General features: G+C 32.6%; 1 long non-coding RNA gene across 2 annotated transcripts; it reads right to left on the minus strand.

The window, feature by feature from the left end:
- Nucleotides 1–39,973: 39,973 nt before the first annotated feature.
- Nucleotides 39,974–44,531, minus strand: LOC107868002. 2 transcript variants are annotated; one of them, XR_007054948.1, is made up of 6 exons: nt 44,372–44,517; nt 43,307–43,364; nt 42,480–42,531; nt 40,937–40,995; nt 40,482–40,777; nt 39,974–40,151 (listed from the first exon to the last, which is right to left on the minus strand). It is a non-coding gene; the product is annotated as an uncharacterized LOC107868002 (long non-coding RNA). The 2 variants fall into 2 exon arrangements; XR_001673525.2 differs by lacking the exon at nt 39,974–40,151 and having other exon boundaries at nt 40,243–40,777; nt 44,372–44,531.
- Between the last annotated feature and the right edge of the window lie 27,249 nt (nt 44,532–71,780).

The following is a 71,780-nucleotide window of genomic DNA, read 5'->3' on the forward strand; positions in this document are numbered from 1 at the left end:
TGTCCAAGAACGCATCCTGGAACACCTGCCAAGTAATAGGGGCAGCATCTTCCCCTCTATTCTTCCTTCATGCAACAACGCAGTCATAAGCAATGTCTTTCAGATATTAAGATACCAGCTCTCCACTCTCTTCCTCAAGAACATGCATGACTTGGGTGATCTTCCTCACCTCCTCAAGATATAACTGCGGGTCCTCACCAGCCTTAGACACATATAAATCTGGCAGATTCAACCTTATGAAATCATGAATACTAGCAGCAGCTAAGTCACTTCCCTGCTGATGTGGAACTGTGCCCTAGTTATTGGCCTGAACATTTGCTATGACTGCTTGGGCTAATGCCTGAAAAGCTGCCCGAAACTCAGCATGAGACACAGTCTCATTCAAGGGATCAACAGGCTGAGGTTGCTCATTATTGTTTCTGTGGGCATTCTCTCTTCAGGGAGGCATTTTTTAAAATAAGAGAGCACAAATTATGAGATGAGAGAGACAACTTTAGGTACGATAGAATCTGAAAGAAAAAATACAAGTTTTTCCTAAAATGTCTTGTAGCCTCTTGCTCATAGATGTGGCGCGGTACATACCGATGATCAAGACTCTACTTAACGTAGCTTGTCATACTCCCTAGGAATCCTTAAATCTTAGGCTTTGATAGCAAGTTTATAACGTACCAAAATCTCATCCCGAGATGTCACACGGTGCTTAAGGCTACAAGTAGCCCTAAGTTAACCCTTTGAGCCTGTTGCAACTTCTAACACTTGCTTTAGGATAAATAAGCTAAACAATGATGCCTTACTGTGTCAACTATAATCCAAAATAACTGGAAATAATGTCTGGATAGCAAAAATACTGATAGTCTAGAATATGACTTCAACTGACAATCTAGTCTGACAAAGCCTCTACTACTCAAATTGGAGAGCCATTGGGACAGACCCCCAACTAACTCACAATGATCTAAAAGTAAAGCTCAAAACACTATGAAAGCAAAAAAGCTGCAATATAGGTCCTCGAACCATGAGGACTCACCAAGGACAAGGATGTCTATGAGATGCTCGGAGATTACTGTCACTGTTGGGACTGAGCACCTGTACCTACATTATGAGACAATGTAGCACACAGATGTATATGTGGATCAGCACTTTGGGAATGTACTGAGTATATGCGGGTGTATGCATTACATAAAACAATATCAATACTCTTTAATAAAATCATGCATGCAAATAGGAATGACTCACATGGCTTGAATAAGTCTAGAATATAAAACTCATAAATCATGAATAATGAAACATGTAACACAAATCTCGTGAGTCATTATACTTAACTTTAAAATCTATACTCTCCTCTTATTCTCAGTACTAGAAGGCTAAAAGAAGCTTTAAACAATACTTTCAAACTTGGGCTTTTATCTTATGGAAAGTAAGACTTCTTTAAAACTTAAAGACTTAGAACTTTTAGGAATTTTTAACGCTTGGGAACTCTGGAACTCTTTTAGACTTGGGACACTTGGAACTCGAGAGTTTCTTCTAACCGACATAAACCATGTGAGCTATATGGAGTCCAACGTCTTGCCCATGTTGGGGAGAGCTGTTCTATTCTTGCCATCGGTGTAGAACCTCATCTTTAGTGATCACTATCTCAGCCTTTGGCCCATAAATCACGAACCTAAGATGGCACATAGTTCTAGGTATGAGACCTTAGAATCATACCCAACTCGGTGCTAAATACTACTCCCATACTAAGCTCAGAACTCTTAGGAAATCCATCTCAAAATAACTCAAGGGTCTATAATGAAGACCAAAACATATTTCTATTTTCTTTAAATCATACTCAATGTGGATTTCAACTCTATTATGACCGAAATGCCAAATCTTTCTCAATAACATCAAAGTACTCAATTCATGGGTGCTTATAGCACAAAAGTTCATAAATTGCAAATCTCAAGCAGGTCTTAATGACCCATAATCAAATCTCAAGTTAAGACTCATCAAAGTGCATATTAGATGTCACAAAGATTCATAAATCATATAGAAAATCTAGAATTTTTCAACATTTTGCCTTAAAATCTCAACATACTCATGTACTTCAATTTCTAAAACATTGGAACTATTAAACTCTCAAGGAATAATAACATAGGGTATAAACCCATACTTCAATTTCATAAGAAAATATAGAAAATCATATATTCTAGTAATTAAAATAACTTTTGGGCACAAGGACAAAAGAAGTGTTCTTGTTAAAACTCCACATACCTTAGATTATGAAATTGGATAAACAAGCTTGCTTGAGACTCATTTTGGACCTCTAGAGAGAGAGGGTCTTGAAGCCTTTGACTTGAGAACCTTGAATCTTAACTCAATTTTTAAAATCTATGGTGAGTTCTTGAATTTCTTGGAGGAAGATTTGAATTTGCTCTAGAGGGTTAATCTTGAGAGAAAACCCTAGTTTTTTATGTCTATGAAGAATGTGAAGCTATGTGCATTGTTTTGGCTATATTTGAGGGTAAAAAGGGTATAAAAAGGCCAAAAAACCCTTTTAAAAATGACTTAAAATCACCGAACAAAATAGGCAACAGTGGGTGCGATGGTCCATTGAGGGCCCGATGGTCCATCGGCCCTGACCGTCGCACCTGGGGCAGAATTGGACTTTCTGCCTTGCCTGCGATGGCTGGGTCGACGGTCCATCGCTAGATCGATTGTCTATCGGCCTTAACATCGCGCCTAACTAAAATGAGGTCTGACTATCTCCTCTGCGATGATTTGGGCGACGGTTCGTCGCTAGCTCGATGGTCCGTCGGCCCTCTCCGTTGTACCTGGGTAGTTTCGACTTCTTTCTATAAAACGTCCATATCTTTCTCTTTCGATGCCGGATTTTGAAGAAATGGATATCATTGGAAAGATAATTTAATTTCTCACACGATAAAAAGTTAAAATTAGGAAAATTACATATGATTTAAACACTAATCATTTTAGAATTCATTTCTTAGTCTTTTAAGAGCGAATTTAGGCTTCACTTGACAGGTTCTAATGGCTTAGACTACTAGGAAACTTTGCGGGGTCTTACAGTAAAACAGTCATATCATACAATATCATAAATTTCACATATTTCATCAAAACTTTTAGGTCGTTACATCATTATTAATCGCCTCTTTTCAAAAGGTAACATCTATTGAAGACATATCCTCTTGAAATGTTCAAGGATCTTCTTCCATATCAAACAAAATAAGCATTTGATTGCAAACATTAGTTTTATCATCCTCCACTACAAAGATAAAATGAATATCAAGAAGTTTTTCTTTCCTAACTCTTTGACATTTTTTTGGTTCTAAAAGAGTATTATCACTTTTTTATTAGAAATAATTTTGAAAAGTGACATATTTTGTTCATCAAGACTACTTTGATTTGCTTCACTCAACTTCTCATCAATAATGTCATTTAGGAATTGATTTTCTAAAAACTCAACATGAATAGATTATACAACAATATTAGATTCTAGATCAAGAAGTCTATATGCTTTTGAATTTTGTGCATATCCTACAAATATACATTTTATTCCTCTAAGAACCAATATTGTCCTTTGATGGTGGAGAACTCTATAAAAAGATATACACGCCTACACTTTAAAATAACCTAAACTTGGTTTTCTACCATTCCAAAGTTCATAAGGAAAAAAATGCAAAATTTTTGAAGGTACTCTAGTTAATATATGACAAGCAGTACGTAAAGCTTCAACCCACAAATTATGTGGTAAATTTGTAATTAGCAACATAGAGTTAACCATATTTACTAAAGATCTATTCCTTATTTCGGCCAATTCATTTTGCTACGATGTATAGGGAGCACTAAATTGATGTATTATTCTTTGATCTTCACAAAATTTACAGCTAAGTGCTCTCCACCTCTATCACTTCGAATAATTTTTATTTTTCTATTCTTTTATTTTTTTTTGACTTGTATTCTTTAAACTTTTAAAAAGCTTCATCTTTTATTCTAAGGAGATAAACATGTGTAAATCTATAGAAATTATCTATAAAAGTAATGAAGTACCTTTTGCCTCCTCTATTTAATTCACATAAGTCAGACTGCATTAAGTGTAAAATTTTTGTAAATCTTTCAACTTTATGAAATGATTTCTTAGGCATTTTTATTGAATGCATATTTCATGCTTTTCTCCATGTTCAGGTTTGCAAGTAATTTAACCATTTTTGAACATATAATTTAATGAGCCAAATTTAAATGTCCTAATCTAGCATGCCATAAATAAGAATCAAACAGAATGGAATAAACAGAAGCGTTTATTGCATTAACACTTAACTTGACCATGTCACCACAGTGATATTCTTTTCCTACAAATATACCACTCTTAGACAAAATTACATGATATGACTCAATTATAATCTTGAAAGCTCTCTTAAAAATTAAACTAGTAGATTAGGTTCTTCATCATTTCTTAAACATGAAACACATTAAGAAGAGTCATCTTTTATCCAGATGTGAAGTTGATTTCAACTGTTCCTTTTTTGAAACTTCGACCGTAACATGGTTGCTCATTAACACCTTTTCAAAATTCTTTATCTCTAAATAAGTTTTGAACATATTCTTGTCATGACAAACATGAATTGTTACACCAGAATCCAACCACTAATCTTGATTTTTTGAGGTTTTAGTAGTCGTATTCAATTCTTTAGCTGTTTTCATTGATACAACAGAAATAATAGCAACTAGTCTTTGTGAAAAACCTTCTACAACATTCACGTTCTTTGAATTTTCAAAATTTTTAGACTTTCCATCTCTGAAATGAAAATTTACTCTTACTTTCTTAAACCTGCAATCTTGAATTTTATTATCTTTCTTTCCATAATGATAACAATTACATTCTCTCTCTTTTTATCTAGAGACTTGTTCGAAACTTTTAGATTCTTATCTTTATTTTTTGATTTATTTTGACAATTAATAATTGCGGAACTAGAGGCTTGAACAAGAGCATCTCTAACACGAGTTTTACTTTCAATTTGAAGATGAGTTCAAAATTGTTCCACAGTTAATTTAGCAGTAGAATGCAAAATTTTCTTTCTATAGTTATTCTATGAAGAAAGCAATTTTGAGGGAATTGCACCTATTTGAAGTGCATTAGGATTTTTCACTTCAAGATCACTTAGTTTTGAAACTGAAATCTTTAACTCGTGAATCTTATCCATGATAGATTTTATATCAGTTATCTTAAATTCAAAATACTACAGGGATAAGAATTTATCATTAACTCATTTCTTGTTTTCATATATGGTCTGCAATGTTGTCCAAATTTTCCTTGAAGATTTCATATTTGAGTATAGATCAAACAAGCAGCCAGTCAAAGTATTTAGAATATGACTACAGCAAAGTCATTCATCTTTTTCGCATTTTCTCCCCTCCCTTTCCATTTTATCAGTATCATCTGGGGTAAATTCTGATAGTACGGATAATGATGGATGAAGAACATAAAATATTTTTAATGCAGTGAGCAAGAAGATCATTTTGTCCTTCCAGCGAGTGAAGTTCGATCCATCAAAACGATCTCATTTGATCATCTCTTTTGAATTCTCAACATCAGACAATAATTTATCCGTAGCAGAAATAACTCTTGAACATTGTTACAAAAATTAAGATGAAAAATAAAAAGTTATTTCTTTGAGGCGTGAAAGATTATCTTTCAAGAGTTATTGTTCATACATTCTTTAGGAATTACAAATAATTCTCTATCAGGATAGAACATAGCTCAAAAATATATTCGCAAACTGAATATACTACTTTTGAATTTTCTTTCCTATTTATAAAGTCTGAACAGTCACAACTTTTCTGAACAGATGCAACTATTCTGAACAGACACAACTATTTTGAATAGATGCAACTTTTTTTAACAGACATAATTATTCTGAACAGATACAACTTTTCTGAAAAAAAATAACAATTCTGAATGGATGCAACTATTCTGTTTTAATAGAATATTTTTTTAAAAAAAATAAAATATTTAATTAAAGATCCGATCTTGCCCGCGCCCAAGTCCAAGTCATTTAGATATTTTATAATTAAATATATACATGTGAACGTGCACTTATTTAACTTATTAGGTTTAATGGGGTCTGGCCTTGTATGGCCTTAAGGATGCCTTTAAACTACCAATTTCGAAGAACCCACATATTACAACTATATTTTACAGAACATCACTTCATTTTCTAGAGATACTCCCTAAACAAAATTTTCTAACTTCGATTTTCAATTTAAGGTAAAATCAGAATAATTACATAAATTTATAAAATAAACATCTATATAAATTTTTTGAATATTAAAGAACCTCAGCAAAAAATTGACTCGAATTTGTAAACTAAAGACCTTCTTAGATCCAATGTAGTGACTTGAGTCAAAGGAAAGTTGAAGAGCTTGATCACAGAAGAGAGCAGATGAAGAGGATTCTAGCACAATAGTACTTTTCTAATTGAGCATCTGAGTGTTGTTTTCTCTGTCTTAAGTCAGTTTTGAGCTTATATTTGATCCTATTTTGCTATTTTAATTTGGACGAGAAGTATATATTTGAAAAGTATTATGAAAAAAGAATTTAAATCAATTAGAATATAACATGTAATATATGTACTCTGTCCGTTTATATTTATTTGCCTAATTTTGACTCAGCATGAAGTTTAAAAAAGTAAGAAAGATTTTTAATCTTGTGAACTTAAACTAATTAAAGATTCGAAGAATGTATCAAAGTGTACTTTAATCTAATGATTTTAAAGATGTCATGTGGAAAGTTGCAATTAAAGAGTTGTCAAAGAAGAAAGAGACATTTTTTTTAATTCGCTAAAAAAGAAGATAAAAAAACATATTGATACTGTTTTGCAATTTAGTATTCCAGGTTCAGTATGAACATTATTTTTTTTTATATTCAACTATAGTGTACGTCACGGCCTGATTTCTCAATTCATGAGGGCGTCTACCTTATTCCCCCTAGTAGGCTAGCCAAATCATAGTCCGAAATAATATGTAACGGGCTAATAGCCAAAAATTAGAGAAGATCGCTTATAATAATAGCAATAGTAATAACAAGTAACAAACAGAAAGTAAACATGTCTCATATACTAAAACGAGGGAAGGAAAAGGACCAAATACACAAAAGAATCCCTCTCAAGACCTAGTAAGATCGGTACTAGAGCCACTACTAAAATATACCCAGAGTGCTGGACAAAATCCAAAATATACCCAATATACACAAGCAGTCTCGAGTACAAAAGACTAAACTAGAGTAGATAGAGGAGGATCAGCCTCGGACGACAGTAAACTCACCTTGCTCCAAATTAGTACAGGAAGGTAGAAATCACGTTAATGTCGGCTGCTACTATTTGGATCTGCATCCGAAAAAAGATGTAAAGGTGTAGTATGAGTACCAAAGCAACGGGTACTCAGTAGGCATCATCGACCGACTGAGCTCAATACAGAAAAGGTATAATTAAAATGCAAGGATGTAATCTAAGTCAACATTAAAAAGGGACAGAAATGTAAGCAATTGTCAAGCTACGCCAATGAGATAAAGGAATAAAAGAAAGCGATACAGAAAATAAATAATGCAGTAATTACAGACAAATCAAACATAACCTAACTGGACCCCCATAAGCCCGTTGGGCACACAAACATAACCTAATTGGGCCCCCATAAGCCCGTTAGCCGCACTGAAGAAGACAATTAACCCAACTGTACCTCCATAAGCCAGTGGGACACACAAGTAGCAATTAAAGAAAATAAACGTAAATAATATGTAACCGAGTCATTCCCAAAAAATCATGATAGTCATCCAGATTTGCACGGGACTTGAACCGGCACCAATGGATAGTAATGAGAGGCCAGAGATCGGACTCAAACCGATAGTGATGGATAGTAAAAAAAGGACACGTGTCGGATTCGAACCGGACAAAATGGGTAATAACGATAGGCCACATAGATAATATACACCAGAACTCATAATCAGATATCAGACTCAAACCGAAACTCAAAGGAACCACGATCATAATCAGATGTTGGACTCGAACTGAAACTCAAAGAAATCACAACCTAATCAGATGTCGAACTCGAACCGGAACTCAAAGTAACCATACCAACTGTAATATTAAAGTTCATACCATGCCATAACAATGTCAATGTGGTACCAAAATTCACAATCAATGACAGAAATAAAGTATATATTGAACCTAAATAGAAGCGAAAATACCTCTAATTACCATAGCATTGTCTTTATTTAAAAGGGACAAATTCAAGGTTTTGCAATTTAATTACACGTCCTAAAGTGATAGACGTCATATTATATTGAAAGGCAAAATATCAAAATTTACTAGAACAGAGTCCTAATCCGGATAAATAAGGCATATTATATATATCAAATGGTACGCAACTACAAGTATTTATCAAAAACTAGCATAATAGTACACAATTTTAGTAAATTATCTCAATTTAAAAGTAGGATAAACCTAGCCTCCCTGGACACCAAAGCTACCAAAGCTAAAATGTCTTTTCACGAAACTTTCAATAGTGTCACTAAAATCCGAACTTGAATAACTTGATACGGTATGAAATTTCCTCCGTGATGCAATCAAGCGTGAGTGAAAATTGATAGCAAAACTTCCTTTGTTTAAAAATAATTTTACGAACATAATGTTTTTGTTTCTTTTAAAACTCTGAATGTTAGAATGAAATTTACATGTATATATAAGAATGTTCATATTCCTTAATGCTTATTCTTAGCATGACATGTCACCATATTAACTAATGTAATGACACCTTAAGTGGTGTCCTCCACGCGGAGGGTGTGTGGCAACACCACCCCCACTCTCCGTTATATTCGCACTCGAATATTGCATAAATTCATGATAAAATAAATATAATATGTTGAATATTTCATAATTAATAAAAAATTATTTCTAATAAAACCTCTATTATATAATAATAATATTTTAAAATTTGTAGATTTACTATCTCCGTTTAAAATATTAATAGACTATAAAAACTACTATAAAGTAATATAAATATATCATAACTTAAGAATTTTTATACAAGTTAAAAATATTCTAGAAGGGTAATAAATTATTTCTACCAAACGTCAAATTAAATTAAATAATCCATAATATATTTAAATATTACTAAAATTCTCAAACAAACTGCCAGAGAATCGAATTATCAGTCCCAACAATTCTTAAATAACTTGAAACAAATATAAAAAAGCTTTGCATATCGAAAATGTGTTAGAATACAGAAAATAACCGTGAAAATCATTACAATGTATAACATATGTGTCACTCATGAACAGAATGTATACTCTTGCAAAGAAATAATCGTCACTTTTCCTTCTCCTCATTTCATTCATATAATAGTTGGTGTTTTGATCATTGTTAATGATGAAAACAACATAATAGTCCCTGCAACATAATTCTTTCTCAATCAATCAACTCTCAGTTAGCAAAATAAAATGATCCAGGACAAATTGACTTAATGGCATAAAGTATTCTTATTGGTTAGAAGTCCACGATAAAAATGAGGAATACCCTTAAAATCAAATTTCAGATAGATCAAACAAGAAATAATCCCAGAGTACCATAAAATTAAGGAAAAATTACAGAAAGTACCATACTTAAAACTATAATTACAATAAATAGTAATACTTTTGTACAATTACAGTTTATAGCAAGAGTATCATTATTTTACTCATTAATTAGGCAAGTGTATGTTTTACTCTCACTACTTTACATTTTCATATTTTCACTCCATTATTTCATCTCCCCCAAATATAGTCATATCTTTTACCCTTTTTTTTTAATCTTTTTTTTAATCATTTTATTTTTTCATTTTTTTTATTTTGTCTCTTCTATTTCTCCTCTTCTTCTTTTTTTCGTTTTCGTTTTTAAATTATTTTTTTTTCATATTTGAAGATAATCATCTTCATGATCTTCAAGATTTCAAAATAAAACATTTCTTTCACTCTTTTATATCTCTACCTTTTTCCCTGTTAGTTTTTATCATCTTATTTTTTATCATTTTATTTTTTATTTTGATTTTCTTTTTCTTTTTTATTTTTTCTTTCCACTTTATTTTCTCTCTTTTATTTCTCTTTTTTTTCTTTTTCGTTTTCTTTTTTTTTCGTTTTCTTTTTCTTTCTCATATCTTTTTTTTTATTTTCTATTTTCGTTTTCTTCTTCTTTTTTTCTATTTTATTTTGTTTCTTTTTTTTTCTTTTATTTTTACACTTCTATTTCTCTTTCTTCTTTTTTTTTTCTTTTTCACTTCTCTTTTTTTTATTTTTTTCATTTTTTTTACTTTTCTATCTATAACTTTTATTTTTGAAAAGACAAATATGTATATCACATACATATGTTCAAAAAATATACAAAATACATAGTCATACAGATCTTAATATGTATTTACAGTACACAACATATATATGTATTTACGAAATACATATTATATTCATATTAAACAGTAACAAACATAGTTATACTATATATCTTCATATTTATTTGTGAAATACAAAAATGACTCATATAAAATAAGAATATACATATGGATCAGATACATATGGATCAGGTATGTATTCTGTCAATACATATGCAGAGCTATATGTATTTTACACGGTATTGAATTTATCTTTGAACTGTACATACTATGTCATTTTAGAGGGTAACATTTGTACTTATTTGTTTTCTTTTACTGTTTTGAGATATGTATATTATTTTTTTACTACCTATATGTATATGTATATAATTATCATTTTTGTTATAGAGATTTTGGATTCTATATGTTTATTTATACATGTGTGTCAGATATGTTTGTAAATACATATGCAAAAATGACATCAATTTAAATATTATAGTGACGTGGCATAAGCTCAATGGTTACTGACATGTCCTCTTTGTATCCGTCAATTTACATCTATCATTTTCTCATTGTTTAAGTTGTTGAAGATCATTCCAATACTATTTTATCTCAATCAACTTTCTTCCTCACTTATATGATATTAGGAATATATATTTTTTGGTTCAAATTCAGGATTTTTAAAGTTCTATAGGAAAAATACAAGGTTTTTCCTCCACTGGAGCATTTGTTGTTTGTTAATAAGATTAACATGATAAAATAAATACAGCAAAATGTGAAAAATGAGTACATACCTTGACACGTGGAGCTAACACCAGCTCCGGCCAGATCAGTAAAAATGCAATCTGGTGATCTGCAGTTAATTTGTGGGAGAAGAAAAAAGATTATCAGGAAGGATGTGCTCCAACCTGCTTCAATATCAACAAAAATGATGGAAAAACTCTGAAAATGCTAATTAACAGTACATTAGAACAATTTTCAAAAAAAATTGACAACCTCAATTGAAAAATAAATGAACAACTTTTAACGGCCAGTTCAGATTTGAAATTTCTATAATAATCTTGAGAACCCTTGTCGCTAGGTACTTTTCTTGAAGATTAGAATCCTTCGTACTAAATGACATCAATTCAATTTTCAGTATGTCCAAGCAACACTTTCTAAGGCACTTTCTTATTAGCCACATCAGATAAATATCATCTATCTAAATATCATTGTTTTCAATTAAAACAAAGAATTCAGCAGACACTTCATCTATCTAACTAAACAGATGTAGTCCACGATGAGTTCACTTCTTGACAGTCGGAGGATGTGGTCACATACGCATTACTAAGTGCCTTGGTCAAGTTTATTATAGATAAAGTAAATATGATGTACCTTAAGGTGCTGCATTATAGCCTTCATGCTATACATTTGGACCCTAAAGTTTTCCCCTTTCTTCATGAAATCTTGATTGTTTGTTAAATGTCATGTATGGAATAACTCACTACAAAGTTAACCTACATGCAATCCATAGAAGAAAGAAAATTATCCCAATGGATAGTTCTAGAGAAACAATTTGTTCAACAATTCAAACGTCATCTACACAAACTTTAACAAACTTAGATTTACAAGAATTTTTTTTTATGAAAAAAATTTACAAGAATGTTTTGATTGATAAACGAGGTAAAAAGTGAACTCCATATCTAACATGAAGCTAGATATAGCATGCAAAGTCAAATATTGGCATTCGACACTTTTTAAAAAATTTTAATGTCAAAAAACTCGATTCACTCTTTGGAAGACTGGCCGTCATCAGAAGAAAATCTCAGAAGGCTGACTCCTCATTTAGCGGAACTTGCTAGCATAAGCAACCATTATAACAAGTGCATACTCTGACGCCTGCATCCAAATAGTAAATTCACCACCTGTCACGACCCAAAAACGAGGGTCATGATGGCACTTGTGCGACATACCTTGAAGAGTAAGCCTATCACCCAAACTGATACAAAAGAGAAAAAGACAAAAATATCTCAAGGTAAGGCTTCTAGAATGAAGCCGAACCATATAAGTAATCATAACTTATCCAAAAATACCAATCATGCCCAAAACCAGGTGTCAATAGTGTAAGAACTACCAATACAATTCAGGAGTCAAATAAAACAGAAAAATAACCACAAAGAAATAATATATGTCTGTGAATACTAATAAAGACATAACTACTATAGAAAGATAGAGGTGAACTTCGGACGCATGAATGTCCAATCGCTACCTTGAAAACTCCAACAATCGCCCGAGTCAAGCAAGCTGAGGCGCACTCGAGCTAGGACCTGCATCAAGAGGACGCAGTAGGCATGAGTACAGTCCACTTGTACTTAATAGGTATCATAGGACGACCAGGCAAATTAGTAAATAAAGCATATAAAATATACACTAAGGGCACGTCACCTACAATCAGAAAATGTCCCACAACTGTAGCCCACATTACTTGCACTAACAGTTCTAATATATCACATATATTACAACATTACAACAAGATAGAACACAAGTATGCATTATATCACATATAAGTAGAACAAGAGGGAACATGCATATACAAGATCATCAAATACAAGTAAAAGAAGATAAGGCAATTGCATAAATGGCAATACCACACAATATAAACATAATAAAGTAAGTGCAATGTATATGATGATGATGATGATGATGATGCACGAGGTCGTTGTACAACCTTCGGGATCATCGCACATCCCCGTATACGCCTATTGAGGCAAGCCTCCCAACGCAGGATCCATGGGGGGTTCATCAACCCGTATACAATCCACATATATAATATCTTCTTTCTGGCACATCCCTCGAAAAGGTGTTATCAGGTGTTGTCAGTGTTTCTCAGATGTTGCCACAGTAGTACCAATGTTTCATGAATGAGTATGATATGAAGATGTAACGCTCACAACCAATCACAATGATATATTTCCACAACCAACTACATGATATATTTCCACAACCAACCACAATGATACGTTTTTACAACCACGTGAACCAATATCCTCTCATTATTTTTGTTCATCTATGAATTTCCACATGTCTCATATGCCAATAAAATATGAATATAATCACAATGCACCAATGGTACCACATTAAGAATTTTAACAACACAATATAATTATTCACATGGATTCAAGGCTTTCAATGTCACATAGGATCCCACACGGTTACACATATCACATAATATATCAATTTTGACAATTACATCACATATAGGCCCCCACACGGGCACAACACATAGATAGACATTTTTCATGTTAGTTCCCACCCTTAACATGAATTTTGTACCATCATTTACTACCCAGCCCAGTCTGAAAGAGTTAAGTCATAACCTACCTCAAAAGCCAAAATCGGTCTGTTACACTTCGAACCCACGACCTTACTTTTCACGAACGATCCTAAACTCTACTAAAAATGTTAAATATGAAATATACGCGTCAAAATAAAATTAATGATACCCATATTGGTTCGAGGTCAAAATGGACCCCAGAAACGGGTTTCCAAAAAAAAGGGTAAAATCGTAACTTTACTTCAAAAATGTGTTTTCCATATTTTTAGGAATCTACAACTGAAAACTCAAGTCAAATCGAGTCAAAAATGAGGTTCAAATCGAAGACAAAATATTTTTAAGCTTTACCGGGTAAAATCTTCGAAATTCGGGTTAAAATCAAGAATCAGAGTTGTTTTGAAGGTTAAATTGATGAAAAACTAGTAATTATAAGATAAAAACATTATTCAAGTGAAAAGGAGTACAATTAAGGTTTAAAATCAAGCCCTAAAATATTTGAAATTTTGAGAAATTAATCAAGAAATTACTAAGAAAAGGGTGAATTCTTACCTTAAATCCGTAGTAAAACCAAGAAATATATGTTCTTCTAGTTTCCCAAGCTACCACAAGTTTCACTTTTAAGCTCCCACACTATTTTAGGATTTAACTCTTAAGAGTCGAGATAAAAAATGAGCAAAATGGGCCCCAAAAGTTGCTTAAATAGTGTAGATTTCCTACATTGATAGCAGAAAAAGCTGTTTTTTTCTCAGGTCTAATTCGAACTTCGACAGGGTATCCGAAATTCGTTCGGAGTCTGATACATGCAAACGAACTATACAACCATACTAAATTTGATGTTCCGGACGCAATGGCAATATCAGATTTTAAAAAAAATATCATTTTTATAAAATTGACCCCCGAAACTCGAAATTATAATTTTTCAAATCGTGGATCGAAATGAGATTTAAAAGCCGTAAAATCATATCAAATATCCTAAAACCCTAAAATCGACATTTTGGATCTCCTGGCGAAGTTGGATTTTCCATCTGAGATCGTTTCGACCAAATGTGGATCCCACGCCCATATTTTTTATTTTTCAAATTTCGATCAATAGGTCAAAATGAACTCGGGTGCACCAGGACCTGAACCAAAGGTCTACCTAGCCTAAAATCGATATTTCGGAGCTTCTGGCACAATCCATTTGGTCATCCGTCGTACAAATCAAAAGATATTCACATAAGTCCAAAATAAAGCTTTCGAAGCCATCAAAAATCACAATATTGCATAAATGATACCAAAATGTATCGAAAATTATGTCAATCACTCCCACACCCCAAAAATACTATAATGCAGCTATGGGGAGGGTTAAAATAGTCAAATTACATAAAATCAAAAATTTCACATATTTCATCAAATCTTTAGGTCGTTACACCACCTTTAAGGTGATATATATACTATTATAACAGATTATAATCTACTTCATAATGTGGTTGTCATGTTGTTAATGCGATATGGAATCTCGTTATTAACCACAACATATAAAATGAAGGAGAAGTACTTTCTACATTTATTTTCTTAAATCATTTAGTTTAAGATACAGTCACTCTTTACCTTTCACAAGAAGGTCATTAAGCGGCAAGAAAATATATCATTTAGGCCCCAATTTCTTAGCATTTATTGCAACTACTAAAATTTATGTCCACATCTAGTTATCCAACTGTAAGATTGAGAGGGAGTTAACCATCTGGTTACTCAAATCTATGCCAATATGCTGCTCCCTTAATTGCAACCATCTTTTGTGATTCAAATTTTATATAATAAATACGCCATACAAAATAACATACATCAATATGTTGTTACCCCCACCCTCCTCTCAGAAAAGAAGTAGGAGAAGAAGAACAACAACACACTATTATACATAGTTAAATATTAGCTGGCACAGGAGAGCCTACCTCTATGGCGCACGGATGAGAACTCAAGATCCTTCACTTACTCTATTTCTCTCTCATCTTTAAGTTATGGTAAGATTCTTCTTTGAGTAAGCCTATGACATCAATCCTGCCAATTACAGTAGAGGTCTATAGTGAAAGTAAAACCAAAATAATATATTGATTCAAGAAGCACCTGATACAATATAAGAATAGCTCAAAAGAAAAAGCATCCATAATACTAAGGCAATAGGCAAATTCACAATTAACTTCTTAAGAGTAAGAACAAACTTGTCCAATCATCACTCATGGGGAAAAAATTCAAATTATGACCCACATAAAGTGTGTTTGGTATGAAGGAAAATGATTTCCATGGAAAATATTTTCCTAGGAAATATTTTCCTGGAAAATAAGTTGGTTTCTTACTTGTTTTCTTATGTTTGGTTGGTGGATGGAAAATATTTTTAGAAAAATATTTTCTAATGTTTGATTGGTGAATGAAAAAATAATTTTCAGAAAATACACTTCAGTGTTTAGCTAAAGAGTAAAATATATTTTTGACCTTGAAAAATACTTTTTTTAAGGTGTGTTTGATATGAAGGAGAAAAATATTTTCTAGAAAAATAAGTTGTTTCTTACGTATATTCGTGTGTTCGTTATGCAAATTGGGTAAGTATATATTTTCTAAAAGTATTTGTATATATTTAACAAAAATAATGAGAACGAATATGATAATTTTAATTTAAAAAAAAAAACAAATTAAAAAAATAATTTTTTGGGGAGGGGGTTGGTAGGTGGCAGTTGAGGTTTGTCAAAATAGGTAGTAAGGGTGAGGTAAGGAAAAAAAATTATTTTTTTAATTTTTTGTATGTGGGGAGGGGGGGCTAGTAAGGGGTGGGGTAAGAAAAAATTAAATTTTTTTTGGGAAGGGGAGGGGGAGGGATGGGGTCGAGTAGTGCAGGGAAAGAAAAAAGTTTGATGTTTTTTTGAAAAAAAAATATTTTTTTTGAAGGAAGCAGAGGTTTGAGTTTTAGGTTAGGGGATGAGATAAGAAAAAAATTTAAAATAGTTTTTTTTTTAATGGGGGTGGTAGGGGGTGGGGGTCGGGGTAGGGGAGTGAGGGTGAGGTAAAAAAATTAAAATTTTAAAAAAAATAAGTTTAAAAATTTTATTTTATTTTGGAGGGGGAAGGGGTTGGTAGGAGGAGGGGTAATAAAAAGTTTGATTTTTTCTTTAAAAAATTAATTTTTTTAAAGAGGAAGGGGGGAGAGTAGGGTTTGGGTTTTGAATAGGGGGTGAGGTAAGAAAAAAATTTGAAATATTTTTTTTTAAATAGGGTGGTAGGGGGTGGGGGGATAGGGGATTGGGGGTCGGAGTAGGTGTGGGTGATTTTGAGAGTTGTATGAATATTTCATCTTTAAGAGAGGTTGAAAAAGAGTTTTGAAAAATATTTTCCTTACTTTTTAAAGAAAGTCATTTTCCTTATATTTGAGGAAAATCAGTTGATTTGAAAAACATTGTACAAAACCATTAAGCCAACCAAACATGAAAAAATTGGAAAACATTTTCGAGAAAATGTTTTCCTTCATACCAAACACACCCATAGTCCATTCCTTTTTCAGCCCTTATACGTAATACTCAATAAGTCGGAAAAATAGAACCAAACACAACATATATGCTTATTATATGATGACTATAAGCTTTTTTTTACATCAACTCAGATCCATTTGTGTTCAAATTGATCATAATCTAAGTTTAACTGTGTAGAAAATCTAAGAGATTGGAACAAAAAATCTAGTTGTATGAAATAAAGAAAAGATAGAAAGCTCACCGAAATATAAGCCATGAGAGATAACAGAGAAAGAAGAATGAAAATCAAAATCTAAGAAAGCAAGAGCACCAAGAAATGCAGCTAGAAATAACCAACGAACACAAATCACCTAACGAGACGCAAAGGCAAGCTCTCTTTCAGAGAAAAAAACATCAAATGAAAAAGTAAACTCATATCACTAAAATAGATCACTCCTACAGAATTAGCATGCACAAAGAAATGCAAGCTTTCCAAAAATTCAACTTTTACGCTCAATAATCCAACATCACTTTGAGAAAGCGTGTATGATTCATTATGAAAGAGCTCGAGTTGAAACCTTCGACATAGAAAATCATTTATTATCTAATTATGTAAACCCAAAGGCATAATTACCTTTTCAAGTTGCAACCGTGCAGCAACTATAACTTTCAAAAACTTTGTGCAATCAAAAAAAGGTCCAAACCATAACCATTAACCAGTAAAATCCTCATCAACAACAACATACACAATATTTCCATCAAGTAAAATCCTCACCAACTATAAAATAATTGCTTAATACAATGAGAAATTGATAAGAATAGTTATGCATGCATTGCATAATTAGAGGATAAAATAGAGAGCATGTCTAGGATGCATGAAGAAAGGAATGAACACAGAATCATTCGGTATTTGTCTCAGAAAACTAAAATTCACAAGAAAAATCAAAAAGAAAACAACAATAGAGAACACAAAAATGAAAAAGAAACTCAAAAAGATGGAAAATAGCAAATTGAATAGAAAGGAGACAAGAAAACAAACTCACCGGAGAGTGTAGAAAAACTGCAGAGAAGAGTGAAAAGAAAATTCCAGAAACAAAGTTGGCGTTTAGCTATAAAAACAAAAAAAAAAATTGAAGTTTGAGTTAGAGTTGAAGTCGAAGTTGGAATTGGAGTTGTATTTGTCCATGAATATAATTGGAATTGTTTTTGAATTTTTGTAAGAGAAGGAAGATGGAAAAAAGTAAAACAACTTTTTATTGTTTTCTACTTTTCCAAATACAACTCTAAGTTGTGTTTGAAATTCTCATGGCCAAACATCACTTTGGAGTTGGATTTGACAAAAAGTGAAATTTTTTCAAAAAAGTGAAAAAAATTCATCGTCAAATAGGCCCAAAGAAGTGAGACCAATTTACAAAGAAGCAATTTAGGTGGGTGTGTCTTCCATTAACACGTGAAAATGGGAAGATAGAATTTAGCCCTCACTTTTGAAAATATTTATGTATAATGCCCTTCGTTGTATCTAAAAACTTCACTTATAACATGCATGAGCGAATCAATAATATCTTTATCTATGTATGCCAAAAAGTAAATAAGAATTTACCCGACAGAACAAAAAAAGATGATACCCAATAAAAAAATATGAAGCTAAACACAACCCAAAATATTACACTTGCAAACAAAGAAAATGTAATAAATGAAGAAGGATTGCACCAAAAAATCACCAAATCAAAAGGCCCAAATTTTGGAGAGTGAACATACTAGAAAAGCAAAATAAATTTGAATGTAATTGACAAAATATTGAGACAGTCGAAACTCAATGAGTTTATGAATGCAATTGATAGACATGCTTAGAATAGGAATTATTCCAATGTCCATTACTGGAGTAGAGACTAGAGATCCAGGTTGGGATGTGCTTCTTGCAGTAAAAGAGTTGAGCATTTCAGCATTTTGTGTAACCCTATTTGAGCTGGTGTTTGACGGATTTTAGCATATCAATAATAATGTACAAATTAGTACAAAGTAGATTAAAGTAAGTTGATACCATGAGTGATGTGTGAGCTAATGCTAACACATTTGAGGCTTTTAACTAAGAATAATTGTGAAGTCTTAAGCAACTTTTATCGTTTTTGATTGGTTTATGTTTGATTTTACAGTAGAAGCTAATATTATAGAGAACCAACAAGAATGGAAGCAAAGGAGTTGAAATCAGAAGTAGATAGAGGCAAAAGTGTGGCTGAAGACATTTTTGATAAGTCGTCAGCCTTGTGATAAGCTATCAGATTCATCATCAACCATAGATAGAGAATTGGCCTAAGATTGAAAGCTGTGATGACATTTTGTGATAGGTCGTCAAGGATCTGATAAGCCATCAAGAATGCCATCAACCTAAGGCAGCATATGAGAACTGAAGAAGAGACTTGAAGACATTTTGTGATAGGTCGTCAAGGAGCTGATAGGGCATCACTTTTTGTCGTCAGTGGTAGGCAGCAAAAATCAAAAGCATAAAATAAGCTGACGAAATTTGTGATAAGTCGTCAGCTTCCTGATAGGCTATCACAAATGCCGTCACCTAATTCGAGGGATTTTTGAATTCTGTTATTTTATTTCCATAATTAGGGTGAACTATTTAAAGCCTTGTTTAGGGTTTTCTTAGGAGTTTGGCTCATTGAGTTTTGAGAAATATGCTTTGATATTTTCTCTCTCTACTTTTGGCTTGAGAAAACAATTACTTTGAAGATTTATATTCATTATTTTAGGATTTTAGTTGTGATTTAATCTGAGAATCTGTAGTTTCTAATCATCTTGTGGTAAGTTTATCTTTCAAAGCATGAATTCATCTAGTTGCTTCAATTTTTACGTCATGAGCGACTAAATTCCTTTAACTTGAATTATGAGATCTAGGGTTAGGTTTTGATAAGGTGCTGAGTGATCAGGATTCGAAAGGTGGTAGGACTTCTTGATAATTCTGAGGTTTTAATTAACGTCTGTTGGTTGCAAACAATAGATAAAACCTACTTTGATTTGCTTAAGAAAGAAATCAAATATAGTAGGAAGTGAATTATCAACAGAGACTTGGAAATACTCCATTTAATAATCAGCATTATAACAAGGTTGGTTAACCTGAGGTAAAATATGGGCAGTGAATATAAATTTCCTAAGTACGAAAGGATTAGCTAATTAAATGCTTAAGTAGGTCGAGAGACATTTAAGCATCACTTTGATAAAGATAACTTGTTGTCCTACCTACCGTGAGAATCCTGAACCACTAGTATCATCTATCAAGTACCAAAATCCCTAGTGAAAATAATTCTGATTTTTCATAAACTCTTGATTACGAACACTGAAACTAACGTAACCAAAAATTGCTTGTTAAACTAAAAAACCCCCATTTCTGGAAACATCCAACTATCCATTGATTAATTTACAAACGACTTACATTCACACCATATTTTCTGTGAGATTCGACTCCAAGTTGATGTGTGAGCTAATGCTAATATATTTAAGGCTTTTAACTAAGAATAATTGCGAATTCTTAAGCAACTTTTGTTGTTTTTGATTGGTTTATGTTTGATTTTGCAGTAGAAGCTAAAATGATAGAGAACCAACAAGAATGGAAGCAAAGGAGTTGAAATTAGAAGTAGATAGAGGCAAAAGTGTGACTGACGACATTTCTGATAAGCCGTCAGCCTTGTGATAAGCTATCAGATTCATCATCAGTCATAGACAGAGAGACAGACAATTGGCCTAAGATTAAAAGGTGTGATGACATTTTGTGATAGGTCGTCAGGGATTTTATAAGCCGTCAAGAATGTTATCAACCTAAGGCAGCACATGAGAACTGAAGAAGAGACTTGACGACATTTTGTGATAGGTCGTCAAGGAGCTGATAGGGCATCACTTTTTGTCGTCAGCGGTAGGCAACAAGCACCAAAACCATAAAAAAAGCTGACGACATTTGTGATAAGTCTATCACAAATGTCATCACCTTATCTGAGGGATTTTGAATTCTATTATTTTGTTTCCATAATTAGGGTGAACTATTTAAAGCCTTGTTTAGGGTTTTCCTAGGAGTTCGGCACATTGAGTTTTGAGAAATATACTTTGATATTTTCTCTCTCTACTTTTGGCTTTTTATAAGCAATTATTTTGAAGATATTATATTCATTATTTTAGGATTTCCGTTGTGATTTAATTTGAGAATCTCTAGTTTCTATTCATCTTGTGGTAAGTTTATCTTTCATAGCATGAATTCATCTAGTTGCTTCAATTTTTACGTCATGAGCGGCTAAATTCCTTTAACCTGAATTATGGGATCTAGGGTTAGGTCTTGATAAGGTGCTGAGTGATCAGAATTCAAAAAGTGGTAGGATTTCTTGATAATTCTGAGGTTTTAATCAACGTTTGTTGGTTACAAACAATAGATAAAACCTACTTTGATTTGCTTGAGAAAGAAATCAAATATAGTAGGAAGTGAATTATCAACAGAGACTTGGAAATACTCCGTTTAATAATCAACATTGTAACAAGGTTGGTTAACCTGAGGTAAAATTTGGGCAGTGAATATAAATTTCCTAAGTCCGAGAGGATTAGGTAATTAAATGCTTAAGTAGGTCGAGAGACATTTAAGCATAACTTTGATAAAGATAACTTGTTGTCCTACCTACCATGAGAATCCTGAACCACTAGTAGCATCTGTCAAGTACCAAAATCCCTAATGAACATAATTCTGGTTTTTCATAAACTCTTGATTACGAACATTGAAGGTAACGTAACCAAAAAATTGCTTGTTAAACTAAAAAATCCCCATTTCTGGAAACATCCAACTATCAGTTGATTAATTTACAAACGACTTATATTCACACCATATTCCCTATGGGATTCGACCCTTAGTTGATGTGTGAGCTAATGCTAATACATTTGAGGCTTTTAACTAAGAATAATTGTGAAGTCTTAAGCAACTTTTGTCATTTTTGATTGGTTTATGTTTGATATTTTAGTAGAAGCTAATATGATAGAGAACCAACAAGAATGGAAGCAAAAGAGTTGAAATCAGAAGTGGATAGAGGCAAAAGTGTGGCTGACGACATTTCTAATAAGTCGTCAGCATAGTGATAAGCTATCAAATTCATCGTCAGCCATAGATAGAGAGACAGAAAATTGGCCTAATATTGAAAGGTGTGATGATATTTTGTGATAGGTCGTCAAGGATTTGATAAGCCGTCAAGAATGCCATCAACCTAAGGCAGCACATGAGAACTGAAGCAGAGACTTAACGACATTTGTGATAGTCGTCAAGGATCTGATAGGGCATCACTTTTTATCGTCAGTGGTAGGCAGCAAGCACCAAAAGCATAAAGGAAGCTGACGACATTTGTGATAAGTCGTCATCCTCCTGATAGGCTATCACAAATGTCATCACCTAATCTGAGGGATTTCTGAATTCTATTATTTTGTTTCCATAATTAGGGTGAACTATTTAAAGCCTTGTTTAGGGTTTTCTTAGGAGTTCGGCACATTGAGTTTTGAGAAATATACTTTGATATTTTCTCTCTCTACTTTTGGCTTTTTATAAGCAATTATTTTGAAGAATTATATTCATTATTTTAGGATTTCCGTTGTGATTTAATCTGAGAATCTCTAGTTTCTATTCATCTTGTGGTAAGTTTATCTTTCATAGCATGAATTCATCTAGTTGCTTCGATTTTTACGTCATGAGCGGCTAAATTCCTTTAACCTGAATTATGGGATCTAGGGTTAGGTCTTGATAAGGTGCTGAGTGATCAAGATTCGAAAGGTGGTAGGACTTCTTGATAATTTTGAGGTCTTAATTAACGTCTGTTGGTTACAAACAATAAATAAAACCTACTTTGATTTGCTTGAGAAAGAAATCAAATATAGTAGGAAGTGAATTATCAACAGGGACTTGGAAATACTCTGTTTAATAATCAGTGTTGTAACAAGGTTGGTTAACCTGAGGTAAAGTCTGGGCAGTGAATATAAATTCCCTATGTCCGAGAGGATATTAGGTAATTAAATGCTTAAGTAGGTCTAGATACATTTAAGCATAACTTCGATAAAGATAACTTGTTGTCCTACCTACCGTGAGAATCCTGAACCACTAGTAGCATCTGTCAAGTACCAAAATCCCTAGTGAACATAATTTTGGTTTTTCATAAACTCTTGATTACGAACACTGAAACTAAAGTAACCAAAAATTGCTTGTTAAACTAAAAAACCTCCATTTCTGGAAACATCCAACTATCACCTGATTAATTTGCAAATGACTTACACTCATACTATATTTTCTGTATGATTCCATCCTAGTTGGATTTTATATTGACAACGATTTCTTACATTCTCATTGAGAGGTATAGTTTGAGCGTTATCAAAAATGGCGTCGTTGCCGGGGAATACGGATGTAAACTGAAGTTTATGTGCGCAAATTGACTGTTAGTTAAGTTTCCTAGTTTTACATTTATTTTTTGTTTTTGTTTATTGTAGGATCTTTATAGTGTATGCCAAGAACCAGAAGTTCTGGTGAACCATTATTACCACCTAATTCGGAACCGCAACGAATTGGAAGAATGGCAGAACAGAAAGAGGATGATAGATTAGCAGCCTTATCTAGAGCCTAGGTGAATATGCAGAATGTCGGTCAACAAGCACGACATCAAAATCTTGAGGACGAAGATTTGGGAGACGAAGATTTGCTGAATCCTGGTAACCCAAGGCGTGCAGAGCAGATAGTTGCACCAGTACGGCGTAATGTTAACAGGAACCATTCGTTCCAAGAAAGATAAGAGTACCAGTCGGTCTAGTATGATCTCAATAATGATGATGATGGAATCGATGGAGCAGGTGCAACGGGTGCAATTATTCCTCCACCGTTGGCACCTGGAGCTAAATTCAATATTACTACTACTATGATCCAACTCCCCAATCTGATGGGGTTGTTTGGTGGACTTCCTGAGGATGAACCGAACCTACATCTGGTGAATTTTGTCACCATCTGTAAATATTTTGATAACCTAAAGTGGGACAAAATTCTATCCGATTGAGATTATTCCCGTTGTGCCTGTCTGGGGAGGCAACTTTGTGGCTAAATGAGTTGACGCTCGATTCTATAACCAACTGGAGGCAGTTGAAAGGAGCTTTCCTAGAAAGGTTCTTTTCGCATTCCAGGAGGGTATAGTTGAGGGACGAGATCAGCAACTTTAGGCAGCTCCCGACTGAAGCCTTGCATGAAACCTGGGAAAGATTCAAAAAGAAGCTAACACAGTGTTCAAACCACAACATGATGGACATACATTTGATGGAGACTTTGTACAAGGCTCTTAACTCTGTAACAAATCCAATTATAGACAATACTACTGGTGGTTCATTTGTTGATATTATATTCCCAGAGGCTTTAGAGATGCTAGATAGAATAACCAAACAGAGTCGGGAGTGGCATACCAGAGACTCTGTGGTGGCCAGCCCCACTGCTTCTGTAGGTATTACTGCAGAACAACACAGAAGAGAAGGGAGGTGTGACTAATACATGGCTCACCTAAAAATACAGATGGACTTGCTAACCAAGCACTTGCTATCAGGCAAGGTTTAGAAGGTGAAAGCTGTGGGATTTCAGGATAGGATTGAGGCTGATGCAGAAGAAGAGGCTAACTATGTTAATAATCAGAGGGTTTCTAAGGCAATATCCAAGGGAATCAAGGTTGTAACTTTTAGGATAAGCCTGGTTATAAAGATAGGAAGCAGGGAAATTGGAGGAACAACAATGACAGGAGCGGGCTATATGTTCCTCTTGAAAATCATAGGGTTGCTTCAACAAGTTCTGAAAAGATGTCCATGGAGGATATGATGGCTAAGTTGTTGAAGGGAGTGGAGGCTACTAACTCTGGTGTGACCTCCATGAAGATCGATCTGACATCCATCAGTCAGTTGGTGCACTCACACTCCACCGCAATCAAACAGTTGGAGTAGCAGATGATCCAACTCTCTGCAACATTCAACCAGAGGAAGAGCGGAACGTTACCAAGCGATACGGTCTAGAATCTGCGTAATGATGGCTCATTCATGGCTATTACCACTAGAAGTGGTAAGATATTACCTGGCCCTTCTGTGGTCAAACCTATAGCTGATGAGTTAGTTGATATTGAATCGGAAGAAAGTGGTCCAGTGGAGTCTGAAAAGCTGGATAATTCTGATGATGCTCTGGAAAGAAATAAAGAGAAGGAGAAGGAGGCAGTGCTGAAAAATATCCCAAGACCACCACCTCCCTTTCCTCAATGATTGAAGAAGAAAATTGATAATGAAAAATTGAGCAAATTCATGGCAGTCCTCAAGCAATTGAAAATAAATGTGCCTTTGGTTGAGGCACTTGAGCAAATTCCAGGATACACAAAGTTCATGAAAGACCTTGTGACTAAGAAACGAAAGGTTAGCCATGAGCCAGAGAAAAATGTCCTTCATTGTGGTGCTATTTCTACAAGGTCTTTAGTGCAGAAAAAGGCAGATCCAAGCGTTTACCATCCCGTGTACTATTGGGTCCCTAAATTTCACAAAAGCACTATGCGATTTGGGAGCCAGTATAAATCTAATTCCACTTGTTGTGTATAAGAAACTGGGTTTGGGGTATCCTACCCCAATGAACATGCGATTGGTGATGGCAGATAGGTCTGTAAAGCGAGCAGTGGGTATATTACACGATGTATTGGTAAAGGTGGCTGACTTTATTCTGCCTGCTGATTTTGTAGTCCTGGACTGTAAGGTGGACTTCGAAGTGCCCATCATTTTGGGTAAACCATGCCTCACAACTGGGAGAGCGATTGTAGACATAGAGCTAAATGAGCTGAAGTTCAGGCTCAACGACAAGGAAGCAAGATTCAAAATACACTCATCCATGACACCGGCAAAGGAGATGAGTGTTTTCTCAATTAAGGATGTATTCTATAAAGATGGTAAAGGGGTATCAATAGGTTGTCTTGACGGAGTCTGAGTAGTCAAGATAACCAAGTCGTGCCACGACATTAAATCAGACGTTATTGGGAGACAACCCAAAATTTTTATACTCCAGTAAATTATTTATTTTTGTAGTAGGTTATAGTTCAAAGAAGGTGGAATTGATATATTTAGCCAAGTTCCCCTGACAACATTTTTGACGGGCTTTCACAATTATGATAAGCTGTCAGATTTATCGTCAGAGACCTCAGCTCTGAAGAAGGGTCTGTCAAGGCTGACGACATTTGTCATAAGCTATTACAATTATGACGGCTTATCAGAAATATCGTCACAAAAAGCCCAATATTAGCTAAAACTGTGGGCCAAATTAAAAAGACTCGACCTGGCCCACAGCTTGGCCTTTCCACCTTCCCGTTTAGTTTTTAATTCCTTTAAGTTATTTTCCTTCCATACTTAGAATATTTTCTTCCCTTCTTTAAACTCTTTCCAAGTGAACCAAGAAGAAAGCTTCCTTGTGTGTGTAGGCTTGCAATCAAAATCAAAAACCTCTCTTTACCTCTTCTTGCGCGTGTAATCAAAGAGAAGGTCTCCATCATGTCTTGAAATGGCACCCAAAGGAAAGAAATCAAAATCCACAAAGAAAGTGACCAAGGGAAGTATATCTCGGAGACTCTTAAATGAAGAGTCTGATTATGAAGAGGAAGAGCCTCTGCTCAGGAAGCAAAAGAAGAAGTAAAACTCTAAAAAGACTTCACCACCCCCACCAGTTGAGGTGGAGAAGAGTAAAGAAAGTGACACTAAGCCAACAACATCCGATCATACAACTTCTGAGCAGTCAGTCTCTGAGCAATAAGAGTCTGAACATGCTGCATCTAAAGAGCATGATTCAAATTGAGTCTGAGGAACATGAGTCTGGGCAACCTGAATCCAAGGGACCATCAATTGAGTCCCCTTCTGCTGAGCCACAAGATGACAAAGACTCTCCAATTCAGGGAACTATGGTCAAATGTTAGAATTTTGAAGTCCGAGATAGCACTAGATAGCAGATTCCCAAAGCTTAGAAAATCTTTTTTGATGGGCTTCGCAGAACTAACAGAAGAGCTGTCAAGAGGCCAATCTTTGAGGAGAAGAGAATCATCACTAAGGGGTTGAGCAGGTACCCAAAAGTGGAGCAGAAATTTCATGGCTATGATTTGGGATGGACTACACGAGGAGAAAATTCATTTTGCCCTACACTAGTTAGGTAGTTCTATGCAAACTACTAAGCTCGCTTGGAAAACATGTGTAGAGAAGGAGAGAAAGCAGCTGACCAACCTTTGTTGGATAAATTTTCGGTGCGGGGCGTAATGGTGGATGTTTTTGAAGCAACAATCAACAGGTTCCTCCATGGACCGAACTTCACTTCTCAAGACACTTCATCTACTTTATATGCCCGATTGAAGAATCGGGAAAATCAGTAAAATTGGTTAGCCACACTCATAGCCGATGGAGAACCAGAATGGCTAACAAATCTGAGTGAAAGGATCTTCAAGGCCTCCCTAACTTCAGAGGCAAGATTTTGGTGGGGTATTGTACATATGTGGTTGATGCCCACAGATGGTGATAATATCCTCGAGGATGACAGAGCAATATTAGTTGCAAGCTTTGTAGCTAACCTTAAATTAAATTTTGGAGAGATTATTACCGAAGAGATAAAAATTTGTGTCTCAAGGTTTGATACAGCATATCCCTTCCCTTATTTAATTACAAGGTTCTGCAGGGCAGCAAATGTGCCGAAGATTGTAGGGCTAAAAGAAGAACTCCTTGCCAATAAGACCCCTAATCCTATCAAATATGAGGAAAATTAGTCGAGGCTAATATTTGATAGGGGGCAGAGATTCCCACTGACCCACCGGTCACAGGTACTAGTTCAGTACCTAATGCAGAGATGCCTGATTCTGAAGTTGTACCTCCAATATTTGCAATAATAGCAGAATCATCAGTGCCCAGAACTGAGAAAAATCCTCCGGTTGCAGTGCCTACAACATAATTTGCCTTTAACCTTATGAATTTCAAAAAAGTAGCAAAAAATTCCAAGTGGTGAGAGGCTTAGCTTAAACTCTTTGCCAAGTAATTTGCAGCTGCAGTAGACAAGAGGGTTAAGGCTGCACTCGAGCCTTACAAGGCTCTACCAGGCCAGATTAATGAATTGGAAAACTGCTTCAATGCTCAGTTGAGAGAGAGGTCTGCTCCAAAGATGGCATTATGCAGATCAAACCTAGATAAAGTAAAGGCAGAGGTTGGAAAGCTACAGCATCACCATTTTATAGCATCAATAGACCCAGTAGCTGAGGAGTTTGAGGGAGAAATCTTAATGCTTGATCTCATAGAGGAACCAGAGAACAAAAAGAAAAAGAAATGTGAGAAGAAAGGCAAAGAAAAGAGAGAGAAGTCCGACAGTGATGAAGAAAGAAAAACAGAGAAAAGGGCAAGAAAGAAGTTTGAAAAGAAGGAGATGAAGAAGGCAAGGATTGAGTCCTTAGCGAACAATAAGAGATGGAAGGCAGCCATCCGAGCGAGAACAGTAGGTGTCTCCACAAGTAGGCCTTCAGAGACTGATAGACCAACTGTACCAGAATAGTTTGAGGCTCCTGATGGAGACGCAGCAGCAGGGTCAGGAACCCATGACCCCCGGGATTGATCCATTCCAGGTATACTCTAACCCTAAGTTAAGATTTTCTTTGATTTTAAGTTGAGGGTGTAGAGTAAATTGTTGTTGTAAAATTTTGTAGCCGATTAGGAGAAATATTTGTACTTGAATCAGTTGAATTGTTTTATGATTTTTGTACACCTCTTCAAGTGGTCTACTCCTTTAACTGTGTGATTTGCATTCAAGTGTGACCACTGTGCATCTTTATATGGCCTTAGTTCTAGTAACATAATAATCATTGCTAAACAGGTACATGAATTGAATGAATCGTAGCTTGTGATATATGTATGTGCCATGTATATGTGAGCAACTACTTAGTTTCTTTTGTATGCTGAAGCCAGAACTTACCCGGTTAGTCTTACATAGGTTGAAGAATAGGGGTTAGGAAAGGATTATAGGTCGTTTTGATATTAGCTCACTTTAGCCTAAATAACCTTTTCTATGTGTATAATATACCTTAATCCCTATTTTGATCTTAATTAGCCTATTTCTTTGTATGACACCTGTCACTTTCCCATTTAGATCACAATGAACCTATTTTGGCCCTAGTCCTCCTTGGACACTGTGCACCTTAACTTAGGCAAATGGCCTAAGTTGAGGGTGGCTATCATAGGGGTGCGTGATATAGAATGAGTATGAAGAAAGGTAGCATAAAAAAAGAATAAAAAGTTGGGTGCAGAGGAAAAGAGCAAGAAAAAAAATTGTGAAAAAGATTAAGTAATTAAGAAAAGACTGCACCCACCCTAAATAAGTGTGATCAAGAAAAGAGAGGAGCGGAAAAGGATAATGAGTGAAACCCCAAAAATCTATTGTAGTGTCAAGGAGGCTTAGTCACTTTAAATACCATCGAGTATCATACCAGCCTCTAGCCTACATTACAAGCCTAAGAGAAGTCCTATAGTGATCCTAGCTGACCTATCTAAAGATCTGGGTAATGAATATAAGGGCAAGCCTATGTTACTTGGTATACACTGATTGGAACTTCGTTCTGAGAGTGAGTGTTTTGATTGTCCCCATGGTTATATATATAATTCTTGATATGAGAGGAGGGAGATTTCTTTGCTGTAAGGTCACACTAGTTAAATTGCTAGTTACTGACTTGTTTAGGTAGTGTAATACTGGTCTATGCATGGTTGTTATAACTAAATTGATGTCGTATCTTGATTCATATGTGTTGTATTGGTGTTCTTCATTGTTCTTGAATTGAGTGACCTTGGAAATGGTGAAAGTGTTTTGAGATAATATTGATGATTGACTGCCAAATGTGCCTTGTATTCTCTTAGTTGTATTGAGTTGCATGAGGACAAGCAATTATTTTAAGTTGAGGGTGTTGATGTGTGAGCTAATGCTAACACATTTGAGGCTTTTAACTAAGAATAATTGCAAAGTTTTAAGCCAATTTTGTCATTTTTGATTGGTTTATATTTGATTTGGCAGTAGAAGCTAATATGAAACAAAACCAACAAGAATGGAAGCAAAGGAGTTGAAATCAGAAGTAGATAGAGGCAAAAGTATGGTTGACGACATTTTTGATAAGTCCCCAGCCTTGTGATAAGCTATCAGATTCATCATTAGCCATAGATAGAGAATTGGCCTAAGATTGAAAGCTTTGACGACATTTTATGATATGTCATCAAGGATCTGATAAGCCATCAAAAATATCATCAACCTAAGGCAGCACATGAGAACTGAAGAAGAGACTTGATGATATTTTGTGATAGGTCGTCAAGGAGCTGATAGGGCATCACTTTTTGTCATCAGCGGTAGGCAACAAGCACCGAAAGCATAAAGGAAGCTGACGACATTTATGATAAGTCGTCAGCCTCCTGATAGGCTATCACAAATGTCGTCACCTAATCTGAGGGATTGCTGAATACTATTATTTTGTTTCCATAATTAGGTTGAACCATTTAAAGCCTTGTTTAGAGTTTTCTTTGGAGTTCGGCACATTGAGTTTTGAGCAATATACTTTGATATTTTCTCTCTCTAGTTTTGGCTTGAGAAATCAATTACTTTGAAGATTTATATTCATTATTTTGGGAATTTCGTTGTTATTTAATCTGAGAATCTCTAGTTTTTATTCATCTTGTGGTAAGTTTATCTTTCAAAGCATAAATTTATCTAGTTGCTTCAATTTTTACATCATGAGCGGCTAAATTCCTTTAACCTGAATTATGGAATCTAGGGTTAGGTCTTGATAAGGTGCTGAGTGATCAGGATTCGAAAGGTGGTAGAAATTCTTGATAATTCTGAGGTTTTAATTAACGTTTGTTGGTTGCAAACAATAGATATAACCTACTTTGATTTGCTTAAGAAAGAAATCAAATATAGTAGGAAGTGAATTATTAATAGGGACTTAGAAATACTCCGTTTAATAATCGGCGTTGTAACAAGGTTGGTTAACCTGAGGTAAAATCTGGGCAGTGAATATAAATTCCCTAAGTCTGAGAGGATTAGGTAATTAAATGCTTAAGTAGGTCGAGAGACATTTAAACATAACTTTGATAAAGATAACTTGTTGTCCTACCTACCGTGAGAATCCTGAACCACTTGTAGCAACTGTCAAGTACCAAAATCCCTAGTGAACATAATTTTGATTTTTCATAAACTCTTGATTGCGAACATTGAAACTAATTTTTCATAAACTCTTGATTGCGAACATTGAAACTAACGTAACCAAAAATTGCTTGTTAAACTAAAAAACCCCTATTTCTGGAAACATCCAACTATCAGTTGATTAATTTGCAAACGACTTACGTTCACACCATATTTTCTGTGGGATTCGACCCTAACCTAGTTGGGTTTTATATTGACAACGATCGCTTTCATTCTCATTGAGAGGTATATTTTGAGCGTTATCAATGAGTGCAGTTAAAGGCATTCTAAATAAGGTGGATCAATCTATATCGTTGTGTTAAATTTTATGGTCAACGATATTCCTATAATAATTAGAATAATAATGATGTTATGAAAGAAAGTATAAGGTGATATAAGTAAAGAATACTGGTTAGTTTACCATTGTATTTAGATACTCCAATACGCCTGATACAAATGATTGGATGTTGTTGAAATTGTGCAAGGAGCTTCTTGCCTTCTTTTTCAATGAGAGCTTCTTCCCATAATGTGAATGTCTAAACTTGATTGTCGTGTATAGTGTAGTAATTAATATGTTATATTTTTTTTTCTCGTAAAGTAAGGAAAATGGTGGTAAATTTGGCAAATATGCTTACTTGGTATCAATAAGGAGGAGTTCCTGCAATCCGTTTTGAATGTTGGTAACATATCTTAGAGGAAAGAAGTTGACAACTATTGCTAACACATCTATTGAAAAAAAGGTGTATGTTAGTTTGTGTTGAAGCAGATATTTAATGACAGAAAGAATGAAATGAGCATACTGTATTCAGCTCTCTTAAGTTGTTCTCTTGCATCTCGAGATGTTTGGTTGTTGATATCTTGAAATGATGTGACATTGACCATTCGGGGTAGTGATAACTCATTTTCATCTGAGTCATCTTTATCAATTGGATACACTATGGTCTTTTTATCAATAATCCATTCGAATGTATGCATCGGTCTTTCATATCTCAGAGTTAGTTGTTGTATGCGTGAACCCATTATAAAATATGTCTGAAATAGTTGGAGTATATCTTGATAAGTGGATATATCATCACCGTAGACAATTGCTTTTACTTAATTGTCCTAAAGGTAACTTTATAAATAGTAATATAAGAGGCAGAAGTAAGGAATGTAAATAGTTGATTTGATTTAAAAAAAAGAAGTTACTTGTTCATCTTAAGAGATCATGTTCATGTACTTTATCTTTTATTTTGTACCTTCTCTTGGTCTGCAGATATCTACAACTTGTACCTTACATGTCTAGTTAGGTGTTTGAAGGGTGACTGCATGTATATTTAGCCTTTCTGGCATCTTTTTTATAGCCTGCAAAATAGCAAAAGTGACTTTCATATTTGTTTTAATTGTCAATACGGTTCATGCCAAACAGAGCTGGATAAAATCTGAATTTTAAGTGTAGTTGACATTATATACTTCATCTGGATATATCTGAAGGAAGAAAAAACCAAGCATTAGACTCAGAACATAGCGCAGAGTAAGCTAAATCTACAATTAACAAATAATGAAGTAAAAGAGAGACAATGCTAGCCTTCTGTTATTGGAAGGCTTCTTCATTGACATAGTTAATTTATACAACCAATATGGCAATTATATACTGACAACTTAATATAAACCCACACCACGAAAGTCTTGTCTCTAATCTTTCAATAAAGGGTCTATTTCTGGCCTTTATCTGTTGGCAACATAATAAATTATACACAATATCAAATAAAGTCATGCCAACTGATTAATCTCTAAATTTGAAGCTAATTCAATTGATCAGCTAAACCAATAGTCCAATTAGAATAGATTCTTGTAGAAGTTCAATAACAACAGTTACCTGATCAACTAAAAGTAGTTGAAAAGAAATTAGTGGAACCTTTGAGTGGAGAAGGATAAATCAGTTTAGACTTTGATTACCTTTGTTTCACGAAAGCCAAAACGTGCAAAAGAAACTTAGTTAACCTACAGATATTTTCGAATAAAAAATAATGAATCACGACATAATAAACTACATATGTATATGAATCTAAACTTATCATCATCAACATGTATTTTCAATAATCCAATGATGATTTATTAAGTCGAGGACTATAAAGATGCAAATTCTAGATGAATCTTGTATAAGAACATAGCCTAAATTGTCATAGAATACGTTTAATCTTGTTGAGATTACCTAGTTGCTCGTCTTCTAAATCAGAACATTAGAGAATTATATGATGTCAATTTCTTAATATTTCTCAGGGAGATTCTTATGTGGTAAAAGATCAGCCCTTGACACTTGCTTTTAAACTTTTTGAATTAGATGAATCTAATGAAACACACTTTTTGTAGGAGACCATATAAAGATTTGGCATCCTCTTTCTATACAACAACAACAGACACACATGTATTTATTTATGCTCTCATATGTTTGACAAAAAATAGCCAGACCATTTCATAAGACACACAGAATATCTCAAGAGGAATTAAACAAATTACTAATTTGAGCAATGCTTTCGTACAACTTCTGCTTCTTTTGATCTGTTGATGTATCAGTTGGTAAAAGAATTTAAACTAACACACATTAATTTGAAGATAAATAAGAAAGCAAAAGAGGTAGAAACTATTACTCCTATTAACTGTCCATGTTTGTGAACCTATGTACAACAATCTCATCATACAAAAAACATATCTAAACATATATCCAACTTTTCGACCAATTAATTCTTCAGTTAAAAGGGATAATACAATGTTTAGATCAATTTATTTGTGCCACAACTTTGAACTTTAAATCTCCTTTTCACCTTCTTATGAAAGTGTGGTTTTAAAATATACCATTATAATATATAGCACCTTTTTAAGAAGTATTCTACTGGTACTCTTTTTCCTAACCCCCTCCAAGGCCAACACGGAGTAAAAGAATCACAAGATAAAAAGGATTATTTTGTTGGCATGTTTTTGGGTCCTCCCTAAGCAAACATAAAAATTCTTATATTATTATTGTATAAATTTTAGACATCCTACGTTATAATGTAAAATCTATTGTATTGTTTAATGAATAACACATGCCTAAATGCTCTTGGTAAGGATCCAAACTTCTAAGCATTATATGTGCAAATCAAGGCATAAGGATATTAGAGGATCTATTCCAAAGATAGTCATAAGTACAAAGTGGTCTTGAGGTCACCATATGGTGTCTTCTATTTCAAGAAAATGGTCACTCATTCATTAGTATAAAACAACATAAAGCTACACAACCTGCATATATTTTAAGGTATTCCCTGGACGTGCAAAAATAAAAAATGAAGAAACTTTAATAATTAAGTAGTAACCCAACAGATAAATGATCCCGTAGAGACTCAGGCAATAGCTTAAGATCATTCATTGAAAGGGAAGATAAAAGACACTATATTCATTATTCATTCTAACATACACGCTGATGCACATAAGGACATATTTTTTATTCATGTTGGTTGTATTTGAGCTAGCTTCAGAGAAACAAATGTATTGTAAGGTGATTTTGAATATGATTTTTGAAACAAATAAAAAATTTAGGAGATAGAAGTATTGCAGATATTATATCATAGCGTAGAAAATTTGGAAAATGCAACTATAAAATATCATGTAATGCTAGCTAGAATTAGATGCTTACTCTGAACACATGTAACCAAAGGTACATACAAGGCGTATTTGTGAAGAGGTGCTTCCAACTTTGATAAGATTTGTAACTCTAAAGTCGACTACCTGCAAACGATAAGGATCTTTAAGATTGTAGGAGCAGAGTAGGAGTTAGTCGATGAACTGCAAATAGTAAAAATCAAAATGTAAGAAATTTACATGGAATCAATCAAAATAATTTTTAAGTGAATGCCTTGTAAATAATTTCACTATATACTATATTGTAAATAGAATGATCATCGAGATCATCTGTTGTTGCTGGTCGTATTATTATTTTTACACAGTTTGAGTTTTTTGCTCTTGAGAAAGCAACATAAAGTTGGTCATGTGAAAATACAAGTTCACAAAACTAAATTTCAACAAAATCTAGTGTTTGAAATTGAGCTTTGTTTATAGTCATAGCAAAACGTAATCGAATGGGAAATTGTGTTCTCTTGAATTGAATTGATAATTTTTCATCTTGTAGCGATATTAAGGGTATACGGGAAATGAAAATATGTTTGCCTTTGAAATCCCCACTTGAAATTGTAGCACTAATAATATGAGTTTTGAAATCAATACAAATTAAGCGGGTGTCATTACATAAATCTTCTGAAGGATTTAAATTGTGTAGTAATATAACTGGGCAATTTTGCTTTAGAACTAACTTACAAGGAGGCAGTCCTGTAGGATTCAAAGTGTGTAAGAAATCTTCAAACTCACTTTGGTCTTTTGGCTCTATAGTTTCATCAATACCGACGAATGTTATAGCAGTACCGGGGAATTGATCTATGAACATTTGGTTAATTTAATTTACAAAATCATTTTTTGTTGTTAAGATAACACGTGATGTTACATCAGATGTATCAATCATGATTATGTTTAAGTCTGGGTAAATAGTTTTAATAAATTGTTTAATAACTCCTTCTCATTTGTAAAAGGAATAAGAAAGAATTCTGGAATCTCAATTTTGTTATGGTGATTAACTTATTCTTTTCCATCCCCAATTCTAAGTAAATATTCAAAGAATGTAGGATCTTATTGTGCATGTATATTTTTTGTCAGCCGAAATCTTTCAAGATAATTTCAGATATCTTAGTTCAATAAACATTCACAAATGAAATCTTCTTTTACTCCACTTTTCACAAATGGTAACGTTTGTCTAAAATCACCTCTAAAAACAACAACTTTTTCACCAAAAGGTATATTTATACTCATAAGATCTCTCAACAATAAATCAAAAGTCTCTACAAGTTTTTTCGTTGTCATTGATACTTCATCCCATACTATTAACTTGGTATCTTAAATTAAAGCAGCAAGTGAACCTTATTTACTTATATTACAATTGTAGTTTTCACCTATGTCGATAGGAAGTTTGAAGCGTGAGTGAGAAGTTCGTCCTCTGAGAAGTACAGAAACCGCAACACCCAAAGTTGTTGTAGTTAAAGCAATAAGTCCTTAGGATCTTACAGTAGCAAGTAAAGCTCGGTATAAAAAAGTTTTTCCAGTTCCTCCTGGTCCATCAATATAAAAAACTCCTGATTCATTTGAGAATATTTTATTAAGAATGGCATTATAAGCAGCATGTTGTTCTCTATTTAGTTTTTTATATAGTATTAAATCTTCTACAGTCACAACTATGTTTCTTTCTAAATAGATGTCTCTAGACTCGTGCGTTATTTTGTAAGAAAATGTGAAAGGTGTAAAAATTTTTGATATGAGTTTGAACTCATTTATGTTTCGTCCCATTGAATGTAATATGGTGTTTATGTGGTTCACAACCATATTACAAATGTTAGTTATTCGTATATTTGTTGTAATTGTAAAATCTTCAGACATGGGTCTTTCAAATTTTTTTCATAAAGCTTTTGGGTTAGCAGGATTACAATATACTAATAGTATGGCAAATAAGCGACTTAAACTACATGGCATTGGGTAAGTAGTAGCTTCTGACAAGCATTCAGTTAAGTTATTATCGGAAGCTAAAAATCCTCTTTTTTCTGCAGATTCTCTAAATGTGGTACAACATATACCATTTACAGTTCTAAGTTTTTTATATGATTTAGGACTTCGTATATTCATTAGTAATAACCGCAGATAGTATCTTTCTCCTTCGGTTGGATGACAGTTGTCAATACGTCCAATAGCATAACCTTGTTTTCTGTGTGTCCACATTTTATCGCTGATTGACCAAACAAAGTATTGTGAGAATTCTTTGTATAGTAAATTAAGTTCTATGGGGTGTTTATTTGTTTGATTCATTGCGAAAAATTTTGTTAGCATTGTTCTTTTATTTCCTAGATTGTTCAAAATTGAACTTAATTTTGCAATCATTTTGAAAGAGATAAATTGTTAGTCTTGAAGATGTAGCTGAAGCTGATACACATTTGGATTTATTTCACTAATAGGAATGGCAAACATACGCCACATAGCTTCTGGTGGTGATACCCATTTACCTGTATGATATTCTTTTATTTCGCCTGTTTATGTATTAGTTTTATTACTTTGAAAATTGAAACTTATTTTATCATGACCTTTGCAAATGTATTTGTAGATATATTTAACGACTTTAATAGTTGCACAGATTTTGACATTTATGTGACAGTTAAATTTACTTAGTAGATATGGATTGTATGGTATGATTCATGAATTGTCAAGATATTGCGTTCTAACTGTTATAAATTTTTCAATGTCTCGTCTTCTATAAATTGGATATGATTTTCACCTTTAGATGTTTCATTTGCGTAATTTTTAGGGTATTTAAATTTACAAGTTCCTTTTGTTTTCATGCATGAATTGTTAGGATTTAAACTTCCGCAAGGACCGTGCAGCATATTTTAACAACCAAAGAGTGTAAATATTCATTTGTGTCGGCTTCAGGTATTTCAGCACAAATGATTTTGTCATAAGCCTCTGGTGTTAATAGCTTATAGTCATCCTCAAGTATAATAAGGAAATGAGCATGATGAAGACCTCTTTTTTGAAATTCTAGTGTACATATAAGCAACAACTTTTCCTAATATTTTTATTGTAACAATATCCGAGTTTAATTTTTCCACTTTTGCTTTAAATACTCGACTTATTAAATCGGGTCTATGTTGTATTTCATCAGTCGTCAGCAACAGATGTTCTATTTCAGTCCATGAAGGATTACATGTCATTGTTAAGAAGATATCCAATTTTCCAAAATATTGTACTAATGTAATGGCGTCCATGAATCTACGTCACATATCTTGCGGACTCCTTGTAAAGTTAGCAGGCAAGAATATTTTTTAGTCAATATTTGAAACTTCTCTTTATCCTAATATTTATAGATCAATAAGTCCCGCTAATATTTAAGTTCAAAATAAATCTTGGTTAAGTAAAAAAAAAAGTCCAATCTTTATGTTTCGAGTTTTATATATTGATCTAGCGAATATTGTTGGAATAATCTTCCAGAATGTAAAGTGTCATTTTCTTCATTATCTTTAATTTAAAGTTTGTAATAATAATATTCATGACAAGGAATAGTGTTCTTTTTTTATCGTTCTTTTTGTAAAATTTCTTCTTCAATATTAAGGTATACATCAATGGAAGACATGTTTGTGACAAGCAGAAGTTGTTCATGTTTGCAGGAAGAACGATTGCTAGAAGAATTATTTGGTTGCAAAATCTTTAGTATACCACAATGCCATCCACATTCACCATATGAAAATAACAAAGGGTATTGTAAATAGGCGTAGCAACCATAGTAATAGTGAACCAATTGGCTATTGTTATTATGTGTGTGAACACAAATATGTGGTGTGGAAATAGGACTATTCAATTCTTCATCAGTCCATATAGTTGTTACGTGTGATACATTGGGTAAGTTGTATGTTCGTTGATCCAAGGTAGAATCACATTTACGTGCAATATAGAAATTAGACAAATATGAAATATGTGTTAAAGGTTTGAGAAACTGAGAGCATGGATTAATTCATAGAATATCCACTAAGTTTTCAATGATAGATTTGTCTAATTTTTCTGAGAAGGTCATTCTATTTACTCTCTCATTCTCATTGTCATAGAAATAAAGTTAGTAAATTTTTTTCTTTGTTATCTGCAGTAGTGAGGCTAGATAAGAAATGGTACATTTGTCCTTGTACCTTAAATGTGTAGATACCTTTAGTCATATTTGCCAACTTCTTATCATACTTTACGCCAACTGAAGTAAAGGCAAACATGTTATTGTATGTTCTAACGTAAGTACGAAAATATTTAGTTTGTTCAGACTGGCCCTAATAAAGATGTTTAAATGCAGGAGGTAGTTGGTGTGAAACTAATTTTATGGAGCCATTGTTACAACAGAAGGTTGGAGTTTCGTATTGAAATCTTTTGGCTACACAGAATTTACAATTTGAAATATTTTTTAAAATAGTAGGAGAGCAGGGTAATTGATCGATATTCCAACAACCCATCTATGTTGCTTTGCGTCCTACAATATTTTAGATTTGTGAAAGTTATGATTTGTGAAAGTTAAACATAAATGGTGATAGGAAGTAAAAATGAAATTTGATTTAACCAACCATTTGTAGAAGCAGAAGGCTTATCCCTAATTTACAAAGCAGGATGAGGAAGAATCATGTTGCCAACCTCTAAAGAAGGAGATGATGAATTAGAAGCACTAGCAGTAGAATTTTTTGAGGTAGTCTACTTTCTTACAGCATATTGCACTCTTCGTCGTTCGAGAAGTGCCTGTTTTTGCTCATATAGCATTTCTCCGTAAGCGAAAGCAACATGACGTCGAAGATATCTCTCCATTTGGATATCCGTTATCTTACTTTTTATTTTAGACATTTGACTTCACAATATTTTTGTTTTATAGTTTTTCATGGCTGTTATTTTTCTTATTCCTCAAACAAAACGTATGGTTACACAATAGGATTAAAAATGAAATAGAACAAATTTACTTTATGTAATTGAAAACATAACAGCATAGAGTGCATTAAATACGAAAAACCAGAATAACAAGACATCTCATTTGAATCTGGTAACAAAAACATTACCTACTAAGTGAAACACTGTACAACACAAATAGAGAGTTCGCGTACGAAAGCTGCAACTGCAAAGAAAGAAAAACAAATAAGAGTTGAAGACTATCAACATTCTTTATTCAAAAACTGCTCCTATACGATTATAATGGTATTAAGAAATGGAAAAAAAGAGCTAGTTTTTTCCTCAATCTGAAAATGTACAATCATCATTCTGACCATATGTCACATATTTAAAATAAAAGACTAATACATAATTCATGGAGTTTATGATACTTTTCAGATTATTGTTACTATACAACGATTACTCTCAAGCCTCATTATGCGTTGCCAACATATCTATTCAACCTTATGACCGTACTGGGATTACTATTATTGAAAAATAAATAATTTTAAACAACCTCATCAAGGCACCATCTCTTTGGAAAAATGAACAGATGCAACAGCAGTAATAACAAGATGCCCAGTGTAATCCCATTATCGGACTACTACTATAACAAGAGTGCGCCCCAAGTAGCCTTAGTCCCATAAGCTTATGCTTATACTGGATTAAATCAGATTCTAAAAACGGTCAGCAATGCTAGCATTCCTGCACCTCCAACGGCAAACGGTGAAAGTAATACAGCTACAGCAGGCACATATCTTTTTGCAGCTTCCAGCCTACGTTGAGATGTCCAAGAGGGAGAACAAACAGAGACTACAAATAAAAGAGCAGTTAATGTGTCAAGCATATAAGGAAAATGGAATGTAAAGGAAGCTAGGATTTCCTAGGCGCAACCATAGTAACTGAAAGCAAGTATACAATCATAAATATACAAAAGTTGTACAAATTTGAATCAGGTAATGAAAACATTACCTACTAACGGAAACACTGTACAACAAGAGAAATAGAGAGTTTATGCACGGAAGCTGCAACTGCAAAGAAAGGAAAACAAATAAGAATTGAAGACTAAACATTCTTTAGATCATTATTGCAACAAAAACAGTTATTGAATCTCGAGCGGTGTGAATTTTACTTGATACATTTTATTGAATTGTACTTTTTGATTTTCTTTGTCCATAAAGTGTTTTGTGTTTATAGTTGAAATGCAATTCTTTTTCTTTTCTCGTTGTTTACTTGTACTCAGCTTAAAACCCCAGTTGACTTAGGCAGCTTTCTGTCCCATTTCCCGATGAAAACAATGGTGCCTTGAAGAGGACAGCAACAACATACCCAGTGAGGTACCTTAAATAGGACAAAACCTTAAATTTTATTAATGTTGATGCTCAATGTTTCCAAAAGTAAGACACCTAGAAAATTTGCTTTTCTTCTCCTACTTTTCCTTTTTTATTTTTTTGGGGGTGGGGGTAGGGGGAATAGGGAAGGGTCTCCATTGGGGCAGGAAAAATTTCTTGAATGACGAGATAAAATATTCTATAGAAACGTTAGGAATCATTTCGGCTTTTTTGCAGCTTTTGTGGCAAGTCGAACAATCAAAGAATGCCCAATCAAATGAGGCAACATCTAAGTGGAAGAACTTAAACATACTTAGAGATACCTCAAATCCTGAGACAAGAAATCATCTAGTTTTACCCAACTCTAAAAATTTTCCCCATACGATCAAGTCAGGCAGAATTTGTTCATTTATGTTGTGTGTGAGATGAGAGAGAAGAGGAGTAAACATAGCTTACATGTCACCTGAAAAAAAATACTGATCTATGATATTCTGCAGAAGAATGTAGATTTGCTGGAACTACACAATGGTGTATATAATGCAACACATGCAAGAAAATGCTCCTCCATGAAAAAATTAGCAGTTCTAAGAATGTCAACACCCAAATCACAGCTCAATACAACTAACATCTGTGATGAAAAGTGCCAAAATGAGGATACAAAATGAAACAATAAACAAATTTCAAATCTGAGACCACAAGTCATTGTAGCGATTACTATTAGCGATTTGATAGGATGGCAACTTCTGTACACGAGTTACACATCAATTTCATAGTAGTGAAAATTGCCTAAGCCTAAAGTACTTTATAAAATCTTAAAAGTGTTGTTGTAGCAGACAACTAAAGAAGTCGATCAGCTCAAATTTCTGATAAAGCTATGTTAAGAAGATAAATCGAAGAAGATATGCTCATTCTGTTATGATTATTTGGTTTTAGTCATTAGTCTTCTAGCAAATTAAGTTAGAGAAGACATATAGAAAAGAGTAGACACCCTGAGAATAAGAGAAAAGGCTAATCCAATTTAACTTTGTAATATGGTAACATATGAGACCAGAAATTAGTGAATTTAACATATCCACAGTGATATTAGTACCAATAAAATACGTATGTGGTAAGATGAGTGTAGCATGAAACAACTTATGCCAAAGTGAAAGACAGATTAAAGCACGAAGAAGCGTGAGACTTACCAAAGTCGAGATGATCAATCATGTATAAGAACAACAACCACCACGGCACATACTGATAGAAGAAATAAAATGACAAAATTTCAACAACAGTGACTTAATATTTGATAAGAGAATAAACATTCTTAGTACATGTAGTTGAGTGCAGAACGGATATTGAGTTTCCCACTATTTTGGACAACCTAATAACTGGGCGCAAAATTCCAGTTTCACATCAGAGGTAAACATGTCAAACATGACTATTGGTCTATAATGGAAAATTGAAATATATATTCTTGTGATATTCAATGCAGTTTTTAGATTTAGCTTTTCATACTTTACTCGGGTTTTATCTTGCTATTATTTTGTTTGTTCAGCAGGAACTGGACCACTTTGACGATAACTCCTCTATATTGCAATTCCAACTTAACTGGACTGTCCAATTAGACTGTTTCATTTCTGACTTAATATTTGGTTCAGTTAATTGAGTGGTGTGGTTCCTGAAACGCGTTAATTATAGGTCAAATTGTTGAGACTGAAGTCCACTTTGCTACCAAGCTGAAAAGATATGCTTATTCTGTTATGACTATTTGGTTTTAGGCGTCTGTCTTCTAGCAAATTAAGTTAGAGAAGACATATAGAAAAGAGTAAACACCCTGAGAAAAAGAGAAAAGGGCAATCCATTTTAACTTTGTAATACGGTAACATATCCAACCAGACATTAGTGAATGTAACATATCCACAGTAATATTAGTACCAATCAAATACGTATGTGGTAAGATGAGTGTAACATGACACCACTTATGCCGAAGTGAAAGAGAGATTAAAGCACCAAGAAGTGTGAGACTTACCAAAGTCGAGATGGTAGATCATGTATAAGAACAACAACCACCACGGACAAACTGATAGCTGAAACAAAATGACAAAATTTCAACAACGGTGACTTAACATTTGATAAGAGAATAAACATTGTTCGTACATGCAGTTGAGCCCAGAACGGGTATTGAGTTTTCCACTATCTTGGACAACCTAATAACTGGGGCGCGAAATTCCAATTTCACATTGGAGGTAAACATGTTAAACATGACTATACATAAGGACAAACTAAACAAGTTTTATCTATGCTAAGCAATTTCTAAAACACCAAAAGTTTTAATAAGATGAAAACGATCTATTAAAGTGAAGTCATTACTAAAACTCCAAAAAGCAAGAAATAATCAACTAACGTTCAATGCAAGGTTTATTGAGCAGCCATGACAACATCATACTTTTCCAATTTTTGTACACATCACTTCATACAGAGGCATGTGCATGTACTTCTGGTCCTATTAACTGGCGTACTAATATTGTTTCTAAATCATGTTGAGATCTACTTATAAGCAATTTTTTAGTAGAGGAAAAAAAATAGTTTAAAATTGAAAACATGAGTTAGGATTTTATCTTTTAAGTATATTTGTAAACATACTCTCATAGTTTTTTAAATGTGTTATTGTAGTTTAATTTTCTGTTAATGTTATTTTTTTATTTTGCTGAAAAAATAGGAGTACACCATTAGCAACGACCAGTAAACCAAAACAATATGCAATTCCTCAATTACATGGACCAGCTGGTATATATTTTCAAATATTAAAGTGCAAATCAGATAGAAACATCCACTGCAGCAATAAATTATGTTAGAGATTAGGAGTAGTAAAAATCTCATCAGAGTGAACAAACTTTTAGCAGAATCAGAAATGATAATAGGAAATTAAATCACCACAAGAAAGAGAAAGGGAAAAATTTACCAGAAGTAAGGAATTAAAATGAAAACCCCCAAATTTGAAACCACAAAATGGACAATTTGGGGAAATAACACTAGAAACACAAAGGCAAATACAAGGAAAATCGGAAGATTGCCTATTAGAATATACGAATACCAAGAAAAGAGGCTTTTACTCTGTACAGCCCCTAAATTTCCATTACTTCATTCTGCTCAACAGTGGTAAGGGATGCAATCTGGGAAAGGAAAAAACAAAGAGAAAATGAAAATGTTGGGAAAGTTAAAAAATAAAGAAAGAAACAGGTGGAAGTGTAATTACCACATAATCTGCATTGTTGATAGGAAGTGTTACGTCACTACCCAAAAATGAGGGTCGCGATCGCACTTGTCGCAGCGTATCTTGACAAGTAAATCTACCACTCAAATTGATACAAAAAAAGAAAAAGACAGAAATATCCTATGGTAAGGCTTCTAAAACGAAACCGAATCATATAAGTCATCATAATAATGTGGAAAGAACTTATTCAAAATACCAATCATACCCAACACCAGATATCAATAGTGTAAGAACTACCAATAGAGTCAAATACATCAGAAAAGTAACCACAAAGGAATAATAATTGTCTCTGAAAGACTAATAAAGACATAACTACTATAGAAAGTAGAGGTGAACTTCGGACGCATGAATGTCCAACCGCTACCTTGGAAGATCTAATAATCGCCCGAGTCAATCAAGTCGAGAAGCACTCGAGCTAGGACCTCCACCAAAAGGGCACAGTAGGCATGAGTATGGTCCACTTGTACTCAGTAGATATTATAGGCCGACAAAGCAAAGTAGTAAATAGAGCATATAAAATATACAATAAGGGGACGTCACCTACAATCATAAAATATCCCACAATGGTAACCCACACCGTTTGCATTAACAGTTCTAATATATCTCACATATATTGCAACATCACACCAACATAGAACAAAAGTACGTATTATATCAAATATAAAAAGAACAAAAGAGGCATGCATATACAAGATCATCAAATGCAATTCAAAGAAGATACGATAAATACATAGATGAAAAGTCAATATTCCAATACAACACAGCATAACACAATAAAGTAAGTGCAATATATATAATGATGATGATAATGCACGAGGTCGTCGCACAACCATCGGGATAGTTGCGCAATCCCCGTATACACCTATGGAGCTAAAGCTTCACGACGTAGGACCCATGGGGGGTTCATCAACCCGTATACAATCTACATATCTCATATCTCCTTTTTAATACATCTCTCAAAAAGGGTTTTATAAGGTGTTATAATATCTCTTAAAAAGTTGTTGTCAGTGTTTCTCAGATATTGCCACGATGGTACCAATATTTCATGAATGAGTATGATATGAAGATGTAATGCTCACAAACAATCACAGTGAGTATTTCCACAAACAACCACATGAGCCAATATCCGCTCATTATTTTTGTATCATCCATGAATTTTCACATGTCCCATTTGTCAATAAAGTATGAATATAATCACAATACATCAATGGTACCACATTAGTATTTTAACAACATAATACAATTATTCATATGTATTCAAGGCTATCAATATTACATAGGACCCCACACGGTCACACATATCACATAATATCTCAATTTCGACAATTACATCACATATAAGCCCCACACAGGCACAACGTATAGATAGCTATTTTTCATGATTAGTTCCCACCCTTAACATGCATTTTGTACCATCATTTACTACCCAATCCAGTCTAAAAGAGTTAAGTTGTAACCTACCTCAAAAGCCAAAACCGATCCGCTACACTTGAACCCACGATCTTACTTTTCACGAATGATCCCAAACTCCACTAAAAACATTAAATATGAAATCTACGCATCAAAATAAAACCAATGATACCCATATTGACTACTTTTGGTTCGGAGTCAAAGCAGGCCACCAAAACGTGTTTCCAAAAAAGAAGGAAAAAATTAGAACCTTATTTTAAAAATATGTTCCCCATATTTTTAGGAACCTACATCTGAAAACTCAAGTTAAATCGAGTCAAAAATGAGGTTCAAATCGAAGAAAAACTATTTTTGAGTTTTACCGGGTAAAATCTTTGAAATCCGGGTTAAAATTAAGAATTGGAGTTGTTTTAGAGCTTAAATTGATAAAACAAAAAATAGTAATTATAAGATAATAACATTATTCAAGTGAAGAGAAGTGATATTGGAGTTTAAAATCAAGCCCTAAGATTTTTTGGATTTTGAAAATTAATCAAGAAATTACTAAGAAAATGGTGAATTTTTAACTTAAATCCGTAATAAAACCAAGAAATAGATGTTAATCTAGCTTCCCAAGCTCCCACAAACTTTACTTTTAAGATCTCACACTATTTTAGGGTTTAACTTTCAAGAGGCAAGGTGAAGATGTGCAAAATGGGTCAAAAATAAGTGGAAAAAACGGTTATATTGCAGTTTTTCTGCAATATTAACTATTGTTTTTTTTTACTTAAGTCGAAACGAATTTCTACGGGGTGCCTGGAATTCGTTCGGAGTTCGATATAGACAAATGAACTATGCAACCATAATAAATTTGATATTCCGAACGCGATGGCGATATCATATTTTCAAAAAAATATCATTTTCACAAAATTGATCCCCAAAATCCGAAATCACAATTTTCCAAACCGAGGATCGAAATGAGATTTAAAGTCGTAAAATCATATCAAACATACTAACACCCTAAAATCGGCATTCCGGATCTGTTGGTGAAGTCATATTTTTCATCCGAGGTCTTTTCGATCAAATGTGGGTCCCACACTCATATTTCTAATTTTTTAATATTCCGACCAATTGGTCGAAATGAGCTTGGGTGCATCGGGACCAAATCAAAGGTCTACCTAGCCTAAAATTGATATTTCAGAGCTGCTGGCGTAATTTATTCGATCATCCATCGGACGGATCAAAAGATATCCACATAAGTCCAAAATAAGGCTCTCAAATCATCAAAAACCACAATATAGCATAAATGACCAAAATGCATTGAAAATCATGTCAATCACTCTCACATCCCAAAAATATCATAATGCAACTACGGAGAGGGGTAAAACAGTCAAATCATACAAAATCACAAATTTCACATATTTTATCAAATCTTTAGGTCGTTACATCATCCACCACTAAAAATCTAGTTCATCCTCGAATAAGGCAAGGAAATACCTGAATCAATGAAGAGTTGAGGATAAGAACTACGCATATAAGACTCGACCTCCCTAGTAGCTTCATCGACAGGTCGATGTCTTCACTGGACCTTAACCACAGGGATCACTCTAGAGCGCAACCACCTAACATACCTAGCCAAAATCGAAATCGGCTTCTCAACAAAGGACAATCGCTCAGATAACGGAACCGACTCCCAATGAATGACATGAGACTCATCTGAAATATAACGACGAAGCATAAAAATATGAAAAACTGGATGAACAACTGACAGATCAAGGGGTAAATCCAACTTATAAGCCACATCACCAATAGTCCGAAGAATCTCAAATGGACCAATATACCTGGGACTAACCTTGACCCTCTTCCTAAAACTCATCACACCCTTCATGGGTAAAACTCGAAGGAAAACACGATCACCAACATCAAATATCAACACACGAAGTCTGCGATCAGCATAATACATCTACCTATTCTGAGCAGATCTATGTCTATCCTGAATGACCCAGACCATATCCAAAGACTCACGAAGCAAGTCCGTACCTCGAGGTCTTACCTCTAAAACATCGAACCAACCTACTGGTGAGCGACAACGCCTACCATACAACGCCTCAAAAGGAGCCATATCAATACTGGAATGGTAGCTATTATTATATGCAAACTCTATTAAAGCCAAATGTTGCTCCCACTGGCCACAAAAATTCATCACGCATGCGCGAAGCATATCCTCCAAAACTTGTATAGTCCGCTCTGACTGGCCATCAATATGGGGTTGAAATGCTATGCTAAGATCAACCCAAGTACCCAACTCATCCTGAAAAGTCTTCCAAAAGTGAGATGTGAACACAAAACCTCAATCTGAAAGAATGGACACTGACGCACCATGCAGACGCATAATCTCACGAATAAAGATATGGGCAAACCTCTCAGCACTGAATGAGACCTAAACTGGAATAAAATAAGCTGACTTGGTCAATCAATCCACGATGACCCAAACACTGTCAGAATTATGAGATATGCGAGAAAAACCAGTCACCATAATGATCTGTTCCCACTTTCACTCGGGAATGGGCAACCTCTGAAGCAATCCACCAACTCTCATATGCTCGGACTTCACCTGCTGACAATAAAGGCAACGAGTTATAAAATCTGCTATATCTCGCCTTATACTACCTCACCAGTAGTGTTGTCTCAAATTATGATAAATCTTAGTCATACCTAGATGGATAGAATATCTGGAATAATGGGTCTCCTCTAAGATCAACCTAATCTAATCACCTCTCTCGGCACATAAACTCAGCCCCCAATACTCAAAACTCCATCTGAATCAAGTGAGTCTTCCTTAACCTCCCCACTCAACATCTTATCTCGAATCAACCTCAATCCAAAATCGCCAAACTGATGAGCTCGAATCTACTCTATCAAAGAAGATCTAGCCTCTATAAATGCCAAAACATGCCCCGGTGTTGAAATATTAAGCCTAACCATTAGGTTAACCAAAGACTGAACCTCTAAGGCCAACGACCTCTCTTAAGTCAAAAGATGCACCAAGCTACCCATGTTAGTCGACTTTCGACTCAAGTAATCCGCAACCATATTAGCCTTGCCCTGATGGTAGAGATAGTCAAGTCATAATCCTTAAGCAACTCAAGCCAACGGCGCTGCCTCATATGAAGATCTCGCTGATAAAAAAGTACTGAAGGCTACGATGATCTGAGAAGATCTCACAATGGACTCCATACAAGTAGTGTCTCCACAACTTCAAGGCAAACACAACTGCGCACAGCTTCAAATCATGGGTAGGATAAATCCTCTCATGAGGCTTCAATCTTGATGAGACGCATACGCAATTACCTTGCCCTCCTGTATCAACACAGCACCTAATCCAACACCTGAAGCATCACAAAAGATAATAAAGCCCTCGCCTTCTTTAAGGAAAGCCAATATAGGAGATGAGGTCAATAAATTCTTGAGCTTTTTAAAAACTCGACTCACAAGCGTCAGACCATTGGAAGAAAATCTTCATCTGAGTCAACTTGGTCGACGAAGCTGCAATGGAAGAGAAACCCTCAACAAAACACTAATAATACCTGGCCAAGCCAACAAAACTCCGAATCTCGATGGGCGAAGTAGGTCTAGCCCAATCACAAACCGTTGCAACCTTAGATGGATCAACCATAATGCCTTCCTTAGTTACCACATGACCCAAGAAAGAAACAGACTCCAACCAAAACTCGCACTTAGAGAACTTAGCATACAACTTCTCATGTCTCAATCTCTAAAGCACAATCTACAAATGTTCCTCATGCTCAACCTTACTCTTGGAATAAACCAAGATATCATCTATAAATATAATAACAAAGGAGTTAAGATACGGTCATAACACCCAGTTCATCAACTCTATGAATACAGCAGGGGAATGGGTCAACCGAAAAGACATGACTAATAACTCATAATGACCTTATCAAGTCCGAAAAGTTGTATTCAGAATATCCAAAGCTCTAATCCTCAATTGGTGATAACCGAACCTTAAATCAATCTTCAAAAACACTACAACACCCAAAGCTGATCAAATAAATCATCAACGCGAGAAAGAGGATACTTATTCTTAACCCATCACCTTATTCAACTGCAGATAATCAATACACATCCGCATAGACAAATCATTTTTCTTTACAAAGAAGACAGGCGCACCCCAAGTAAAACACTAGGTCAAATAAATCCTTTATCCAACAACTTCTACAATGGATACTTTAGTTTTTTCAACTCTACTGGAGCCAACCTATAAGGAGAAATAAAAATATGCTTGGTGCCGGCTCAACATCAATACTGAAATCAATATCTCTATACGAAAGCATACCAGACAAGTCTGTAGGGAACACATCCATAAACTCATGGACAATACGGACAGAATCCAAGAAAGGAGATGAAACAACACTAGTGTCACGAATATAGGCCAAGTAAGATAAATATCCCCTCTCAACCAATTTACGAGCCTGAACATAAGATATAATCCTCTTAGGATCCAAATGAAGTGCATTCTTCCAAGCTATCCTTGTGACATCAGCTAAAGCTAAAGACACAATCTTAGAAAAATAATCTAAGACAATGTGATAAAGACCCAACCAATCCATACCCAAAATAATATCAAAATGACTATATCTAATATAAGTAAATCTACAAAAATCTCACACCCGACAAAAGTCACAACACAAGATCGGTACACCCAATCCATCACTAAAGAATCACCTACCAGGGTAGATACATGAATATGCATGGAAAGAGGCTTACTAACAGAATCAAAACCCAAAGCAAAATATACAGACACATAGGAGAAAGTCCATCCGGGATCAAATAATACAGATGCAGGTCTGAAATAAATAGGGACGATACCTGTAATCAAAACATCAGAAGCCTCTGCCTCAAGTTTGGCTGGTATAGCATAACACTGGCCACGAATACTAACTAGCTAAGTATCCCCATGACTACCAACACGGGTTTTACCATCTTAACCTCTCGCACCTTTGGTAGAACCCCTACCCCTCACAGATGAAGTAGGAGTAGCTGTAAACACACGACGAGAACAGTCTTTGTCCATATGGACAATCTCATCACACACATAGCAACCTCTACGATCAGTTTCAACAGGAGAATGCACAACTAGGCCCAAACGGCCACCCTAAACTACTGAACTAGAAGGTCCAATGCCAAAACTCTGTAAGGCCGCCTGCACTGGCCTACACTATCCACGAGAACTACTAAAATCTCTACCATGAGGAGACTGACCTCTGACCTCTCAAAAATAAAGAACCTTCTTGGCGCCATCCTGAGATCATGAAGAATACCCTCTGTCATTTTAGCGTGATCCATCATACTTTGAAAGAAAGCCTTAAGCACAACCATCTGAGATATAGCCAACTAAAGTGAGACATCTAAACCTTTCACAAATTTCTGAGTCTTCTAAGAATCGATGGAAATACTATCATAGTAATATCTGGACAAGGCATGGAAGCATGCCTCATACTCAAGAACTGTCATAGAGCCCTGCTCTAAATGATCAAACTCGTCCCGATACGATCTCCCAAATTGAAAAGCACTAATCTCTTTAGGAAAGCCTCGACGAACTAATCCCACATCATCTCAGGAGAATCATGGAGTTTACAACTGACAAGTGACCTCCACCAATCTCTCATTGCATCTCAACTGATAAGAGGTATAAGCAACTCCATTCATGTAGAAAGAGTGAAACACAACTCAGAACACAAGGTATGAAAGAACTTTGCACGATAAAGAATGAAATGAAGAAATTTTCCTAAAGACGTTCTATAGCCTTTCGAAGATAGATACGGACGTCTACGTACCGATCAGCGAGACTCTATTAGATATCTCGTTCTTACACCATTGATACTAATAAAACCTGGCTACTCTGATACCAATTTATCACGGCCCAAAAATGAGGGTCATGATGACATTTGTCACTGCATACCTTGCAAGTAAGGTTATCACCTAAACTGATACAAAAAGAGAAAAAGATAGAAATATCTCACGGTAAGGCTTCTAGAACGAAGTTGAACTATATAAGTAATCATAATAATGCGGAAAGAACTTACCCAAAATACCAATCATAGCCAAAACCAGGTGTCAATAGTGTAAGAACTACTAATACAATTCAAGAGTCAAATACATTAGAAAAATAACCACAAAGAAATAATAACTATCTCCAAAGACTAATAAAGACATAACTACTATAGAAAGATAGAGGTGAACTTCGGACGCATGAATGTCCAACCGCTATCTTAGAAGCTCTAACAATCCCTCGAGTCAATCAAGTTAAGGCACACTTGAGCTAGGACCTGTACCGAAAGGGCGCAGTAGGCATGATTACTGTTCACTTGTACTCAGTAGGTATCATAGGCCGACCAAGCAAAGTAGTAAATAGAGAATACAAAATATACACTAAAGGTACGTCACCTGCAATCAGAAAATATCCTACAACAGTAGTCCACACCTCTTACATTAACAGTTCTAATATATCTCACATATATTGCAACATCACACCAAGATAGAATAAAAGTACGTATTATATCATATATACGAAGACCAAGGGGGACATGCATATACAAGATCATCAAATACAAGTCAAAGAAGATACGATAAATACATAGATGATAAGTCAATATGCCAATACAATACAACATAACACAATAAAGTAAGTGCAATGTATATGATAATGATGATGCACGAGGTAGTCACACAAACCTCCGGAATCATTGCACAATCCCCGTATACACCTATGGAGCTAAAGCTTTCTGATGTAGAACCCATGGGGGGTTCGTCAATCCGTATACAATCCACATATTTCATATCTCTTTTCTGGCACATTTCTCAGAAAGGGTTTTATAAGATGTTATAATATCTCTTAAAAAGGTGTTGTCAGCGTTTCTCAGATGTTGACACGGTGGTACTAATGTTTCATTAATGAGTATGATATTAAGATGTAATGCTCACAACCAATCACAATGAGTATTTCTACAAATAACCAAATAATATATTTCCACAACCAACCACAATGATACATTTCCACAACCATATGAGCCAATATCCGCTCATTATTTTCGTATCATCCATGAATTTTCACATGTCTCATTTGCCAATAAAGTATGAATATAATCACAATATACCAATGGTACCACATTAGCATTTTAACAACACAATACAATTACCCATATGTATTCAAAGATATCAATATCATATAGGACCCCACATGGGTACACATATCATATAATATCTCAATTTCGATAATTACATCACATATAAGCCCCCACACGGGCACAACACATAGATAGCCATTTTTCATAATTAGTTCCCACCCTTAACATGTATTTTGTACCATCATTTACTACCCAGCCCAGTCTGAAAGAGTTAAGTCATAACCTACCTCGAAAGCCAAAACCGATCCGCTACACTTGAACTCGCGGCCTTACTTTTCATGAATGATCCCAAACTTCACTAAAAATATCAAATATGAAATCTACGCATCAAAACAAAATCAACGACACACATATTGACTACTTTTGGTTTGGGGTCAAAACGGACCGCCAAAATGGGTTTCTGGAAAAGAAGGACAAAATCGAAACTTTATTTCAAAAATATGTTCTCCATATTTTTAGAAACCTACAGCTGATAATTCAAGTTAAATCGAGTCAAAAACGAGGTTCAAATCAAAGAAAAAATATTTTTGAGCTTTACCAAGTAAAATCTTTGAAATTCGGGTTAAAATCAAGAATCGGAGTTGTTTTGGAGCTTAAATTGATGAAAAAATAGTAATTATAAAATAATAACATTATTCAAGTGAAAAGAAGTGAAATTGGGGTTTTAAATCAAACCCTAAAATTTTTTGGGATTTGAGAAATTAATCAAGAAATTACTAAGAAAAGTGTGATTTTTAACTTAAATCTGTAATAAAACCAACAAATAGATGTTAATCTAGCTTCCCAAGCTCCCACAAACTTTATATTTAAGCTCCCACACTATTTTAGGGTTTAACTCTCAAGATACAAGATGAAAATGTGCAAAATGGGCCAAAAAAGGTGGAAAAAGCTGTCATATTGCAGTTTTTCTGCAATACTAACTACTGGTTTTTTTTCACTTAAGTCGAAACGGATTTTGGTAGGGTGCTCAAAATTTGTTCGGAGTCTGATATACACAAATAAACTATGCAAACATACTAACTTTGACGTTCCGAATGCGATGGCGATAACATATTTTCAAAAAATCATCATTTTCACAATATTGACCCCCAAAATCCGAAATCATAATTTTTCAAATCAAGGGTCGAAATGAGATTTAAAAGCTGTAAAATTATACCAAACATGCTAACACCTTAAAATCGACATTCCGAATCTGCTGGCGAAGTAAGATTTTCTATCTGAGGTCCATTTGACCAAATATGGGTCTCATACTCATATTTCTAATTTTCTAACTTTCTGACCAATAGGTCACAATAAGCTTGAGTGCACCGAGACCTGAACCAAAGGTCTACCTAACCTAAAATCGATATTTCGGAGCTTATGTCGTAATCCGTTCGGCCATCCATCGCACAGATCAAAAGATATTCACATAAGTCTAAAATAAGGCTCTCGAAGCCATCAAAAACTACAAAATTGCATAAATGATGCCAAAATGTATCAAAAATTATGTCAATCACTTTCACACCCCAAAAATATCATAATGCAACTACGGGAAGAGGTAAAACAGTCAAATCACACAAAATCACAAATTTCACATATTTCATTAAATTTTAGGTCGTTACATGTTATTTACGAAAACACCCTTGGTGTTGGTATTATTACCAAAACACCCTTCGCAGTACACCAAAACTTTCATTTATATATAGGAGTAACTAGATATCGATGGCCCGTGCTAGCACATCCCCAATATATACTATTTTTTATCTCAATTTAAATTATTAAAGTAATTTAAGTTTTTAATTATTGTGATTTATAACATCTTTTTCTTCTATTTCAATTTAAGTGATTTTGGTATAATTTTGAGAGTCAGCCAAATATTTTATATGTTTTAAATTTTTTAAGTTGTTACTTATGTGATTTATAATGTTTTTTACATAATTTTTCAATAATATATGAATATTCTCTTTGTCTCAATCTATGTGGCACAAATAAAATTTCAACAGTTAATCAAAAATTTTTTATTTCTTTTTACACATATACCTTTATATTAAGTTCTTAATTATTGTGATTTATAATACTTTTTATCCTATTGTCAAATAATATATGTTACTTTATGTCTTCCTCTGTCACATCCCAATTTATGTGCACTAATATAATTTCAATAAACAATCAAATTTTTATATTGACATATCATTTTATGTCTATTTTACTTTTTTTATGAAATATTATTAATTTTTCAATGCTTAAAGGACAATAATAATTAATTACGCATGATATAGTAAAATCACGAAGCACACATGTCTTAAATGATTTGTAATAATTTTTTTTTTGGTAAAGGACTTGTAATAACTAATTAGAAGCAACATAACAAAATGACTATAAAAAATACTTGTATACTAATTATTAACAGTGATACGGTAGAATTATTGTTAAAGCAACTGAAACAGTGGTAAATGTCTCTTTTACTTTTTCTAATTAAATATTATCAATTTTATAATATGTATATGATTTAAAATACTTAATTATAGATATAATAATTAATTAGGGATAATATAGTAAAAGTACGATTGAAGCAACTGAAGAAGACATGTCATAAGTGTCTATTTTAATTTTTTATTAAATATTATTAATTTTCTAATACGTAAATGACTTATAATAATTAATTAGGGGTGATACAGTAAAATTATAATTGAAGCAGCTGACGCAGACATGTTGACCTCGTGTCTGCTTCAGCTGCTTTATTCGCTTTTATTATATAAGAGAACTAGATAATAAGGGCCCATTTATGGGCCCAATTTAATAATTGTAAATATATTTATAGCTATTTAATTAATTTTTAAAAAAAATAATCGTTAATATTTTTGAATAAACACAATAGAAATGTAAGTAGAAATCACACTATATAATAAATATTATATACTCTAATGCTTATTTTAACATTATTTATTTTTATAAAATCAAATAATAGCTTACAACTTATTTAAGTTTTCACAATTAACATTAAAACATTATATACTCTAGTGCTTATTTTAACATCAAATCAAATACATTCTCGTAGATTAAACAACTAATTTTAATGTTTTTCTTTTTCTACTTTATTTAAAAACTATACAATAGCATCGATTAAAATTATAAATATCTATTTATTAAATTTTTTATAGAATCATATGAAGCAATAAAGAATACTAATTCATACATAAATTGATTTTAAATACATTTAAAGTCATATTATATGTGTTTAATAAAAGAAAATAAGGACCTACTGGATGAACGATTTAATGAATCATAATGTTAAAAGATTGTCTTTATGCCTTGTCGTACATAGGTCAAAAATAGGAGACTAATTTAATATAGCAAGCAAGATATTTCTTTTAAAGTGGTTTGTCTATCCGATGACGAAATTTATTACCTCAAATAAAGAGAATTAAAAGAATTAACAAAAGTTAACATGATATATATATTGTAGTAATTTAACATGAGGTAGTTAATATTACATTTTACATAAGTGGTTTAAAATAATTTTAACAGGTGATTGTAAATCTTTATAATGATATGTATCAAGTGAAGTTTTAAAATAATGGAGGAATCGCTATTGTCTATGTTAGATAAACACTTATTCAATATTTATGAGTATTTTTTATTATTTTACTATAATATAGTTAAATCTACTTTATGCAAATAAATATGTGGCCAAAATTAATTTCACTTTTCTTATCTTTTATGGAACATATGTGAGTATTTGCACATCCTCCTTGAAGAGTAAACTTTTCTGGACTTTTTGACAAATAAATGAAAGCCAACATGACTAAAAGATTGATGATTATGAAGATTCTCAGTATGAGGAAGCATGCTCATATAATAAGAGCTGCAAATAACACCAATGTGCTGCATCTTGGTGTATTTAAAATCTCTAATGCTTACAACCTATTAAGAGGTGAGACAAAGAAGGTGGATTGGAGAAACCTAGTTTGTAATAATTGTGCAGAGCCTAAGCATTTATTTGCACTATGGTTACAGTTGCATTGAAGAGTAAGAACTAAGGATGTATTGTTGAGATGGGGAATGGCTATGAATGCGACATGTGTCATGTGCAATTTAATCCCTGAAAGTGCTGCCCATCTGTTCTTTGAGTGTATGTCTACTAAGACAGTATGGGAAGCTGTATTAAAGTGGCAACAATGGGATAGAAAGGCAGTTGACTGGGAAGCAGAATGGAAATGGGTGAAGAGGAATTCGAAAGGTAAAAGTGCAAGGGCAATTGTGTTGAAAGCTAGCTTTGTTACAGTGGTCTACTTGATTTGGATAGAGCGAAACAATCGTATTTTCACATGAGAGTTGCTACGATAGATGACATAATTTACCAGCTAAAAGTAGGACTTTGCAGAAGAATTCAAGGGAATAGGAGACTAGTGGAATATATTGGAAAATTATGATAGCTAGCAGTGTCTTGTGTTTGTTGTTGGTTAGGAGTTTATTTCGTACTAGAGGTAGTTGAGAGAAAGGGAACAAAGGTTTTAATCCCTTAGTTTTGTAATGACCATTCTTGGTAATTAATAAAATTCTTTAATTGCCAAAAAAAAAAATATTGATAATGTTATTAAATACTAACCAAATAAAAATGTTAATTCTTTTTTAGTACTGATTAAATAAAAAATATATATTATTTGACTTGTCACATATGATGTATTAAAAGACATTTTGATATAATGTATTTAATTTCTTTTACTAAATATTAAAATATACTTATAGTTGATGTGTGTGAAATCCATGTGAAAGATTACATCATTATTGACATTGAAAAGATTCTGTCTTTTCATATACGATTCAAGAGTATTTTAACATTTAATTGTAAAAAAAAAAAAAAAAAAAAAAAAAACTTTGAACAAAATTTTATAATTTTTTTGACTGAATAATTGCCAACTAAATGCAGCAATTGAAATTCAAAACTTGTTAAAATGATATTAATTTGAAATAGTATAATAAACATTAAATGTAGATTATTTTGAGAATTTTCTTTTGGTTATATAGCTAAGATAAGAAGTGAAAATAGTGCATTTTAAGAAAGAAAGAAAAAATTAAATAGAAAATGGGGATAGACGAAATAGTTTTTCACCTTTCTTTTTAATTATTTTTATGATATTAAATATTTAAATGGAGAAGGTTTTCTTACTATGATTAAATTTCTAATTTTGCGGTAATTTTTTTCTCACGTCTAAAGAAAATTTTTGCAAAAGTCCTAATATATTTCTTTCGAGTTTTTATTTGGATCAATACAATACTTTCAAAAATATTATATAATACTCTAAGAATAGTGATAGAAAAAAAGTTCCCTACCTTATAGGCTTAGGAGTCTTTGCCCAAAACTAAAATCATTACCAATAGCCAATACACTATTCTAGGAATCCTAATTTATATTTGAGTAAATTTTTCATCCCTCAAACGAGTTAGAAAGAAAATTAAATACTAACATAAATAATTTACTTAGCAAAAAAAAAATTATTATAAATAATTTATTATCATAATTAACTTTTACTTTTTTCAAAAAATAAAGAAAATTTTCATATTTAGGTAATCTTTGTTTAAAGAAAAAAGATTTTTAACTTCTATAAATTGAATAATTTTTCCTCTTACAACACATAATAGCATAACAAATTATTTTTGTACGTTTGTAAGTAGCTTTGTTATTGAGATTCTAACTTAATCTTTGGTTTTAGTATCCAGGTTTCAGATTCTTTTTTCTATTATGCTGGCGTTATTCATCAAGAATAACAAAACTTCCTCTTATATTTGTAAGTAACTTTCGTTATTGAATCTCCAGCATAACTTTGTGATTTTTTGTTTTAGATTGTCTTTTCTATTACATTGAATTTCTTGATCGTGAATAATAAGTGTCCTTTTATGTTTGTAAGTATAGCCTTAATCGAGATTTATTTTTTATACGTCAATTTCAAGCTCATAATATTGGTAAAGGGAAAAGAATGATTGTATATTTTAAGTACAAAATCTTGTGATAAGTAAGAAGGAACACAATTTTATGGATTGACGTAATATACACGTGCAATATACGTACTTTGGAGGCTTATTACTTTTAGATAATTTCTTTCGAAGCATTGAAGTTGAAGAATTTTGTAAGATAAAAAAAAACCTTGACACATACAAAATATAAAATTTTACTGGGCACTTCAATAAACTTAAAATTATAATTTTTATTTGTATATATCTCATTTTTTTCTCAACTAGTTGTTGTATTTTCTATTTGGATTTCTTGTCTAACTTTTTCTCTAAAAGAATTGTTTTTGTTTTAGGGAGAAAAAAGGTAATAGCACAATTTAGTTGACTGGATTTCTTTTTAGTAAATACTATGAATTTGTGATTTTACTTGATAACTTTCTGAAGAAGCTTTAAATTTAATTTTCTTAATATTGAACGAATAAAAAATTACCACTTTAATAAACTCTATACTAATTTTAATTGTCTCTCAGTGCACATAGAAAAAATTTGAATTGTCTGCATGGAATTTGAAGATCAAATGTCACTTTTAGAATGAAATCAAGTTAAATTGCACAACTTTATGATTTATCCATCACTAATTGATTGTCTTAGTGAAGACACTGAGGTACAAGAACATAATCACATCGTACTTTATAAAAGGTTGAGAATTGAATCACGTGAGTTCTCAAATAGAGCAGTTAATACAAATATTTACAAATTTTTAAACAATGAAGAGCATATTTTTTTACTAAATTCTTGTGGAAAATCTAAACTCTACTTGTATTGCATACTAAAATATCCTTAATCTTCAATATTATGCATTTAATTGATGAAATTAAAATAAAACATGATAAATTTTTAAAATTTTCAATGAAACTATAAATATAAAGTATACAGCTAACTTAAAAATTTAATATACACATAAGAGTAAATACAAAATTATTTTAAAAATAAAATTTGCTGGCACATATAAGGGGATGTTAATGTATTTCACATTAAAACTATCTTATTTGTATCTTAGATATTGTAAATACTATATAATTAATTAAATAAATTCTTTATTTTTACATGTTCAAAAAATATTGTATTTATTTTTATTATTTCAACAAATATCATATTTAGTATAGCGTTTAAACTCATTTAAGTGAGGAACACGCGCGAGGTGCATACACCTAAACTAATACACACACACACACACACACACACACACACACACACATATATATATATATAGAGAGAGAGAGAGAGAGACATACACACATTGCCTTCATTAATAGACTCTGTAGTAGACAAAATTATCTTTTTACTATTTTTTTCTAAAAATTTAACGTTTAATTATTATATTAATATTTAAGATTCTTAACTTAAATAAAATTATAGCTAATTGTAGTTATTTGTTACCAACTAAATTAGGAGAAGAAGAAGAAGAAGAAGAAGAAGAAGAAGAAGAAGAAGAAGAAGAAGAATAGAGAAAGAAGAGAAAGTGATTCTTATTTCTCTTGAGGAGTTCTTGATGTGTGTATTACAATGAACGAAACCCCTTTATTTATAGGGAAAAATTAATCTTGGGGTTTCTAACTTTTCCATAAATATACATTCACTCTATATGGTAAAGTAAACATTCACTATATATGATAAGTAGACATTCACTATATATGGTAATATATTTATAACACTCCCCCTTGAATATCTAATTGATAGATAATGTGTCTCGTTAAAACCTTACTAAAAAAATTCAGTGAGAAAAAAACTAGTGAAGAAAAAAGAGTACACATCTATAACAATACGCATATTGGATGCCTCATTAAAAACCTTACAAGGAAAATCCAGTGGGACAAAATCTCGTAAGAAAAAAAGAGTATAGCGCGTATTAACTCCCCTAATGAGAACATCCTTGAACTTTTGCATCCCGATCTTATGCACCATCATCTTGAAAGTTGAAGTTGGAGGAGACTTGGTGAATAAATCAACTACATTGTCACTTGAGCGAATCTGTTGCGTGTTAACATCACCATTCTTTTGGAGATCATATGTATAGAAAAACTTTGACGAAATATGTTTCATTCTATCTCCTTTTATGAATCTTCCATTAAGTTGTGTTACATGTTGCATTATCTTCATAAAAATCATGGGTAGTTTGTCATATTTTAAATCATATTTTTCTTGAATGAGATGTATCATAGATCTCAACCATACATATTCTCGGCTTGCTTCATGAATAGCTATTATCTCAGCATGGTTCGATAAAGTGGCTAGATAGACTGCTTTGTATATCTCCAAGATATTAGCAATATCCCCACATGTGAACACATTGCATGTTTGAGAGAGAGATTTATGCGGATCAGATAAGTACCCAACATCACCATGACCAATAAGATCGGGACTGCAGTCTTGCTAACAAATTAATTGAAAGGGCTATATTAAGCCTTGTAATATTTACAAGATACATGAGTGCACTAATTGCACTAAGATATGGTACTTCAAAACCACTCTAAATTGATATATTTCTTATTTCAGCAAATAATCTATTGCTTTTGAAAACTCTTCAACAGTTTCAATAATTTTCAAGCTATAAGCTTATACAACATAAGGATTATAAATAAGCTTCCTAAAAACTTTTATATGCTTCAAACATTTTGAATCCTTAAAAAGTTTTCATATGATTTTGTCAAGTGACAATATTCAACATTTCATGTGTGACATCATCAAGTGTCTGGACTACAAATCAAATAAGTTTTATGCTTACTAAGATACATTCTTTCATGTCACTTGATAAATATTTCTACGTCAGCATGCTTAAATTAACGTAGAATTCAAATCATCATAATCTTTCACAATACTGCATCAATATTGTATCAAAGATATTGATGATGTATCATTTCATACCGGTTCATAATGTGACATAACATTTTGAGATCTCATCACTTTATTATTTTCAGGTACCTGAACCTCTCATAAGATTTCATGAAGTGTTATGTCGTAGGCTCCTCAGGAGCATGTTGCCTTATTATTATGATTATTTGCTCCTTATTTTTTACAAGGATTATTTCATTTGGAATTAATTGGTCTACCACGCTTCACGCATGCATAGACTTTGTCCTTTAGGGACACAAAATAGGAGCACTTGCAGCTTAATTATGAGATGCTTTCGACATTTGAATTGAATTATCTTTTGAATGAGGATCTGATGATAATTCCTAACATATTTTATAGTTGCTTATAATCTCCCCCTTATTTTATGAAAACTAACATACATCCTCCATATTCTTTAAGGAATCCATCTTTATGCATTATGGTATATTCATTAATCGTATATCGCATATCAAAATTATTAGATAGAATAGTTGGTTCCTGACCTTGAACCAGTTAAGAGGGAAGAAATAATTATAATTTATTGGTCTAATGCATACTAGTGCTATTGTAAGCAACATATCATATTTCAAACCAACACATGAAGTTTTATTCTCAGCAATAGTTTAGCTATTTATCGAAGGCATTCAATGTCAAACCACCACCATTAAGATAAATTGTCTTGATTACACAACCTGAAAGTAATGATAAACTTCTCATCCCCAGGAATGGAATATAATCGTACCTTAAGCCTATCAAATTTGGATAGCTCATAACCTCTTTCATGATACAACTACTTCAGGAGCACATCGAGGTATACATATCTTTCAAAATATATCATATATTATTGTCACATTTACTTCAATAATGAAGCAAATTGTATCTTTCAGACTTATCATATATTACTAACACATTCACTTCATGGAATGGAGCATATTCAATGGACAGGTTTCATGACTTTTTATCAAATACATATTATTTTTGCCTTAGCCATCATAATATCATTAATATGGTGCAATGAGATTCAAACTCAACATCTTATCCATATAAAGGCATCTTAGGCTATAACTCGATGAGACTTGAACCCAACATCTTATCATCATGGTGCATTGGAACTTTTAATTCAATGTTTTACCCTCTTAATGAGATGAGATTTAAATTCATCATCATATCTTTTAACAATATTGTTATTCATCAACAAATTTAAAGCATAAGTGGTTTCAAGCCAATTATATTTTTTATCAAATTCAACGATAATTATATCATCAGTAGCAAAAGACAAATAACATAAGAAATCACTAACCTTAAAATTACCTTTAGATTTATAATCTCACCTTATTATAGCAGAGTCTCGTGTTGATAACATGTTATGAAATATTAATAAAAAAAAAGTTAAAGAAGAATAGAGAGAGAAGAGAGAGTGATTCTTATTTTTCGTGAGGAGTTTTTGATGTGTATATTACAATGAAAGAAACCCTTTATTTATAGAAAAAATCTAACCTTGAAGTTTCTAACTTTTCCATAAATATATGGTAAAGTAAACATTCACTATATATGGTAAGTAGACATTCACTATATATGGTAATATACTTATAACAAGTCCCTTTTTTTTTTTGTTCTTTTAGGAGTTTGTAGTAGTAGCAAGTAGTAAAATCATAAAAGAAGTAAGTTGTAAAAGGCCAAAATAAGAAAAATATAAAAAATAGAGTAACAGTTGAAAAAAAAAAGGAAAATAGAATAATAGTTGGAGAAAAAATATTAATACTGGGGTAAACAAAATTAAATCCTAAAGAGCCTACATGAGGAAAAGAGAATAATAATTAGTTGGGGTCGGAAAATTCCGAGGCGATCCGAAAAAAGAATCACAATTAATTTGATTTATAATTTCTTTAGAATTGATTATTTATTCTAGGCAAGAAAGCATAATATTTAATACTTCTAAATCAATTAAAATTTTACACTAAATAAATGGAAAATTCTATCAAAGTAAATTGTTCAGTGTTCTTTGGTACACCTGAACTCCTTTTGAATTTTTTTTAATTCTTTGTTTGCTATATCTGTTCCTTAATCTTTTGTGAATTCAATATGATATAATTGTTAATTATAATCTAAAAATTACACAAATACACAACTTATGTTTCCAATAGTACAAAAAATCTCAACTCCCTAAACATATTACAAAAATCCCAACATATATGCAGAATGCTATGTATATGTCGGCTATGTTATGTATATTAATAAGGAGAGAGAGTAAAGTAATTAAGAAAGTGGGAGAGAGTGTAATTACTTTCAAAAGGGTTGGTATTTATGTTATTTATACTATAATTCCAATTCAATTGTCACGATGTTTTTGCTATATTTTTGTTGGAGAATTTTTAATAATGGAGATATTCTTATAACTATTTTTTCGATGAGCTTACTGGTAGCAAAGATATTCTCAGAGCTACTTTTTTGATGAGCTTTGAAGATGTGGTGTATAATAATTTCATCAATTTCAAGCCTATGTTATTATATCTGTATCTTCGATCGGACTTTTAAAATTTTTTTATGTAAAGGCTAGATTTAATCATATTATTTTAATATCTTGATTATCGTATCATTTTGCTATAATTTTTGTTCACTTAACTTTTTTTGCTTAATACATGTGTAGATGATTTTGAGGAATTTTTGTATAAAGATTAGATTTAAATGTATTGTTATGATATCTCAATTAGTGTATTATATTTTTGTACTTTACAGGTGGTAGATGAATGTTCGGTCGGACTTTGAGAAATTTTTGTACAAAGATTAGGTTTAGCCGTATTATTCTAATATCCTGATTATCATGCTGTTTTGTTGAGGTTTTTGTTTTGTTGCTATTTGTTAATTTTGTTATTATCCGTTGTTTCTTATACTTTTGTTACTTCTTTTGGACTGCTATTGACTTTTTCTCCTTTAGCCGATGATACTCAAAAACAACCCGAGATAGGGGTAATATCTGTATCATAACGAGAGAATTGAGCAAGTCCGTACATGTATATTTTAATTTGTGGAATTAGAGTTAAAAATACATCCAAAAAACATCATTTTTATCATTGTAATCAACATTCTGTATTTTCTTTTCCTCTTACAATTGAATTTATTATTATTATTTTACAAAGGTCGATGAAGTAATTTTACTATTTTTTCCATGAATATTTTATTTGGATCAACAATATGAAATTTGATATTCCTAATAAATTATTTATATACTTTCGTGAAAATAACTTATGACAGGTGATATATTGGTACGATAACTTCTTTAGGGGGGTGGGGTGGGGGAGGTGGAGGGATTAAATAAAATGTTAGTTAGCTCAGTACTTTATTTATCTTTGACAATTTACTAGAATTGTTTTTAGTTGAATATAATAACTAATGGATGTAACCAACATAGGTTGTGGTGCAGTGGATGGAGTTGTTCCATCCTTAACAAGAGGTTGAGGGTTCTATCCTGGGTATGAAAAAAACACTGTTGGGAACGTTTTCACCTTAATGGGCCTTGTAACGCGCGATCTGAATTAATCGGATCTCCAATGCGGGTACCGAACACCGGATGGAAAACCAAAAAAAACTAATGGATATAGAGTTCTAAATTGCAGTTTCTTTTTTATATTTGTGTGATGATTTTTAAAAAATAAGAATTTCACTTTCCACTCGATTTAGAATTAGGAGTACTAAATTTTTTGTACTTTCAAAACTCATATCTAGAAAGTTTTGCTACATTCATTTTCTTTTTGATTTATTAATTATGTTTCTTATGTATTTAAGTTTTATACACAATTTTACACTGCATAAATATTTTTCTATTTCGAATTGAGTATGCAATAATCTATTCTGTTCATATATATTTATTATTAACTAATGTGAGGTACTCGTGCAAAGCACGTACAATTGACTAGTATATATATACACATTCATTTTCTTTTTGATTTATTAATTATGTTTCTTGTGTATTTAAATTTTATACATAATTTTACACTGCATAAATATTTTTCTATTTCGAATTGTGTATGCAATTATCTATTTTGTTCATATATGTTTGCTATTAACTAATGTGAGGTACACGTGCAAAACATGTACAATTGACTAGTATATATATATATATATGTATGTGTATATATATTCTACTATCAAAGTATAGGGTGACATTTTTTTCGTTTATTGTATTTAATTTAGCACACTAGGCCAAAAACCGAATGAGGCTTTTCGTTTTCCAAATTATGAGAATTGAGTAGTGAAGTTAAATTTTTGAGTAGTGATAATTGATGAAATATGTAATTTAAGTAGAGAATACAAATATGTTGAAGATTTTTGTAATTCATTATATATGATTATTGTAATATACATGAATATTGATTAATCATTAAATAAATTGATTAATAAAAGGAAAAAATAAATAAAAAAAACATAACAAATATACTTTACAATTTTGTAGCCCAATACATACATTACATTTTATAGCTCAAAATTTAGACTGACGCATGTGTAAAGTAACTTTTTTTGGTTATATAGGTAACAATGCTTCCTCAATTGAATTTCTCGACTTCCTATTCATGATTTATATCTTTGATTATCTCCAAATTCTCTTCCAAAAAACTTCATACACATTGTTATTCAAGGTGAATTATATACAACACAATTCAAAAAATTTATATACTTTTGGCAATTGGTGAAAACATTTAGCATTATTTGATTTTTTTTGTATTCCGAGGTTCTACTTTTTTTTTTTTTTTTGAAAAATAAATTTTGTTTCGTGTGAGTATGGTTCAAAAAAGATAGGTTATGTACTAAGACGTCAAAATGTGAAATTTTGGATAAATTGATGTAGTTTTGAAGTATTTTTGAATAAATCTGATGTTTGGATTTGAGGAAGCAGAAGAAATCTATTTTTTTGCGTAACAGTGTATAAATTTGTATATTGATTGTATATATAATGATAGTCTTTTTTATTTCAATGATTATCTTCTTCCACACTATTTTTATACACTTATACAGTGTAGATAAATTATTTAAATATTATATATATGTATGTGTGTGTGTATTTGTATAATTATGTATATCATTGTATACATTGGGTATGTTGTTGTTGTTGATGATGATGATGTATATTGTTGTATAATTGTATATATTCATCCAATATATAACATTATGCAAAATTATAAAAAGGTGTGTAACATACTCATATACAATGCTATAAAATATTAGACACTATTATACGTAAAATTGACTTTGCCTTCTCTTTAATTTCAAGCATTAGATTCATTCAAAAATATCTTAAAAACAACACTAAATTGCTCAAAATTTCAAATTTAGTTTTCTTAATACGTACCCATTCTTTTGTCGCAATACCCAGTTAAAACAAAGCTTATTACAAAATCAATGAAACTTTACAAGTTCTTCTTCCTCGAGTATTTTCTGTAATTAACTTAAATATCTTCCATATCACTTCAAATTTTAAGTTTTGAGCTCCTATTAATATTTTCGATCAATATAAACAACGCATGGTAATGTCTCCAAACAAACCCAGTAATACTTATTTCAAAATTAATCTCAAATTCATATGCGAGTTTCACTTTTAAAATCAAAATATTTATTCTAATAAGAGCCAAAAAGAGAATAAGGAAGCTACAGTAGTGCAACGGACATCCATTAACATAGATTTCAATATGCAAATATGAAATAGAATGTACGAAGCTTCCATAACCGCCAAATTATTCCCCCACCCCACCCTTCAGTATTTGTTTGTCAGACTAAAGAAAAAAGATCAACTTTTGATAGACAAGTCAAAACAAAACAGGTGAGGTGAATCCTGTGTGTAAGAATATTCATTCTTATTGACTGCAACTGAAGACCATAAATAGTTGAAGAGAAAGAAGAAAATCGAGAGAAAAAAAGAGTTGAAGAGAAGAAAAAAAGATGAAGATGCAGATTAGAGATGTGTGTGTGAGAGAGAGTAATAATTTGACAAAGATGTGAAGTAACTTCTTTTTACATAGATATTGGGTTATTTTTGGTATGAGCTTACAAATTTGACTATATTTGCAATGAAAGATAGTCACGTCTCACGTGTACTTTTATGTAATTCTACCTTGATAAATAAAACGAAAGGAGAAAATTCACAAAAGAAAAGAAACATCAAAACAACCTTCAACTTGTCCACACAACTTATTTTAACCCTTTAACTTCAAGGACAATTACTTATCCCCTTTACAATTTTCTAGTGAATTAAATAGCACCTCAAAAATATAATACCACTCTCACAGTGAGAGGTGCATTACACACGCGTCACATCACTGCCACATCAAATAATCGAATACTTTTGTCTGTAAATACTTCATACTAGATTTAATTTATAAATCGATTTTTTTACCACTTTCTTCTTTCCCTCCTCACTACCACCTCCATTAATACCACCAGTTGACTTCCTCCATTGACATTCTTAAAACACCCATTTTTGACCACCGTTAATGACTTTCCTCCAATTTGAGTTTCATTCTAATTTTTTCAACCCACAAAGATAATTGAATTTAAGTCACTACTGATGGGTTCCATCTTTAAAATACTTCTATAACTACATAATATGAATTTTTATACACGCTACAAATTTTAGCCCAACTCAAACAATGATGACAGAAAAAGTAATAGAAAGAATTAGAGCATGAGATTTATTCTTGGGGTTATCAGTCAAATATCCTGCTCTAAAAATACAACTAATTTTTTGAAATGAGACAATCTTCGATATCAAGTTGCCAAATTCAAAATTTATGTCTATTAAATTGATCTCAAGCTCATAAACACATTACAACAAAATGCATATATAGCTATAGATTACATCATAGCTAAATATGAAAAATTTCATGGCTAAACGCTTTAGCTATAATTTTTTTTCATAGCATTCATAGCAAGAAGTGGCGTAACTAATAGTTACCTACAAACTTTACATGGTTAATGGCTAAGGAGCTACAAAAGAAATTTTGTTGTAGCTGTTATGGTAAAAACAATTTACTACAAAATATATATTTATAGCAAATAACTTTATTCTTTTGTCACGATAAATAAAATCCATAGAAATTTTTGTTTTGTAGCCACAATATATTTCATTGTGGCAAAAGACTTGATTTGTTTGCTATGAAAATTTAAACTTTGGGGCTACATTGTATTTTAGCCTCGTGACAAATACTTGTATTTAGCTGTTACAAAATTCTTAGCTATGAAATAAAATATTTGTCATAAATATTTTCGTATATAGCTAAAAATTCATTCTTTTTACATGAAATACAAAAATTATATCTTTTTAAAAAAAATTATAACAAAAAGTGAAAATGTATAGCCATATTTTGGATAATTAAATGAAGGTTTAGCCACAACTATATAAATGCATTGCTACAAATTGAAGAATATTGTCAAAAACATCATTAACCACAAAAATTTCTACCATATAGCTAAAATTTAAAAATCTAAATTCCAAAATAAATTTAAGTAATACATAATTACATTTAGAATATTCACAATACATAATTCTTCTATGACGATAGCAATTACAATAGCAACATCTTGCCTAAGATCCTAAACGATATATTTTTGTTCTTTTTCTCACGCCATTGTCTCCAAGCTACTCTAATCTCACAATTTACCTGCAAATTTTTAATAAAATAAACTAATGCCAAAAAGCAAAAATAATTGTATCATATATATAATTTAAGAGGTAATATAATAACATATTTTATGTAAAATATCATTATCAAAATATCCTATAACGTTCTTATATGACCAATTTTTGTAAGATAATAAAACTTATAAACTTCAAAGGGATTGCAAGATCCAAACAATTCAATCTTTTACATAAAAGGTTTTTTAAACAAAACTTTGAAGACCTATCGATATTAATATGTACAATAATAAATCTTTGCTACTAGTGGTATGTACAGTAAAAAGACATCAAATTTACTCAATCAGCAAAATATTCATAAAGCAAAAAATTTAACTTACTTTATCATCAATTTCACTCTGAATAAAAAATGGAATCACCATTGTTCACCTTAGATCCATGAGAATCAATTTCACTCTCAATAAAAAAATGAAATCACCATTGTTTACCTTTAATCAATGAGAACCAATCTACATAAATAAGCAAGAAAATTCTTTCAATCTACAATTATAATAACTTAATGAAGAAGATAAAAAATATTCCTCAACAACAATAGAGAGAAAATAAAATTAAAAATTTAAATAATAGAAAATTAAAACTAACCATAACAAATTTAAATGAAGCAAAGGGGAAGGGGCCAAGGGGTGTGACGGTTGGAAAGGGAAAAGAATTCAAGGGACTAGGTTTTGTGAATTTTTGGAGTTGGCCGCTTGGCCAATATGCATTCTCTTTTATGTACAGATCTCATTCTTTTTTCCTTTTTTATACAAAATTATATATGTAACTAAATGTAGTAAGAATTATAGCCAAAAAGGTGCATATATAAAAAAGGAATAAAGATACAAGTGTTATAAATGTATTTACATTATAGTAAATGTCTATCAAGATCTAATAAGATTTAGTTGATATCTATCAGGATTTGAAGTATCTGATTTTTAGTCAGAAACTAGGAGTATTTTTTCCTATAAATAAAGGGGTTTGTTCATTATATTCTCAATCTTATAATCTCTCATACAAGAGAATGAGAAATAACGAAGCTCTTCTCTCTCTACTCTTCTTCTTCTTTATTGTTTCATAACACATTATCATCACGAGACTCTGCCAAACAAGGTGAGATTATAAATTTGAAGGATTTCAAGGTTAGTAATTCTTTATGTTACCTTTCTTTTGCTACTACTAATATAATTATTATTGAATTTGAGGAAAAATAATTGGTTTGGAACCATTTATATTTTAAATTTATTCCTCAAGCACAATATTATCAAAAAGGATGAAAATATGTTGGGTTCAAGTCCCATCGATTCATGCCTAAGGCGCATTTATATGGATAAGATGTTGAATTTGAATCTCAATACACCATATTGATAATATTATGATGGCTAAGACAAAATAATAGGTGTTTAATAAAAGGTAATGAAACATATCCCATTAATATGCTCTATTCCATGAAGTGAATTTGGCAGCATAAATCTGAAAGTTGACAACTTGCTTCATTGTTGAAAGAAGACAAGTGATTGAATGCACGAATATAAGCGTTGAGAGACAATATGATAAGAATCATCAAAAGTGATAATACTTTTACATGCTTATTATGATTATAAGATATGCTAGAGAAAAAATCTCTACATCATATGTATGCCTCAATTTGCTCCTGAAGTAGCAATATGATGAAAAAGGTTATAAGATATATAGCTATCATAATTTGATAGGCTTAAGATACGATTATATTCAATTCTTGGAAAATAAGAATTTTGATTATTATAAGCACAAATCCATTCCCTGGGGTGAATGTGATAATATTTAGTGAACCTTATTAATATAAACGTGTACTTGATTGTGATGGTATGACAACTCACCTCCAAAAGAGGCAGAATAGCTGAGATGAGTTATTTTAAAATCTACTTCTAAAGTAGTAAATCTGAAATTTATTCATATAATAGTAAATCTGAAATTTACTAAAGCAAAAACACATATCATGATAAACTTGGAGTTTACTAGATTAAAAGTTCATAAGTTGACATGAACCATTGCGATATTCTGAAGATGTGCATACTGAGTATTGAACATATATTGAAGAATTAGAAAATTCTTCATGAACTTTAATGTTGCTTGTTCTCATGATAAGTTGGTCCAACCAACTTATCAT

The sequence above is a fragment of the Capsicum annuum genome, chromosome 4 (assembly GCF_002878395.1).
Source record: "Capsicum annuum cultivar UCD-10X-F1 chromosome 4, UCD10Xv1.1, whole genome shotgun sequence".
Taxonomy (NCBI): domain Eukaryota; kingdom Viridiplantae; phylum Streptophyta; class Magnoliopsida; order Solanales; family Solanaceae; genus Capsicum; species Capsicum annuum.